This window comes from Fundulus heteroclitus, chromosome 23 (assembly GCF_011125445.2).
Source record: "Fundulus heteroclitus isolate FHET01 chromosome 23, MU-UCD_Fhet_4.1, whole genome shotgun sequence".
Lineage (NCBI taxonomy): Eukaryota > Metazoa > Chordata > Actinopteri > Cyprinodontiformes > Fundulidae > Fundulus > Fundulus heteroclitus.
The window spans coordinates 38,937,416-39,009,504 of NC_046383.1; the positions used below are offsets into that span (position 1 = coordinate 38,937,416).

The window sequence follows — 72,089 nt, forward strand, 5'->3', positions numbered from 1 at the left end:
ATGTTTGATGCGAAAATAGAATGAACCCTGCTTCCTAAGGGATGTGCCGCCAACCTTTGGGGCCTCTCCAACACACAAACACCTGGTTCTTTAACCACTGGGCCACCACTTCCAAAAGTGAGTGTATACATACATACATACATACATACATACATACATACATACATACATACATACATACATACATACATACATACATACATACATACATACATACATACATACAGACTATGTATTTGTCTTTAAATGGTTTGGTTTCTGAAGATCTGAAGATCAGAAGTGGTTATAATAATGTAAACAGGTAGTTGATAGAAAGCTGTCACCAGACATTCTGCTTCAAAATGGACAGTCAATATTACAATATTACCATCTAGTCTTGTGAAAAACCCAAACTGTGACACCTATCCAACTTGATTTGTTGCTAGCCATGTCTGTTGATTTATATTTCTATACTGCAAACATATTAGAAGCTATTCACCTGCTAACTCACAGATAATGTAATTTACTGTTAACTAATCTCTGCTGTGAGGCTAAGCATGTGTTGTAAGGTATTTTCATTACATATCCTAAGACAAATACAAAGTATAATTAATTTTACCAATATCAGTCAGCAGTGTTCATAATGGACCAAAGAAGGTAAGCCAAGGGTGTGCAGTGAAATTGTATGTGAATGTGGCGATGAGCTGATGCAAACAGGGAGTGACTATTTCAATGTTCATCTCTTCATTTGCTTTGAGTAATTACAAGTATTGTTGCTTTAAAAATTGTATCAAATAACGACAATGAAAAAGAGCACAGGAACTTTTAAATTAGCGGCAGTTCATCAAAGCATTTCATCATTGCTTGCCACAAGGACCACACTAAGATTACTTGAGGCATGCTATCTAAGGAATAAATTTGTCTCTAAATTGAATTGCTTTAGATTTGTGCAAGCTTTTTATGCTGTTAAAACAGAGACAGGAGACAAAGAAATGCAATTAGCAGCTTGGAAACAATTATTAATGAAAAGGGCCCTAGATTTAAGTTTAATTATTTAAATGTCAGCAGCTCAGCTTTATTTTCCACATTAGCTGTTTTAAACATGTGATTTAGAACCAGCTGTGGCCTCTGCTGACATTATTCGTGTGCTATATTTTTTCCTAATCCTAAGGAACTGATGTATAATAAATTACGAGGGTTTGTTTAAATCTTTTAACAAGCACTCTATATTTAATGTGCTTCTAATGTCACAAGTCAAAGCCTGTAATCATCATATTTACTATGAGGAATAGTGTTGCACAACAGAAATAGGCTGTAGTACAAAAATGACTAGATAAAAACATAATAAATTTGGTTCAACACGGTTAATGTACAGTGCAACCAAATAGAATAGTCATTTCATGTGATCGTAACACTTTTCTCCAGATGGCATTTGGCTTTTCCATTTGGGCATAGATTACATATACATATTGATAGATAAACAATGTTTAATGGAATTAACTAAAGATATTGACAAAAATTTGTATTCTGAGGAAAAAGTTGGAAAGCCCCACCTCGTAATACCTGCTCTAACCCCTATTGGCTGAAATAACTTCAGAGAGATAATTGATGAGTTGATGAAGAAGCCTGCAGTGTACAGAGTGAACAGAAATTGTGTCAGTACAGTTCCCTGCACTGCTCCCATACTGTAGACCAACCTGTCAGAGACAGCCCCATGTCCTAACATACTGCGGTCAACCACTGAGGTAATGCAGTATCCAGTGGGAGAAGTAGTGGTAAACCGCTGCAGTTTGTTCTTCTGAAGTTGTGGATGGATGGTGTTGAAAGCACTGGAGAACTCAAAGAACACACTCATTATGGTGCCCCCAGATTTCTCCAGGTGGGTCAGAGCTCAGCTGTTGCAGGTAGATGATGCCATCATCCAAGCTGATGCCAAGCTGGTAGGCAAACTGCAATAGATCCAATGAAGCCTTCACCAAGGGGTGAGGATGGGTGAGGATCAGCCTCTAGAGTGTCTTTATCAGGTGTGATGTTAGTGCTACTTTTGGGGTGTGCCGTCTTAGGCACCATTCCGCTGCAGGTGTTCCATAGTTGTGGCTCTCTCCTGCTTCAGACTAATACTGAACTGTATTAGTCCCATTTTGTAGAGGAAGGACCCAAATGCAGAGTGTAGTAGAGGTCAATGTGATTTTTTATTGAACTAAGAAACATACAGCTACTGAAACATTGGGAAGGAAGGACATGGAGCACAGGCAGCTAAACGATCGGAGGAGATTAGGAGTGGGAACCAGTGGCCTGAACATGAAATCAAAATTAAACTTAAATTCTGAGGGGAGAAGAAGAGAAAAGGAATGAGGGCCAGGTGGAGTTGATCAGGTGATAATTAGAGCACTGGTGGAAATCATAAAGGCTGAGCTGATGGAGAGCAATGATACGGCATAAAGAAGGAGGAAACAAAATCTAACAAGAACAAGAAAACCCCAATGAATAAACAGATTCTAAAACTACACAAACCCACTAATAGCTGAACTGAAGACTGCATGAATACATACAAAACAAGTCTAATACTTAGGGCTCATAAGATCCTCTCCAAAGCCATAGCAACTCGGCTGAGAGAAGCTATGGAGCAGGTTATCCATCAAGACCTGACCTACTGTGTCCCCAGCAGACCCATGGTAGATAACATTTACCCAATTTGGGATAAAATAAATTTTATCACGTTGAACACGGCTTCATCTGAAAAATAATGGAGATGTTCAGGTTCAGGGCTGTTCTTGTTCACTAGATCCAGCTGATGTACAGTGCTATAGAGACTGTACTAAAAATGGTGGTCTGTATGCTACTTTTAGGGCATGAAGGGTTGAAGGAAAGGTGATGAGGATGATGACAACTGCAACTGGATACCCCTTTGCCACAACCAGACATAAGTAGAGGTTTGGCAGAGAATGAACAGGGAAAGTTTAGAATGGTTTAATTTTTTTAGGTGTTTTCACCATGTTTTACAGTTTTAATAAAGTTTAGTTTCATAAGGGTTTCATACACCAATCGGATATTAAGTATTTTTAAATTAGCTTCTTATGTCCATTAGCATTAGTGCAGTTAGCTTCCTGGTTAACATTAGTGCTACCACCTACTAAATATAACTACGGTTCATTTTAAACATAATGCTTGTTTTCCTTTCACTTCGCCATCTTTCAATAGTGCTACGAGCGTTAGTTCATCATTAATAGGGAAGATTAATGTCAATTTAACCCTTTAACATCGAATGTGTTGGCACCAACACATTTTCGCATGCGCACTTTGTCTTACCATAACTCCGTGACAGTTCGCAATATCAGAAGAATTTAAACGGCCTTTAAGAGAAAAAAATGCACTTTCAAGGCTACATAGTGTTAGTGTGGTAATTTTCCTCACGCGACTACAGGAACCCCTCAAATCAGTCCCTTTGTCTCTCCTTTCCTCACAGATGAACGCTGAAGGTGAGGAGAAAAAAAATTTGTGACAGAAGGGAAGGAGAGTCCAGAAAACAACCTCCCCGGATTGTAAAACCACCACGGAGGTTGCTGGATGGTTTTGAGTTTGAGGGAGAAGCTGAACTAGGAGTTTCTTTCAAAAAAATGCAACGTTTGGCCGACTGAATAATGTTTTGAATTGAATTTCTGGATGAGCAGAACTTGTTAGTGTGTACATAGTTGGTAATTTTTAATTTGTACACATAATAGAATGTTTTCATACTTTCAATTTGTTTACTTTTTAAAACAATGCACATCTATCTATCTATCTATCTATCTATCTATCTATCTATCTATCTATCTATCTATCTATCTATCTATTTATCTATCTATCTTTTTATGTAAAAATGTGCTGTACTTGTTTTATTGTTTTATTTCTGTTGTGTGACTGAAGAACACCAATATAAGCAAGAGAGTTTCTGTTGTAATTAGAACAGAACAGACACAGGGGCAGGGCAGAGGGCTTTTGACACTGTCTTTTGTTCTAATTCTTGCATGAATTAGTAAAGTGCTGGTTGTGCAAAAATCATCCATCTCCTCTCTATAATTGAGAGCTGAATTTTTTTAATTCAATTAACAGGGGTCATGGTGGCAACACTGCCTAACAAAGTTCACATCAATTCCCTGCAGTTTCAGCAGTTTGTTTGCCATTAACATTCATTAGGCTCAAGGTTCATGACAATTTTATGTGCAGATAACTGCAGAAAATCCCATGTTTTTGCAGTGTAAGAAATGTGGAACTTCCACACCCAAGATGTGGAGGAGCACTGTCATGACGTTCGAGGTGAAGTTCATTCTTCTGTCCCGGTCGATGGACAGGGGAAGGCCCAATCTGGTTCAGTGAAAGAATGGCAGTTGTGACAGCGGCGTTGTTTTGTGCAGGCAAATGTGATGTCATTTAAGGAAAGCCCTATTTGCTAACCAAGAAAACAGGTTGGTGGAATATGTAGTTAACCGGGGACAACACTTAATCCTGGACCACATTGACCACCCAAGGTTGTATGCCAGTATCCTGTTTAACTTCAGCTCAGCCTTCAACACCAGAAGCGTACCCAGCTTACAATACTGTCCTCCACCTGTCAGTATATCACCAGCTTCCTGGCTTCCCGGCAGCAACAAGTTAGATTGGGGAGCATCTTCTGTTTTGTGCAAATCAATAACTACGTGGTTTGCCTAATCTACCAAACAGAACAGGTCCAAACTACAACAAACACTTACATAGGTCTGCAGAGACGATCACTGAGGCTGACACTCTTTCAACCAAGGACTTGTACAGGTCTGGGTCAGGAAAAAGGTGTTTAACGTCTCTGCACACTCCACACAACTGTTTAGACCTTAAGGCCAGCGCTACAGCTCATTGTTTACAAAAACCAGCCACCACAATTTGTTGCCCCAGCCTGTCAATCTGAAGAACATTTAATAGTCAGTGCTTATACCAATACCATGCATATTTGCATAAATGCAATTGTCTTCCTCTTTATGAAGGTGGTAAATGATATAATTGTAGCCAGGCCGGCTGACAGCTTTGCTAGGGCCCGGGACAACGCAGTCTTTTTGGGCCCCCCTCTACACCTGCCGCCACCACACACACACACACACACACACACACACACACACACACACACACACACACACACACACACACACACACACACACACACACACACACACACCAAAAAAAAAGTCAACTTAATTGTATATTTCATGCCCTGGAAATCTCTGTATTTTAAATTGGATATTTTCAACCCATCTATTGAATTTGGTGCACTAGTTGATCTTTTCTTCATAAAAGAACAGCAAGCACTGCAGCCAAAATATGGCATTTTTTGACCTGCTGTATATTAGCCAGTCCCTAAGCTTGATGTATCATGAAACTGTCGACCTTTCGGGGTTTGTGATTTTTATTTTACTATTACAATTGAATAATAATAATAATGTTATGTTCATAGTGTTTTTTTCCTAATCCACCTCTTATATCTTTCAATCCTTATGTAATTTTGTCATTGTTGTGTGCACCTGCCTGTTGCTTTAATCCCATAAATTCCCCCGTCGTGGGATAAATAAAGGATTAGCTAATGTTATCTTATCTTAAAGGCATACTATGCAACATTTTTCAGTTAATTAATGTGTTCCATACCGTTTTGGATGATTAAATGAGTCATTTCAGGTCGAACTAAGGGTTTCTTGGCCGCCCTGGTGGTCTGTGGGGGAAATACCGCACTTGCAATTGCAGGAGCACTCGGCCTGCACCCACAGGCTCAGTAGTCTCGTGTGCATCGCGAGAGTCGGTCTTGCTTTACGGCGAGAACTGCTACACGCCCCCAGTGAAAGGCATGCTCGTTGCTAGATTTGTGCAGTTATTATGGCGGAACCAGCGAGAAAACAGCGAAAACCCATGTTGGAGCAGGCAAGAAAGAGGAAAATGGCTCTGGACAGAGAGAGGAGTCGTACACGAGTGAACATCGGGCAAGCTTTTTCAGAATGCCGAGAACTAAAAGAAAAAGAAGGCTGCAAAGCTGACACGGACCTCGCGTTTCTGCTGATGCGATTCTAAGTAACATTGTAGGGTTTCCCTCACGCTACCGCCTGGCCAACATTCCAAAAAAAAAAAAAAAAAACTAACTCCATATGCGCGCAAAGCAAGTCTTTCCCGCTCTGCCGGTTGCAAAGCTTGTCCCCCCCCCCCCCCGCTCTGCCGGTGGCGCAAAGCTTGTCACCCCCCCATGTTCATACTTTCACTGTCTTAGTAGACATGGTGACTTGTTGCGTTCGCCTGTCTGCTAAGCTCAAAACAACCGCGCCTGGCTTGACGGAGAAACCAGGAGAACAGCTGAGCTTATTTACGACAGTGCACTTTTACTTTCGCCCTCTGGGGGGAGCCTCGCTGGAAAATCAACCCCGGTTGCATAGTATACCTTTAAATAACATTTTTTAATAGGATATATTGGGGATATAGTGGGGGAGTGGTGGCCTAGTGGTTAGAGCACAGAGCTTTGGTCCCAGAGGTTCTGAGTTCAAATCCCACAAGCTGCCATTCTGGGTCCCTGAGCAAGACCCTTAACCCCCAATTGCTCCCCAGGTGCCGCACAGTGGCAGCCCGCTGCTCCCCAAGGGGATGGGCTAAGATGCAGAAGTGAATTTCTATTATTATTATTATTATTATTATTATTATACGTACTGGGTTCTTTCAAGGTCTTAATTACATTTTCTGCATGGAATCCAGTAACATAAGATAGATAATATCTACTTTGTGTCAGGACTCATGTAACGCTCTTATTAAGTGCGCAGGTCTGACTGCAGGGCTTAGTGTTAACCACTTTATAAAATCAGAAATAGGTACGGCATGGAGTCGTGATTGGGTGGATAATTGATGCAACTGATGCAAAGAGCTTTGTTTGTATTGCTATTTATTGCAGTAGAAATAATAATGATAATAATAATGACAATAATAATAATAATAATAATAATAATAATACTAACAAAAACTAAACAAAAAGTAAATTGTTCAAAAGAAACAAAGACGGGGGAAAAACCCAACCCAATCGAAAAAAATAATAATACTTCAAAACTAAATGTAGTTCAAAAGTCCAAGAGCAACGGGAGAATTGTTCTTTCCTTTTAGATACTCCCTTAGAGTTTATTTTGTTTCATGTGTGGAAAGTGTCTCTTTTCCTACCACCAGGTGGTGTGTGGGTAGCTCGCCATCCTCCGTTGAAGGGGGAGGAAAAAAAACCTGACCTAAAAGGCCAGAAAACATACATTAATTTCATATATAAATGTTATATTTATATATGCTAAATGGGGAAAAACCAAATACATACTGCTATGTATTGACAACCACTTCATACTTTATAAAAATAAGGGAAAGGGGAAAAAAAAAAGTCCTTTTAAAAAGAAAAGTGCACTTCGTAATTCAAGTTCAAAATTTCTCAAGGTAATTAGCAGTCGCTACAAACAGCTAATAATAAATCAAATCAATCAACTTTAAGAATGTGATTGATCAAAGTAGCTACAAACGAAATCATATTAGGTACCAGACTTCATAGATGCACCAGCATGGAATACAACAATAACCAAAGAAATCATGAAAAATAATCAAATCTAAAGTTGAAAGGGAAGCCTTTAAATATTAAAGGTGTGGCCTTCAATTCGGCTTTAACAGTGTGACTTTTTATTAAGTAAGTAATTAGTAAATTCACTGAACTCATGCAAGCAACTGATTGTCGAGTTGGTAGCTAATTCTAACTGGCGGCACACAGCGGAAATAACGCCCCATCATATATGGATGAATATTTACTCACCGTCGAGTAACGGATTGTCTGAGGAAGTGGATGTTACTTGTTCTCATCAGAAGGTAAATCAGGCATCAACAAAGCCCAACCTGGTGAGTATTACGGCGGATATATTAGCGGCGCTAGTATGGCTGATACAACGTTAAGTTCAGATGGTACTTAACTCACCGCAGATCCTCGAATTTTAGGAATGAATTTGTTCAGCGATGAGTCGATTTGGAGATTTGAGATTGTTTTGTTAACAACCGACGCCACAACCAACAGTGAGCAGCAGCACAGTGGAAAACCCGGAAATACACATGAGGTTCCCAGCTGTTAAAGGGACGGCTTAAAGGGAAGGTGGTTGGGGCGTGGCGGTCACGTGGGTTACATGTTCCCCCCCTGATCCCATGCACGTCCCCGTACATGGACCAGGTTGAGTCTGGATGGCTGGCTGGATAATACCAGGAACAGTCATGTGTTCATCATCCTCAATCCCTTCAAGAGCATGTGTAAATGCAGTGGTCAATCCATGAAACAACAACTGGATACTCTTCAACAGCGGGTGACCGAGTTGGGAGTACTGTAAACGTTCTGGTGGTCTTCTTGCTCGGGTTGACCTCCGCAAAGATGGTTCTCCCTCAGGACTCGATGGTTCTGTTTCGGGACTTGATGATTCTGTTTCGGGACTTGATGATTCTGTTTGAACAATTAAGTCCTCTTCTGGTTCCATATCATTGGTGGAGGGCTCTGGAGTGACAGGTTCAGGAACAGGACCTCCCTCAGCAGCAGGATCTCCAGCAGCATCTCCTGGAGAATCATTAGTTTTTGAACTGATGTTTACCGCCTCTCTGTCCACAGGTTGAAATTCCTTTGGTTCCTCTGTGACGACTGGGAGCTCCTGTTCCTCTTCTGCAGCAGAGGATGGGGGTTGATCAGGAACTTCAGGTAGGTCTGCAGGTGGAACAGGTTGCTGGACAGGAGGTACTGGTGAATCAACAACAGTGATGAATTTCACAGGTTCGAAGGAAGACGGATCATACAAAGGTGAGATGATCTCTTCTGATAAATCTTCATTGTCAGGGTCAGGTAAGTTCACAGGCAGGTACTTTTTCCTCTTCACAGGTAAGTTTTTTACAGGGCTCTGTTCAGCTATGTAATTACAAGGCAATAAAAGATCACAATGGAGTGTTCTGAGAGGTTTATCCTGGTTCTCTGGTTTTACAGTGTAAACAGGGAGGTTGCCAGCCCTCTTTACCACTACATATATGTCAGGTTCCCATTTGTCAGCCAATTTATGCTTTCCTCTCAGTCGGACGTTTCTAACAAGGACCCTGTCGCCTACGGCAAGTTCGGAAGTGGTGATATGCCGATCAAAAAAGGTCTTATTGCGGGACATCACCTTTTCTGAGTTTTCCGCAGCCAACTGATGGCTGTCTTGCAGATGCATTTTCAGCCTTTGGACATACTGCAGGTGAGAGGTGGAGGTGTCCTCTTCCAGTGGTAACCCAAAAGCCACATCTATGGGAAGACGAGGTTGGCGACCAAACATTAGTTCGTATGGAGAAAACCCAGTGACATCATTTTTAGTGCAATTGTATGCGTGAACAAGGGGTTTTACAAAATCTTTCCATCGAGATTTATTCTGCTCACTTAATGTCCCTAGCATGTTAAGCAATGTACGATTGAATCTTTCCACAGGGTTACCTCTGGGGTGATAAGGAGTTGTCCTTCCTTTATGGATGCCAGCAATATCACACAGTTCTTTGATGGTACGGGATTCAAAATCCGGTCCTTGGTCACTGTGTAGCCTCTCTGGAATGCCATAGTGGACAAAAAAATTTTCCCACAAGCATTTAGCAACAGTTCGAGCTTTCTGATTTGGTGTTGGAACAGCAACAGCATATTTTGTGAAGTGATCTGTAATCACGAGAATATCTTTCACTCTGCGGTCTGGCTCCAGAGACAGGAAGTCCATGCACACTAGTTCTAGAGGTCTTGAAGTTTTTATGTTAACGAGAGGTGCAGCCCGTTCTGGTAAAGTTTTCCTTTTCACACATCGTTCACAGGTCTTGATTTTGTTGTAAACGTCAGTGGACATTCGTGGCCAAAAGAACCGGGAACGAATCAAGTCTAATGTCCTCTCGATCCCATGGTGGCCCATACGATCATGAAGCTGAACCATCACCATATGCCGACACTCCTCTGGTAACACTAGCTGATAGGCAGCACTGTTTCCCACTTGCCGTCTCCTGAGAAGAAGGTTGTTACGGAGCTCCAGTTTATTTATTTCTCTCAGCAGGAGTGGCAGATCTGGAAGTTCATCCCTTAGCAATGGCGGTGGAGATTCCCCCCTCTCAAGCTGAGCAATCACATGTTGGATGATGGGATCAGCTCGCTGTTTGGCAGCAAGATCAGCAGTAGAGAACCGGGGCAGGACAGCAGTGGCAAATTGGGCATCGTCTGTGTAACTGTCAGGTAGGCTTTCCACATGGCCAGACAAAGAGAGAACCAGGGCATGGTCGTTGCTTGAGCTGAGCACTAGGTGGCGGTCACAGATGGCTTCAACAATGTGCTGGTCAATGGTGGTGCAACCTGGTTCCTCGAGATGATGTTGAACGAACTTTAACACTCTCTCCCTTTCTTTGTAGGATTTAAGGTCATCCGGCATCTCAGGATGTGGTCGTCGGGACAGCCCATCAGCATCTGCATTCTGTTTTCCTGCTCTGTAAACGATCTTAAAGGTAAATGTGGACAGAGCAGAGAGCCATCTATAACTTGTAGCATCAAGCTTAGCTGATGTCAGAAGGTAGGTCAGCGGATTGCTGTCTGTGACCACAGTGAATTGTGCGCCGTATAGGTAGTCATTAAACTTCTCAGTAACTGCCCATTTAAGTGCCAGAAATTCTAATTTATGTGCTGGGTAGTTTGATTCACTTCTGGACAGACCTCTACTTGCATAAGCTACAACTCGATTTTTGCCGTCATTTTCTTGATATAGCACTGCTCCAAGGCCTGAAGAACTGGCATCAGTATGGAGAGTGTATGGCTTGCGAGGATCTGCAAATATAAGTACAGGAGAAGTAGTGAGTTTTTCAATAATGGTGTTAAATGCATGCTGACAAGATTCAGTCCAACGTTCAGCAAAAGGCTCTTTTGGGTTAAAGTAGTTCTGGGGTTTCAACATAGGTTTTAGTTTCTTTTGGCTAGGTGGATAGCCAGCAGTAAGGTCATGCAATGGTTTGACGATTGCTGAATAGTCTTTCACAAATCGCCGATAATATCCTGCAAATCCCAGGAACGATCTCAGTTCCTTCAGGTTCTTTGGCACTGGCCAAGATGCAAGGGTGGAAATTTTATCGGGATCTGTCTCCACACCATCCTTGGACACAACATGACCAAGATACTTCACTGAAGTTTGAAAGAACACACATTTTTCAATGGACAGTTTTAGTCCAAAGTCTTTTAATTTGTTTAGGACTTTCATCAATCTTTCTTCGTGTTCTTCAAGAGTTGGTGCAAAGATGATCAAATCGTCAATAAAAACCAGAACTTCTTTCAGATGGAGCTCACCCATGCATTTTTCCATGAGTCGTTGAAAAGTGCTTGGAGCATTGGTCACTCCTTGAGGCATACGATTAAATTCCCAGAAGCCTAAAGGACAAACAAAGGCTGTTTTGTTCTTGTCAGCTTCCTCCATTTCTATCTGGTAATACCCAGATTTTAGGTCCAGCACAGAGAACCATTTAGAGCCTGCCAGTGCAGTAAATGCATCTTCTAGTTTCGGAAGGGAATAAGCATCTCTAATGGTTTGTATGTTAAGTTTCCGATAATCAATACAGAGGCGTACAGAGCCATTTTTCTTACGCACCACCACAATGGGTGAAGCAAATGGAGATTCTGATTCACGGATTATTCCAGACTCAAGCAGTTCTTGAAGATGTTTTCTCACAGCATCAACATCCTGTGGATGTATAGGGCGTGGTCTTTGTTTAAACGGTGTAGGGTCAGACAATTTTATTTGATGTTTCACCTTGTCTGTACAACCAAAATCAAGGTCATGTTTGGCAAAGACCTCTGGTATGCTGTTGAACTTTGAAATGATCCGACTTTTCCATTCTGGTGTTAAAGGCGATTCTCCAAAATTATATTGAAGCTGAGGTGTTAATGACTCTGCAGGCTTGTCATGGACTTTGACACTTTGCTCTTTGGAGATAACAGACTCTAAAGCGGTAATCTCTGCAATGGCTGCTCTCGCGGGGATGATAATTGAATGGTCTGACTCATTAGTTACTACCACTGGCAGGTAACAAGGCCGATGTTGTGGTATGTTAATGAGACAGGCTTTAACCATAAGTCCCCCAGGCAGACAGGAAGAGACTGGGTGTTCAACAACAACCACTTTCTCTTCCCTCAACACCCGTGTGGTCAAACATCCCTCAAGGACAACAGTTTGGCCAGATAATATGGTTTGTGGCTGATCAGGCTGCAAAGTCAAAACAACTGGATGTTCAGGTGAGTTTTGAACATACCTGTTCTGCAGGATCTTCAAGACAGCTTGATACCCAAAAGCAGTGGGTTTAAAAGTAGTCAACTGGCTCTCCAGGTGCTTCTTGTAGGCAATATCAAGTGCATTTGTGCCTACTAGTAAAAGTGGATGTGTGGTTTTGGTGTCTGGGACTACCAAAGCTAGGGTGTCCACTTCAATTGGTGAGCCAAAAAATTCAGGTGGAAAAGTCAAATTTAATTCAATGTACCCAAGATATGGTATATTTTGCCCATTGGCACCCTCAACTTCCAACAGATTGTTCAGAGACATAATTTCATGGTCAAAGAGGTGGGTATTATAAAATGAATGTGGTACTGTAGTGACTTGCGACCCACTGTCAAGGAGGCAGCTGAAGTTTGTCCCCTTTATTTGGATTTGGCCCATGCTCTTTGTACCGATGAGACCCTTAGGTAATACAAAATGTGATTCAGAATGGGGTTTGGGACAGCTGATAGTGGCAGCTCCTGGTTGTCCCTCAGCAGGAACTGCATTTAGTTTAACTGCTGACTTGACTTTTGTCCATCCCACGCTTGTTGTTTCTGACGAAGCTGTTTCTTTTTTTGTTCCACAAGGCTTGGATTTGCTTTGTTGCTACATTGGGAAGACATATGACCATCCTCACCACAGTTAAAACAGTACCCTGGCTTTGGTCTTCCAGCGGTCTGAGGTGAGGTGTTGCTGGTCCTTGGCTTAAACTTGGTCTGTTGCAGTTCTGATTTTGCATCAACAGGTGTCTTTCTGGACATGAAGGAAGACATCTGCCGTTGGAGTTGTTGAATCTGCTTTTTTAATTCTTTCAATTCTTCATTAACTGTGTCATGACCACAAGAGCAGGTACTCTGAGACTGAATGGTCACTTTTTGTTTAGATGAATGAATGTGCTTTCTCATTAGAGAATCTTTAGCAATTTGTCTGTCCTCCTCTGTCCGGAGTGACAACAAAAGTTCAGAAAATGGGGGAGGATTGTTTTTTTTTCTCCTCTAGTTGCAACTTTGAGATGACTGAGTTGTCCCAGCATCCCCGGCAGAACTGTTTAAGTAATTGTATGTCTTTGTCTCTTGATAATATTCCTCCTCTTTTTATTACTGTGTTGAGGGTAAGCTGCAATCGCTGGAGGTAGGAAGATGGCCGCTCTCCAGGATTTTGGAAAATGTTTAAAAACTGAGCGAAAAGCTCCTCTCCATCCTGTACTGTCTGAAAAGCTGAATCAAGGACTTGAAGAAGAGTGGAAGGTGGTGCACCAGGGCTCAACCATTTAATTAAATCTGCAGCTGGTGACAACAAACTTTCCACAATTCGCCGATTAACATGCGATCTGGAAAGGCTGGGATCAGCAAGTAACAATTCAATTTGAGATCGCCATGAGTCATAGTCCGCTTCATTGCTTGGTTTAGGAATTTTTCCTGAAAATGAGCGGAGTCTAAGTGAAGATGTGGAAAAGTCACTATTTTTTACAACATGCTCCACCACAACTCTTTGAACGTCCTGTGGAATGAGGTCATTCCTCGACAGAGGAACCCTCTGGGTTGGTGGTATACGGGAGTGACTGGATCCAGGTGGTGCTCCCTGCTGATCAGTGGACGAATGGGTTGGAGGAGCTGAAGAGGCTTGAAGTACAGTTGGTAACACCTGCTGACTTTGCACAGACTGTGCTAAGGTGAGGATGTCTTCTTTTTTTTCTTCCTCCTCTTCATCACCACCATCATCTCCATCATCACCACCATCATCATCTCCATCATCACCACCCCCTGTGGTCTCCAAATGTGTGCTGATTTGATCCATTACACCTTTCAGGACCTCCTCAAACCGTTTTCCACTTCGTTTAGCTATGTTCTTCAGCTCATCAATGTAGTCCATGGGAGGGCTGCTGCTACTCACTGAGGCTGCATACTCTGAAGCGAGAGAAGTAACACGAAATATCGCATCTACTGTGGTTCGGGAAGGGTAATTATATGGGAAAAGGGGTTGTAGTGCATTTAATGTAGAATCTTCTTCAAACTCGACAATCAGGTTTTTATAAAATGTACTTTGTGGATCACTGACATGAAAAACCTCTTTTACTACACCATAACATTGTAAACAATCAACTATCTCTTTTTCGTCGTCAGTGCTCTGAGTGCCAGTAACTAACACAGATCGTTGCATGTTTAACCCCAGCTGAGTAACAACATCCATTTTTGTTTTTGTTATTGATAATGATAACACACCCAAAATAAAGGCACTGTGGAATTATTCAATTATTCACCCACTACAAGACTCCTGGCCAGCTCGCCACATGTAACGCTCTTATTAAGTGCGCAGGTCTGACTGCAGGGCTTAGTGTTAACCACTTTATAAAATCAGAAATAGGTACGGCATGGAGTCGTGATTGGGTGGATAATTGATGCAACTGATGCAAAGAGCTTTGTTTGTATTGCTATTTATTGCAGTAGAAATAATAATGATAATAATAATGACAATAATAATAATAATAATAATAATAATAATAATACTAACAAAAACTAAACAAAAAGTAAATTGTTCAAAAGAAACAAAGACGGGGGAAAAACCCAACCCAATCGAAAAAAATAATAATACTTCAAAACTAAATGTAGTTCAAAAGTCCAAGAGCAACGGGAGAATTGTTCTTTCCTTTTAGATACTCCCTTAGAGTTTATTTTGTTTCATGTGTGGAAAGTGTCTCTTTTCCTACCACCAGGTGGTGTGTGGGTAGCTCGCCATCCTCCGTTGAAGGGGGAGGAAAAAAAACCTGACCTAAAAGGCCAGAAAACATACATTAATTTCATATATAAATGTTATATTTATATATGCTAAATGGGGAAAAACCAAATACATACTGCTATGTATTGACAACCACTTCATACTTTATAAAAATAAGGGAAAGGGGAAAAAAAAAGTCCTTTTAAAAAGAAAAGTGCACTTCGTAATTCAAGTTCAAAATTTCTCAAGGTAATTAGCAGTCGCTACAAACAGCTAATAATAAATCAAATCAATCAACTTTAAGAATGTGATTGATCAAAGTAGCTACAAACGAAATCATATTAGGTACCAGACTTCATAGATGCACCAGCATGGAATACAACAATAACCAAAGAAATCATGAAAAATAATCAAATCTAAAGTTGAAAGGGAAGCCTTTAAATATTAAAGGTGTGGCCTTCAATTCGGCTTTAACAGTGTGACTTTTTATTAAGTAAGTAATTAGTAAATTCACTGAACTCATGCAAGCAACTGATTGTCGAGTTGGTAGCTAATTCTAACTGGCGGCACACAGCGGAAATAACGCCCCATCATATATGGATGAATATTTACTCACCGTCGAGTAATGGATTGTCTGAGGAAGTGGATGTTACTTGTTCTCATCAGAAGGTAAATCAGGCATCAACAAAGCCCAACCTGGTGAGTATTACGGCGGATATATTAGCGGCGCTAGTATGGCTGATACAACGTTAAGTTCAGATGGTACTTAACTCACCGCAGATCCTCGAATTTTAGGAATGAATTTGTTCAGCGATGAGTCGATTTGGAGATTTGAGATTGTTTTGTTAACAACCGACGCCACAACCAACAGTGAGCAGCAGCACAGTGGAAAACCCGGAAATACACATGAGGTTCCCAGCTGTTAAAGGGACGGCTTAAAGGGAAGGTGGTTGGGGCGTGGCGGTCACGTGGGTTACACTCAGCTAGCAGGGCTGTGCAGCTTGCTGCCGGCTCTGCTGCCTCAGATTTTTTCCACAGGTGTTCGGAGCCCACACCTGCGGGCAGTTGAGCAGCATCGGGCGGCACTACTTAAACACCACGCAGACGGCGAGAGGACGCCGGATTGTTAACGTTTGTGGTATGCAACAAGCCTCGGCCTCTCGTTCTCTTTGGCTACTAGAATTTAACCACTTACCTCTGTGTCTCTCAGGTACCTCCTCAGGTACCTGGGTTTTCAAATCACAAGAAGGTGCCTCAAACCCTGCCAGTCGTGTCCACTCTGGAGGGGAATGTCATTAAAGTGGTACATGAGTATGAATACCTTGGAATTGTAATTGATGACTCCCTCACTTTCAAACCTTTTATTGATTAACTTGTGAAGAAATAAAAAATTAAATTGAGTTATTTCTTACGTAATACGAAATGTTTTTCTTTTGGAGTAAAAAAGTGCCTTGTCTCTGCCACGTTTTTATCGGTCTTAGATTATGGTGACCTTTTTATAAGAATGCTAGTTCTTCGTGTCTTCAAATGTTGGACTCTGTTTACCATGCTTCATTAAGGTTGTTCTCAAACTGTAGAGCCATGACACATCACTGTGACCTGTACTCTCAGGTGGGATGGCCCTCTCTCTACGAGGAGGGAGTGTCATTGTGTCATGGTTTTCAGGTGACGAGCCCACATGCAGATACGATCGGGAGGCAATGCACAGTTTTAAGATGTTTATTTTAGGAAACAGACAGATCTACGGACGGAACTACGGGTGAGTCGGCTGGGTCAGAACGTCAAGGCTGGCGAGTCTGTAAGAAAGAGGAAGTAAGAAACTCTGAAAGTGAACCAGGGGAATTTGCTAGAAGTGCGCTGCTTACCATTTAGCTGGGCGGACCTAACCGGGAAGAAGTAGCGTCGGGAGTACTCTATGATTCTACTCAGCTGGAGTTTAGGCGGCTGGTGGCTGAGGACGGCTGATGTAACTGGCGAGGGATCCTGAGCGAACCTCGTCGGCAACGGTTGACAGATGGATTGACCAGAGTGAATGCAGAACCAGCAGAAACCGGGAGAGGGGATCTCAGGCCTCGCTGGGTAACATCCAGGAAGTATGAGGGGAGCGCCAGAGCAAAATCTGAGCAGGCGGTTCTGCTGGTCTGTTTCTTCGGAACGAGACGTCAAGACGGGTGAGTGCATCCAAGCACCAAAATCTGAGGCAAAACAGAGATCCAAAAATTAGTCAAAAAACGAAGAGCAAAACTCACAAGCTGGTTTCCGAGAGTAGGGACAGAGGCCACGTCGTACCACGACTGGTTAAGGCTCTGGCGTCTTCCATCTGTCAGCGCTCTGCTTAAGAAGCCAGAGGAAGCCGCCTGCAACGAGCTGCAGGTGTGGGCCACGCCTCCTCAGCCAACCAGACACACCTGAGGAATAGAGTTAGAGTAGAGCAGCACAGAGAATCCTGACACTCCCCCCCCCCCCCCTCAACGGCCGCCTCCTGGCGGCCCAGACGAAGAGGTGCTGGGCTGAGTAGCCCAAAAATCTGAAATCAAGTCCTTATTCAAGATAGTAGCTGCGGAAACCCACGAGCGCTCCTCAGAGCTACAACCCTCCCAGTCGACGAGGTATTGGTGACCCCTACCTCGCTGACGGGCATCCACAACCCTGAGAACCCGGGGGTTCTGACTGTCCTGGGAGGGTGGAGGGGGTCCGGAAGGAGGGCACAAGTTGCTGTCCAAAACGGGCTTGATCTGGGACACATGAAAAGTAGGGTGTACTCGGGAGTGAGGGGGCAAACGTAAACGGACGGTGCTCGGGTTAATCACTGTCTCTATCTCATAGGGACCAGTGAACCGGGGAGCAAGCTTCTTAGCGGATGGGTTGGACAAAACGTCTCTGGAGGATAACCAAACCTTCTGACCGGGGCGATACTGAGGAGCTGGTCGGCGGTGCTGGTCGGCAAACCTCTTGCTCCGCTCTGCGGTGCGAGTGAGGGCAGTGATAGTTGATCTCCAGATGTCCTGGCAGCGAGCAATGTAGTCGTTTACGGAGGTGAAGGGAATCCTGAGTTCATCTGTGGGTAGAAGTGGAGGCTGATATCCTAAAGCAACTTCAAAAGGTGAACGTCCAGTAGCAGAGGTGATGTGTGAGTTAAGGGCATACTCCACCCAGGGCAAAAACTTGTTCCAGTCAGAGGGTGAAGATGACGTAAGGCAGCGGAGAGTAGTTTCTAGTTGCTGGTTCATGCGTTCAGTTTGGCCATTTGTCTGAGGATGGTATCCAGAGGTGAGTGTATAACGGGCACCCAGAGCAGAGCAAAAGTGCCGCCAGACCTGGGAGATAAACTGAGGACCCCGGTCAGAGAGGATGTCAACAGGGATGCCGTGAAGTCTGAACACATGTTTGATAAGAAGCTGAGCTGTCTGGAGGGCGTTGGGTAATTTGCGGATAGGAATAAGATGACAGGACTTAGAAAACCGATCAACTACCGTCAAGATAGTTGACATACCTTGGGACAAGGGGAGACCGGTAACGAAATCAATCGCAATGTGGGACCAAGGACGTCTGGGGATGGGAAGAGGATTTAACAAACCGGAAGGTGGCTGAGTAGAAGACTTATTCTGGGCGCAAACGGGACAGGCTAGAACATATTCTCTAACATCCTTAGTCCATGAAGGCCACCAGAAACGCCGGGAGACCTGGGACTGGGTTCTAAAAATGCCCGGATGGGCGGAAAACTTCGTGTCATGACTCCAACGTAGAACCTCAGGACGAACAGACTGGGGAACGTACTTAAGTCCAGGTGGCCCTGTACCTGGGTCCGGGTCTAAAAGTTGGGCCTGTCTGATTCTGTCCTCCAGATCCCAATGCAGCGCTCCAACAGTACAAGTGGGAGGAAGAATCGGTTCCGGCTCCCCCTCTTGTTCAAAAGAGGTAAACAGACGGGACAGTGCATCAGGCTTGACATTTCTGGAGCCGGGTCTGTAGGTGATGGTGAGGTTGAATCGAGAGAAAAACAAAGACCAACGGGCCTGTCTTGAGTTGAGTCGACGGGCTGACTGCAGATAGGAGAGGTTCTTGTGATCTGTCCATATTATGATGGGCTGCTCGGATCCCTCTAACCAGTGCCGCCACTCCTCCAACGCTAGTTTAATAGCTAATAGCTCACGATCACCTACATCATAGTTCTGCTCTGCCGGGGATAAACGACGGGAGAAGAACGCACAAGGGTGTAACTTACAGTCAACCTCAGACTGTTGGGACAAAACCGCTCCCACCCCGGTATTAGAGGCATCGATCTCTAAAATAAACTGTTTGGCTGGGTCGGGGTGAACTAGTATGGGAGCCTGGGAAAAACGAGACTTAAGTTTACTAAAAGCCTCCTCGGCCTCTGGACTCCAGACATAAGGAACCTTGGGGGAAGTGAGAGCATGTAACGGAGATGCTACCTGACTATAGTTCCTGATAAAGCGCCGATAGAAGTTAGCGAAACCAAGAAAGCGTTGGAGCTGTTTGCGCGACTCAGGAACAGGCCATTCCACCACTGCCCTTATCTTTTCTGGATCAGACTTGACCTGTCCGCCCTCTAAAACAAGACCAAGAAAGGAAACAGAAGACTGGTGAAAATCACACTTCTCGGCCTTAACAAATAAGCGATTCTCTAATAATCGCTGGAGAACAAGACGGACGTGTTGTTTATGTTGTTCTAGGTCACGAGAGTAAATCAGGATATCGTCTAGATAGACGAAAACAAAAACATTCAAAAAATCCCGAAGGACATCGTTCACCAATGCTTGAAAAACTGCCGGAGCATTGCACAAACCAAAAGGCATGACTAAGTACTCAAAGTGACCTAGCGGGGTCTTAAAGGCCGTTTTCCACTCATCCCCCTGTCTCACCCGAACCAAATGATAAGCGTTGCGCAGATCAAGTTTAGTAAAGATCTTAGCATTCTGGACTGGTTCGAGGGCTGAGGATAATAGAGGGAGCGGGTACTTATTCTTAACGGTTATTTGGTTAAGCCCTCGATAATCGATACAGGGTCGAAGGGTTCCATCCTTCTTACCAACAAAAAAGAAGCCGGCGCCCAATGGGGAGGATGAAGGACGGATTAACCCAGTAGCTAGAGATTCCCCTATATACTTCTCGAGCGCTTGACGTTCTGACCTGGAGATGTTGTAGAGCCGACTCACCGGTAGTGGAGCCCCAGGCAATAGGTCAATAGCGCAATCGTAAGGGCGATGTGGGGGAAGTGAACAAGCCTGAGTCTTACTGAATACCCTCTGAAGATCGTGGTATTCTTCCGGAACTAGCGAGAGGTCAATAACGTCCCCAGATTCTGTCTCAGGGGAAGGGGTAACAGACACAGGGCGAGCGGACTGTAAGCAACGAGAATGACAAGCTGGAGACCAAGATTCTAGTCGGGACTCGGCCCAGTTAAACTGCGGGCTGTGGACACTTAACCAGGCTAAACCCAAAACAACGGGTGAACGCTTTACAGGGAACACGAAAAACGAAAGTTGTTCCCGGTGGTTACCCGAAACTATCACTACTAGTGGTCGAGTGCGATGGGTGATTAAAGTTAAACTCTGCCCATCTAAAGACGACACCCGGAGGGGCTCGGGTAAAGGTTCGACCGGCACACGAAGCTGATCCACTATGGTTTGGTCAATTAAGTTGAAGTCCGAACCGGAATCAACTAGAGCCGAGACATCGAAAGTATCTTGATCAAACATTAACGTAACTGGTAAATATAAGCGAGAAAGAGATGGCGCCTTAGTGACTACTCGGGGGCTAGAACTACTAACGTCCACCGTTCTCCCCGTTACGAACGGTGGACTGGGTCTTTTGGCCGAACCGGACAATCTCTAAGGAAATGACCTTCCCCTCCACAGTATAGACATAAGTTGCCCGCGAAGCGCTGTTGACGCTCCTTATTAGTTAAACCAACCTGGCCCAACTGCATGGGTTCGGGAGGTGGTGGAGCGGACCGAGGTTCCCTATGGGTGAGCGTGGAAGAGGTGGATGATCGCAAAACTTGGTTCGGTCTAACTCGGCTCCGACTACGTAGCCGGGTATCCAAACGGATAGCTAACGCTACAAAATCCTCAAAATCCCCGGGTTCCTCCACCCGGGCTAATTCATCCTTAAGGGATTCATCAAGAGCCTGAAAAAATACTGCCTTTAACGGTCTTGGTTGCCAATCCGCCGCTGCGGCAACCGTACGAAACTCCACTGAGAAGTCTGATACGCGTCGACCGTGCTGTCTTAACGAGAGGAGATGACGAGACTGGTGAGCCGAATCTAACTCGGGTGAAAAAATAGTTTTAAATTCGGTAACGAATTCCTGAAAAGTAACCCCGAATGACTGACAATCAGGGAATCGAGCCTCAGCCCATCTAAGTGCCTTACCGGTTAGGAGTCGTAATACATAAGATATCTTAACCTCATCTGAGGCGAATGTCTGGGGGGATCGGTTAAACACCAGTTTACACTGAAAAAGGAAACCTCCGCAACTCCCATGGTCACCAGAGAATTTCTCCGGACTAGGTGACGCGCCCTCAAGTGGCGGAGCCCAAAGCTGATTATCAGTGCTCGGAGCGACGGGAGGCGGGGTGCTAATGTCTTGAGTGACAGGCGACGTCATCGCGGAAGTAACTGTGTCCATGAGCTGACTAAACTGAGCGGCTAATCTATGAAGCTGTTCCTGTGTTGAATTGACGGCTAAACCTAGCGACTGCATCTGCTCTTGCTGTGCGGCTAACTGCCGCCCGAACGTATCCGCTGGACTTTGGTGGCCAGAGCCTTCTTCTGTTATGGTTTTCAGGTGACGAGCCCACATGCAGATACGATCGGGAGGCAATGCACAGTTTTAAGATGTTTATTTTAGGAAACAGACAGATCTACGGACGGAACTACGGGTGAGTCGGCTGGGTCAGAACGTCAAGGCTGGCGAGTCTGTAAGAAAGAGGAAGTAAGAAACTCTGAAAGTGAACCAGGGGAATTTGCTAGAAGTGCGCTGCTTACCATTTAGCTGGGCGGACCTAACCGGGAAGAAGTAGCGTCGGGAGTACTCTATGATTCTACTCAGCTGGAGTTTAGGCGGCTGGTGGCTGAGGACGGCTGATGTAACTGGCGAGGGATCCTGAGCGAACCTCGTCGGCAACGGTTGACAGATGGATTGACCAGAGTGAATGCAGAACCAGCAGAAACCGGGAGAGGGGATCTCAGGCCTCGCTGGGTAACATCCAGGAAGTATGAGGGGAGCGCCAGAGCAAAATCTGAGCAGGCGGTTCTGCTGGTCTGTTTCTTCGGAACGAGACGTCAAGACGGGTGAGTGCATCCAAGCACCAAAATCTGAGGCAAAACAGAGATCCAAAAATTAGTCAAAAAACGAAGAGCAAAACTCACAAGCTGGTTTCCGAGAGTAGGGACAGAGGCCACGTCGTACCACGACTGGTTAAGGCTCTGGCGTCTTCCATCTGTCAGCGCTCTGCTTAAGAAGCCAGAGGAAGCCGCCTGCAACGAGCTGCAGGTGTGGGCCACGCCTCCTCAGCCAACCAGACACACCTGAGGAATAGAGTTAGAGTAGAGCAGCACAGAGAATCCTGACACATTGGTAATCTTTTATTTACAAGGCCCTTCTCGGATTACTGCCCTCTTACATTTGTACCTTAGTTACACAGAAAAGCATGGCCTCTTATGCCCTGAGATCCAACGATCAGCTGTTGCTCACGGTTCCTTTTGCCTGCACAGAGCTAGGGAAGAAAGCCTTTAGCTACGCAACTCCTTGTGCGTGGAATTTTGTACAAAGAGACTGGAAGTTGACTGAGTTTTTATCATTAAATGCTTTGAAGTTGAAAGTGAAAGAATTTGAATTGTTTTCTTTGATATGTTTTTTTGTTGTGTGTGCCTGTCATTTAATCTAATGTATACCTGTTCAATGTTTAACTTTGCTGCATCTTGACCAGGACTCCCTTGAAAAAGAGGTTTTTAATCTCAATGGGATTTTTTTCTGGTTAAATAAAGGTTAAATAAAAAAATTAAACAAAATATACTTACAAAAATATTTCTATTTTGCTTTTTTATGTATATGGTGATTAAAGCTAATTCTGATTCAGTGGTAGTCTATAAAATTTAAAGCTTAGCTTTCTCTACCAATACAAACAGATGCATTAATTCTGTCTTTCCCAAAAATATATCAATATTTTATGTATTTTGAGAAAAAAACAAGTACATGAATGAGATAAGGAACAGGTAAACTGAAAAAAAAACAAGTACATGAATGACATAAGGAACAGGTAAATAGATTGAGGATAAAAGTGAAAAGCATAGGGGGTCAGACAGAGGAAAAGACAAATGTGAAAGCCAGAGAAAAGTATGTTGGGTGAGTGAGGGGGATCAACTGAAAAAAAAGGAAGGTGAGGATTTGCAGATGCATTCCAGCATGGATGAAAAGAACATAATCATGCAGGACGGGAATCCATCCCTGAGCTGCCTAATAAGGCCCCCTGTTAAAAGACATGTCACTCTGAAGTGAGAGAGGCATAAGGATGACTGGCACTCTGAATAATACAGAAGCAGGCACAGAGGGCTGCTGTTAGAAGGGAGAAAATAAAGATATGTAGAAAACACCTGAGGGAGGTAAATGAGGTTCAAGCTTTAACTTATCATTTGCTTTATCAAGCTTTATCAATATCATTTGATGGTTTCTATGCATCAATAAGGACATGCTTCTGTGTTGATAAAAACAAAGAATACAGTCTAGATTAGAGAGTGCACATTAGAGGTAAATGATTCCAACTTCCAACTTTAATGAACCTTTGAATTAAGTGCCACACAGACAGTTTTTACACTGTGCATGAAGATACATACAAGTCAGAACCATCGATGGTCAACAACCATACTGCATCAAACATTCATAGCCCTTATAGCTAATTGAGAATGTGATTTAACAAAACTGGGCTTCGAAGGAGATGCCAATGGAGGTGTTTTCACACATCTTGTTCCATCCCTTCCTGCTAAACCTTTTGAAGTGAAAACTGAATCATCCGTTGTGGGAACTCTCTCAACAAGGTCTAGATGGGAAACTCCACCCATGCTGCTACTTTTTAAGGAAGTTCTCCGCTACTCAGCAGAAAGACAGCATGGGGGATCAGAAGTCACTGGGTATCAGGTGGGCCCTGGATGAGTAGCTAAACAGAACTGCTAAGGCAGATGCTTACTCTAGAAGATTTTCTCACTCTGCACCCCCTTTGGACCCTGAGCCTATCCTACCCAGCAGTGGCGGTTCTACACTGAATTAATCCCCGGGCGAAAAACTTAACTGGGTAATTTTGCGCACAGGCTGTATCCTGCAGACATTTTCTCTACTCCACTCCTTTATTTCCAGCATTTTGCTACTTTAGTTCGCTCCACTTTCTTTCTTGGTTTATTTTTTATTATAAGGGGTTGTTTGTACCTCGCATAATACCAAATTGACTCAGCCTGATGTTGTATTGCATGTGGCTTTGCGCCCATGCATCATCGCAGGTGTGTTTTATTATTGGGTAGAAAGAAAAAAAGACCATTCGACTACCGACCGGTTCGGCCTGAAACAGAGGGCCGGTTGGGAATCCTCCTGAACCTCCCTGCAGCCCTGCCCCTTGGTGTGCCTGACTATAGCCACTATCTCCGATAGACAATTGCACTGTAGAATGAACCCCACCCCTGCAGCCCCGTTGCACAGCCCATTTGAGAGACCCAGTGGTGAAGTGCGCCTCCTCATGGCCTTTCCTCGTCTCATTTAGCCTCCAGCCTGTTCGCCTCTGTGCAGTGTGCAGGGCTGCAGCATCTTCTCACACCAAGCAAGGCGCCTGCAGCTGCAGGGAGCACCAATTCCTCACTCAGAGATCTGATAGACAATAGGAGAGTGCTTTTGGGGCGCATATTATATATATTTTTTAACTGCTCGTGCTGCTCCCTACGTGTAATTGAAAACAATGCCGCCCCAGGTGGCTACCCGGTTCGCCTGTGCCAAAAACAATCTACTGCTACGCACCTGTCAATGTGTGTCATTGGTGGACTCCATCCATACTGACCTGCTTGCAAAACCAGCACCCCTGAAACTCTTCCTGATCATCTTAACATTCCCTCCCAGTGTTGTCAGGACCAGTTGGTCTGGGCATATTGCTCCCCATTCTCGGGCGTCTTCGCCCAGACAGGACCCTTTAACTATTCCAATGCATCCTCTGGTGCCCTTTCTTGGGTCATGACATCCTTAAGATTGTTTCTGCTTGTGACATCTGTGCCTGAGTCAAGTCCTTCACCCAACAATATGTAGGTCTGTCCACAGCCCCTTCCTGTTTCTAGATGCCCCTGGTCCTATGTCGGGTTTGATTGTTATGACTCTCCCATCTGTTGATGGTCTCAACATCATCCTTACCACTGTGGATCGGTTTGCAAAGGCAGTGCTCCTGGTGGGTTAACAGGGTCTTACATCCCCAAAACAGACATTTGAACTTCTTTTGGAACATGTCCGGCTACACAGTTTCCCAAAAGACTCTGACAGAGGGCCTCAATTCACTACCAGGTTCTATAAGGCTTTCTGCCCTCTGATTGGGGCCTCTTCCTGCCACATGTTGGGTTAGCACCTGCAAATAAACGGACAGACAGAGCACCAGGAGACTACCAGGAGAGTGAGGTTCATGTACCTGTGGCACAATTTTTCTTTTGCCAATGTTGGTTGGCCTGGATTAAAACATGGGCTACCATTTCCCCATCAAATACTCAATCATTAAGCAACATTGAGCTGACACTGCCCAAGATCTTCATTTCATCTGGCACGAAAACCTGAAACTCCATACAGAGTCCAGGAAGGTCACGCCTAGGCTTATTGGCCCATAGGAGTTTGTCATCAGAATCAACCCTGTCACTTTTCAATTATACCTTCTGCGTTCTATGAGGGCACATGCGGTACTCCATGTCTCACAGCTAAAGCGCAATATCACCTGCCCATTGGAACCACCAGGTCCCAACCAGAATAATTGCGGAAGGTACTCGACAGATTCAGGATTCACATCGCAGGTGATGGTGGTCTCAGTATTTGATGGACTGGCCTTGGTACAGTCTGGTGAAATATTGGGTGCTGTCCTGGCTCATCTTGGTCTTGTCTCTGATCAGAAGCAGACCATAGCAACTTTTCAGAGCAACTAGCAACTCTTTTTACAAAACAGCAACTGCCAACAAATATAATTTTTTTTTTCAGGTGTTATTGGAGACCGGCTTGAAAACCTATGTCCTTATTGATCTTAATGATTAACAGGGGCTGATGTTGGCCTCTGCCCATATTCTGGCATCCACAGCCAGGACTCATTCCTCTAAGAGCCATCTCATCCAGCTGCAGTCCCTACTAGCTGCAGTCAAAACAGATGATGTTCACTCTCCCTGTACTGAGATGGATTTACATGAGTAAAGCTGCTACTGACTGATCCCTTCAAGACCCATTATTGTCTCAGTTTTCTTTTCTATTGTCTCTTTTTGATTCATGTAGATTGTTAATGTAGATTGTAGTGGTACACAAAAAGCTGGTGGTGAACAGGTTAGTTGGGTGTGCAGAGATTGCTGGGTGGTTACAGCTGGGGCTTTGCTCCCAAGTGAATTTCAAACATTAACCTCATTTTGTGACATTTTGTTTGAAAGCCTGATTAATGCATAAATATGTGTGTTCATGTTTGTACATGAGTAGCCTACTTAGAACTTTCTATGAACTAAGTGAAACTAGATTACACTTAGTGTCCACCAAAACAACAAAACAAGTCATACTTCCTGCATATATGTCATGACATTTGTCCACAGGGTTCACAGCAGTGACTGAAATGTGTGTGTGTGTGTGTGTGTGTGTGTGTGTGTGTGTGTGTGTGTGTGTGTGTGTATGTGTGTGTGTTTGTGTGTTGCTCCTGTCAGCAGTGAATGCCACTAATAGCCTATGGCCTGCTCTCTGCTCGCTGACATTTGACAAAGCTGAAGCGGGTGAGGGTGTGTTGGGGGGGGGGGGGGGGGGGGGGTGATTGACAGAGAAAAGGAAGATAGAAACCATTGAGAGTTTGCTCCTAAAAGAAAACAACATACATCATTGAAACTGGAAAGAGTGAAGGATGGTCTCGTCATCATCCACACTATTGCATTATGCATCAGTCGCATTTGCAGACATGTTTTTATTTTCTCAAATTCACTTTGTCATTAACCTCCACTGCATTAATCAGGCTTGTTTTTAGCATCAGGAAGCAAGAACACTGTAGGTAAAGCTGAGCAGGGCAACATAGTAGAAAGGGTCAGATCAAACATTTGCTTTCTCATTTTCCAAGTGTGATTGCAGATTATAAAACATTATGTAAGTTAAACTGAGTGCAATCAGAAAGGCACATACAGATAAATTTGAAAATGTAATTATACACTGAACATGCTGACAAAGACATATTTCAATGCCTGCACCATGTACTAGTAAATGTGAAGTGTCAAGAAATCATAATCACTCTTTGTAAGTATTTTCAGAAATTGTCTGTAACGTTTTATTACCAGCAACTTTTAATTTTTTTTTAACCAAAATAAAGTGTTAATACAAACATGGTAAAAAAAAGAAAGTAGATACAACCTTGTTTGTTTTACAATCTGGGACATAAGAAGAAAAAAAAAATCTGTCTCCTATTTCTACCACCCCTGTGATTAGATACCCCAGTTCCTAGTCTGGTCCTTTTACCCTGGAAAAGCAATCACACATTGAAAAACTTATTTTTGAAGGGAATGGCTATCAAAATAGAAACTGTACTTCAATTTTTCAATTTAAACAAGCCAGATAAATAGTTACAGATTCAGGCTGAGGCTGTAGACAGTGATTGACATGGGGAAAAGGGCTGATGAAGAGTGAGCCCAGAATGCTAGTCACATGAGTCTTTATAGAAGCCAAGCACAGCCTGCAAGCGCGTGCACTCCTCCCACTGTCATCAGTAGAAACTGGTCACCATTTGGGTATTATCTACCAGACTGTGGAATAGCATGGAGTCCAAGATTATTCAAGTGTACATGCTGCCCCAAGATACCCGCTTCTATGGGGTAAGATAGCTTTCTAAATAGATTTGTACATAAAAGGATAGTTGTGTCCATATCAGTCAGAAGTTGTGCATAACAAACATTTGTAAACTCATAATAATTTAAATCACATTCAAAAGATACACATACAGTTTAAATAGTTACAACTTCAATAACTAATAAATACAAATTTCAAGTTTAAATTTGTGCTTTACTCTTTATGAACACAAACAGCAGCGGCTGCTTGAGAATACGGATTTTTTCTTTGAGAATACGAATTCACAACAGTGGTCTGACGTCACGGTTTCCAAGGCTGGTTAATGGAGCACAGAGTGCGAAGATAGGAGCCACGCATGCGCTCTTCAGACTGACCGTCTCTGAATGCACCGCGGCTGCAGATTCATTCCAGACAGTGCAGAGCTCACAGTGGTAAGTTAAACACTCCCTTTTCTGCTGCTGTTGTTCTTCAAAAGTACGTTTTCAGGTAGTTTGAAGCGAGAACATTATACTATTAAGCTTCCCTACGTGGCCTGTTTACAGAGTTAGTGCGTAATTTTAATAAAAAGTCCGACGTTGAGCGTCTGTGCCAACTGGTAGGTTTTTTAAGATTGACAGCCTATTTCCTACTTTTATCTTTAAAAAAATAACATTGAGGATGGTATTAAACATGTGATCACGTTGAAATTGTGACTATTTATCTGTAAATAATTAAAATGAAAACATAATTTTTATATATTAGTAACAGTAAAGGGAGTAGAGTTAAGCTACTTTGTCTAACCTTCACAGCATTGTTCATTAAGGAAAAGTTATTTCTGTCTGTCCACCTTTACAGCGATTAATCTATAAATTATGTGCAGTTAGTTCAGTTCATTCTTTCAGTGAAATGGTAGAAATACCAGAGAAGGGAAGCCATTTGTTACATTTACTACTATACATTTGACCCTTTCTTTCTTGAGAACTATAATAATCTGCATGTTAACCACATATAGTTTTATGGTGTGAAAAGGTGAGAATTGAAAAAAACAATTATGGTAACACTTGGCATTTTTTATTTACAGGAAGAAACAGAAACAAAATATGTGAGGATAAACACTTCTGTGCCAATCCTCCAAATATTTTTTAATGAAGGGGACCTGAAACCAGCCTTCAGGCTAAGAAGGGCCACCATCGTCCTCCTCCTTTAGCTGCTGCCCATCCAGGAGGTCCATGGATGGCCACAGGAGATAGAGGTGCTGGTGACCCTCTGCTGGCTGGCCTGCGGTGCATCCTATAGGGAAACAGCTTGCCAGTAAGATCTCTTACCTTCATGTCCTTAAATAGAGCCAACAATGACACACAATTGATACATAGATTATATTAATTGGATAGAAGATTAAGACATATCAGCATATTACCTAAATTACAAGTTAATTTTTTATTTGGTACAGGTCAAGGGGAGGCACGCTACAACAGACACCACGCCAAGGTGAGAAAATCGTTGAGCGCGCCTTTGGTGGTCTGAAGACACGGTGGCGTTTCATCTTCTTAAGGGTGCTGGAGGTCCGCCCGACGTTTGCCCAAAAAGTAATCGGCGCCTGCTGCATCCTCCACAATATTAGTATAGCAGCAGGTGATCAGCTAGATGAGGAGGTTGATCCAGAGGAGGATGAGGAGGTGGACCCAGAGGAGGATGACCAACGGCTGAAGACAGGGAGCTGCTGCAGCTGGCTGCATGTTTAAGTGAACATGACTACACCTGACCTAACGTAGATCAGTTTTAGTCATGTACACGTGCTGCTTCATTTCATTTTTTTCACCACCTGTAACAATACATAAAATAATCAGTGAATTAATTTCCATTCCAACTATTTTTTAATTGTATGTTTGTAGGTGTTGTCTATTTGTATAAGATGTTAATAGAAGTTATTTATTTGTTTTAAACCACGTTAGTAACTGTTAATTTGTTGAATATGTTACACCTTCATTCAGTTCCAAAGTTAAAACATTTGCCTAAAATAAATGTTTTTTTTTTCATATATTGTTACCATTGTTTTCTTTCCCACTTTCTCTTCTCAATTTTTCGTGTCCTCACTCAGAGGAAACTCACTTAGGAAAAACATTTAAAGAATTTATTTATTTATAGATTTTATATTAGGGCTGGACAATATAGAAAAAAGCATATTGATAAAAAAAAATGCATATTGATGGATAGATAATTATCAAAAAGATTTAAAACCTGGCTCTTATAATATTGCTAAATGACTTAATTTTAATATATCACACACAAACACTCAATCCCAAATAAATTCTTATTTACCCAACATTTTTAACCATAACTGATTTTTTTAAAAGAAAAATAACTCAACTTAAGAGACCTGGGTGATGTTATTAAATACTGACAAAGAATAAACTCAAGTGACCAGCGCTGTTAGAGAAAAACTTGCGTACCAGAACTTTATATCGCGGATCAAGAGTGGCGAGTTTGAAGCCAGGTTTTTCATGTCCATCACTATGAAGCACGTTACTGCATGCGTGATGTCTTTATGCCGCCAGGACGCTTTGTCATTTTATCACAAAGAAGGAAGCCCAGTTTAGTTGCTGTACCTGCTTTGTTTTGGAAGAACTTCCAGAAGATTCCTAAGAAGATGACGCGGGGCTAAAACGGCTCGCGCTGCTGCGGTAGTGAGCGGCTTACGTGATGAAACAAGTTGGTTGCGTTACCAGTCTTTGTTTTTACCGGTTCCTTGCAAGTTTTACAAATCACTGGTTTATTTCTTTCAGACTGGCGAACTAGTAAAACCCCGTTTTGGGACAATATCCCCCGCCGCTCCTTGCTGCGACATATTCACGTGCTCTGTGTTGTGGTTTGAGAGGGCGGCGCTTTGTGACGGCGTGCCTGGGTCCGCGATTACGATTGGTTGAGAGGAAGCAGTGACTGTAGCATCAACTAGGTTAAAAGGAAGAAAGGAAAACTGTCTGTATAACCAACTTTTACAGGGTTTCCCGCAGCGCTATCTTGGCGTGGCGGCCGCCACGCCAACATTCCAAAAAAAAAAAAAAAAAGTGACGTTAACACGCGCTTTCGCGCGTGCGTGAATGGCATGGAGAAAACACATGGATACCCCCGCTACGCGAGTCGGTCCGCGGAAAACGTGTCGTCCACCCCCCCTTTCTGCGAGTCGGTCCGCAGAAAACGTGTCGTCCAGCCCCCCCCCCCCTCCGCGAGTCGGTCCACCTCGCATAAGCAAATTCCTGCGGGAAACACTGTTTTATCGATCCTTTTTTCCCCTTATTGTGCCACACGTCTTTCGACTGATATATATTGTTATTAAATTATCGTCCAGCCCTATTTTATATGATGCTGTCATTCTTGGGAGACATTTACAATTTATTCCAGCAATTATTGAGTTAATAAAGCAACACGCGTCAGCCTGATAAACACAAAACAAATAAATCACTCTTTTTTTTTTAAATTACGCACTAACTCTGTAAACAGGCCACGTAGGGAAGCTTAAAAGTATAATGTTCTCGCCTCAAACGATCTGAAAACGTACTTTTGAAGAACAGCAGCAGCAGAAAAGGGAATGTTTAACTTACCACTGTGAGCTCTGCGCTGTCTGGAATGAATCTGCAGCCGCGTTGCATTCAGAGACGGTCAGTCTGAAGAGCGCATGCGCGGCTCCTATCTTCGCACTCTTTGCTCCATTAACCAGCCTTGGAAACCGTGACGTCAGACTACTGTTGTGAATTCGTATTCTCAAAGAAAAAATCCGTATTCTCAAGCAGCCGCTACTGTTTGTGTTCATAAAGAGTAAAGCACAAATTTAAACTTGAAATTTGTATTTATTAGTTATTGAAGTTGTAACTATTTAAACTGTATGTTGTATCTTTTGAATGGGATTTAAATTATTATGAGTTTACAAATGTTTTTTATGCACAACTTCTGACTAATATGGACACAACTATCCTTTTATGTACAAGTTTATTATGGAACCGCTTTTACCCCATACGCTTCCTTTATCAGTCCTTTTGTCCATATCTATGTGTCACATCTGTTACGTCCTCTCTGAATCATCTGTTATTTTCCCAATAACTGCTTTTAAAAACTTCTACAACCTGTAACTTCATGTAATATCTAACAGTCCACCTGATGATGTGCCTAAATGGCACAGCACAACAAAGCAGTTTAGATAAATCAAATGTGAGCTGGACAAAAATAAATGGAAACATTAACAACAATCAGCATGGACATTACATAAATCAATTTTTGTCACTTAAGATCATAGTTTATCCACAATTTTTGCTTCATCTAATTAAGTAAAGGCTAGTTCAGGTTCCAGGCCAGCTGAAAGCTTTGCTAAGGCCTGGGACAACGCAGTCATTTTGGGCCCCCCTCCACACCTGCCGCCACCACACACACACGCACACACACACTTCGTGCCCTGGAAATCTCTGTATTTTATATTGGATATTTTTAATATCTATTGAATTTGGTGCACTAGTTGATCTTTTCTTCATAAGAGAACAGCAAGCACTGCAGCCAAAATATGGCCTTTTTTGACCTGCTGCATGTTGTGTGTTTTGTTTTATTTTATACTAACCTTAACCTCATCCTGTAAAGTACTGAGGGTGGCAATGGTCATCCTAGGTATTTGCTGAAACCTCCCTGGCCAATTAATCTGAAATAGACATTTTTATGCTGGCATTTAAGAGAGAAAATAAAATGACAAGCTTTATATTTATTTATACATGTTTTTTTTTTTATTCGATCCATCTTAGTTCACCTTTTTTGAATGCCTGCATTCATTTCTGGTCCAGGCCTCGAGAACCAGATATTTTAGTCAAAAATTAGAAGAGTCAAAATATTTTCGAATCCTTGACAATCAGTTTTGATGATACATTTTAATATGTACATATTTGCTTACAGCTCAAGAAAATGCTGATAAAATTCTGCCACAATAACAAAACTTGATAAAAGTCCTATAAGTTTGTTACACCCTTTCCTTGTTGTGTTATTATTAGCCTCCATCTGCCTTAACAAAACTTGGAAAAGGAACTCCTGAAAGATGGACCCCACAACAAAATCTTATACAGCTCTTCTGACAATCTGACCAACTTGCAGTCAAACTCACCTTCCATCACAGGCAGTTGCATAGCCAGAAATTGCTTTTTGTCCGGGCCAAATAAAAAAATGGGTGGGGCAAATAATTATAGTTGAAAGTAACTTTAGTTGTAAGTTCACTATGGAGAAGATATGGGCCGAGGAGAAGGAGAAAATACCTTCTCTGTTCAAGTGAACATTCTTGAATTGACAGCGGAAAAAATAATCCGGACCATCACCTATAAGATGATTTAGTCACAAACTGTAACACTCTGAGAGCCGGGTGCAGGCTGGGCTCTCTCTCTCTCTCTTCCTCTGCAGGGCGTGACGGGCAGGTGCTCTACATCCCCACTGATTGCTGCTCTTCTTAAGGAGCAGCTTTCCAGCAGGAGGGCGTCAATTCTTGCTCGCTTCCAGCGTAGTACATGACCAACAAAGTATTTTTTCCAAGTCTTACCTTACATAACCTAATTTCTACTCCTTGCTTTCATCCAGAACCTTGGACTCCCGAGCTACCGCACTTCCGAGTCTGATCTCCTCGTGCCAAGAACAGAAACCCAGAAGCCACTCCTGCCTTGGTCCTCCTGCTGTACCCACCTGCCTGTCCACCCACCAACACCGCAGAACCCAGAAACAGCTTACCAGTCCTGCACCTGGACCCCGGACATCACCCTCCCCGGACAACAACCCAGCCTGGAACCCAATGAGTCCCTTATTAACATCAGACACATCAGCTCCTGCTTCTGCTCACCATGAACATCTCACAGGCTATTTGTTTTGCATCATATGCATTCCAGTTTAGGCCTGCTCAATTAATGAACGCCACGACTGGGAAGATTATGATGGAACAGCTGTGCAATGGAGAAAAGTCGTCACTGTTCTCTTACAGCAAAGTTACAGGTTATCCCACCAAGATGAAGGCTGTTATGTTTAAAGGAATGAAACATCCAGTGTGTATTCGCTCACCTAGAGGGAACGATACGGTGAAGGTAGGACATGCAGCAGGATGCCAGAGTACCATCACTGACCTTTACTCTGACTTTGTCTGCGGCATCCTCCCTAGCTGTTCTACTTGGAAACCACAAGTCAACTTTCCTACAGAGGGTGGCTGGTTCCTGTGTGGAGGAGACAGCATCTATCAGTCGTTGCCTGTAAACTGGTCCGGCACCTGTGTTTCTTTCTGACCACACCGTCATCATCTCAGCTCAGGCTGTAAAGGATCATCATTCCTCTAATAGGAGAAGAGAGATCAGCTCCAGCTCATTGTTCCAGCCCCATGATCCAATTTGGGGTTCCAACGTTCCCTCTGAACATAAATGCTGGAGCACAGCGAATAAAATAGGACTTTCACCTTTCCCGTGGTTTGGAATTGGTAAATCTATGTTGATGATTGAGACACTGGACTACAGAATAAAAACCCTGGTGAACATGACGATGGACATGAATAAAGGACAAAACAAACAATTAAGTGAAATGCGTTTAATGGTACTGCAAAACAGAATGGTTTTGGACATGTTAACTGCTAGTCAAGGCTGCGTATGTGCAATGATTGAAATATCTTGCTGTACATATATTTCTGATGCTAATAAAAATCATGTTACTGAAGCTATGTCTGCCTTAAAGAATGTGCAAAAAGCAATGTCCCAGGATGCTGTTCCTCTAAGTATGGACTTCCTCTCCTGGTTCTTTTGAGGATCCTGGTGGCACCTCTTGCTGAAAATAATGACACCCATTATTATTATTATTATTAGTGTTTTTACTGCTTGTGTAATCCCATGCCTAAAATCTATGATTGCTAAATATGAAATGTAATGTTTCAATATCAAATGCTTTCAAAAATCCCTCTTGAAGAAATGCAGCCCATAGTTTAAAGTTTTACCTTGTTAAATGCTAAACAAAATGACAGTCTCATTGAAAATGCAGCATGCAAGAAATGATTACTTGAAGTAGGTTAAGTTAAGCTTCAATTGTAAATAAAATAATAATAATAATAATAAAATAATAAAAAAATAATTATTAGATAAATTTGAATGTAATCAATTTATTTTCATTAAGTTACAGGCATTTAGCCCGTTTTAAGAGTTGGCTTTCAGGGATGTTCTACTGTTTTAACTTGAAACAGGAAGAATAAATGCTTCTCCCAGACAAGGAATTTCTTGCCTTATCCAGCTGTGTATGTTAATCCTACACCCCTCTGTGTGCCGACACCCATGTTGTGAACTCCTGAATCCCCCTTTCCCCTCTTCGAAGTTTGATAATAAAGGCAGAGGAGACAAATGTCCCGGCAGGAGCAGTGCACAGACATTCAAGGGAGCATTTTCTCCGTCGGGCGCTATTTCTTCCTCTTCTGCAGAAAAGTCTAAACTTGTGTTTGTGTGGTTTTCTTTGTAGGGTGATAAGGGGTTATTTATCATAACCGTATCAGCCAAAGTTCTACAAGTCAATCTGTGAGCAGAGGTACATTTTGTGAGCTTGTAACCAGCTGGAATGAGAGAATCGGTGACTCCACAGAGACCTGTAAAGGTAGTCGGACTTTGTCTCTGGACCGACCCAGGAAAAGTCCACAGGAGTTGCTATCTTAATGTTCTTGCGTCTGGCTTCAGGTTGATTTGTCGCCAGTCTTCTCTCTTTTTCTTTTTTTGTATTTGGGGCGGTTTATTCTCCTCGATTTCAACCCTACGATGGCACACAGTCGGGGAACAACTTGTAGTCAAACTCACCATCTATCACAGCCAGTTGCGTAGCCAGAAATTGCTTTTTGTCCAGGCCAGATAAAAAAAATGGGTGGGTCAAATAATTATAGTTTAAAATATGTTTTATTTGTGTGTTGCACGTTTGTAAGTTGCGTAGCCATACAGGGAGAATCCCATAAAAGCCCATTCTTAGACAGATTTATGCATTTGTTCATTCTTTTATGTATTATCATTATTACTTTTCTAATTTGTTTATTCATGCTGTAACCACTTACGGATGTTTGGTTGAAAGTTGGTGGGTTGTCATTGATGTCGACCAAGGTGATTGTGGCCGTCGCGGTGTTAAAAAGACCATTTGGTGCCCCATTCAAATCTCTGATTTCTATAGTCACCATATGTGTGTCATTTGTCTTGAAATAAAACATGACAAGAAAAAGATCACGTGTTGAAATAGGAGACGAATATAAACCAGTTTTTGACGCTTCAAGAAACAAAGTCAATCATCTGTTAAGAGTTTACAGGGCTCACCTCTCGGTCCAGTTTATTTGACACTGTGGTGATAACGCCCGTATCTGGGTTGATGGCAAAATATTCCAACCCGTCTTTGAGCGTGTATTTGATCTTCACGTGGTCTGTGTAGGGATCATCTTTGTCCGTGGCTTCCACTTTCCCCACCACCAAATCTATGGGGAAAAGCGTGTTTATTCAGGGGATGCTTTCGGTACGCCTTTCATACAACGTGACTGTTGGGTGCTCGCTGCTCCTTACTTGCGGTTTGCTCGAGCACAGAAAACGCAAGATGGCCTGTAAACTCTGGCTTATTATCATTTACATCGTCCACTGATACAGTGAGGTCCAAAGGTATGTCTTTAGGCTGATTGGTAATTTTGTCCAAAGCGTTGATTATTAGCTGTGAATGCACACATATTGAAACATTAACAAATATCAGTGACAATCATGCATGAAGGGGATCTACTAACTGAATTAATTTTCAGCATCAGATTAAAAAAATAAATGTTTTAAAAATCAGAAAAGGTTGTATTATCCACTGTCGCAACTGATAATGAAAACTGAGGCTATGAAAGGTGCCATATTTTTTTACCCTACATCTGGTCATGGTCAAATAAAGAATATGGTTCTTGTGTAAAATTTGTAATGTGAACCTGCAGCGTAATGAGACTTAAGTGTCTCTTTGAAACCTCTGGCTTTTTTTGCCTTGTAAATTGCTTACATTTAATTGTTGCAGTCTCATCTATAAGAAACAGGAGAAACAACCTAGTTTGCATTTTTGCTACATTGTACTGTACTGCTTATAGAATCTCATTTAAAATAAAACAACTAGCTAGTAAATTAACTGCAAACTAATTATTGTAAAAAGGGGACAAAACAATGTAAATGGTTCAGAGAAGGAACATAACATTAAGTTAGTACAGCAGGTTGAGATTTTCCTTTCTAGAAAACCTACTATGAATGTTGGAAACTCCTCACGGTCCACTGGCTGGTGCACTTTCAGTACCCCAGTTTCTTTGTCGAGGCTAAAAATGTTGCGCGGGTACTGGTTCACTCCGGGCCCGTCAATGGTGTAGTACACATCATATTTCACTCCTGAATCTGACACAATCTATAAATGACAAACAAAAATAAACATACAAAGTAGCAACTTTACAAGAGCATTAATTAACATTGTGATTAAAACTAGCCATATATTTTTAATAGGTTAATTATAATCGGTGATGCTTGCACACTACTCTTAATACGATTGGGTATTAAGAATAATTGGGTAACTTTGAAGTCCAAACTATTTTCCATAGTTGATTCAATGAGAGCTTCGATAAATGCTGCGCCTACATTTTAAAATCGGGTTGAATGTGCACATTGTGTCCTGTTTACCAGCACAGCTGCACTACTGAATGTAACTCTTGTAGAGAAGCTTGCTTGATTATGATGATCGTTGTTTATTGATCTTTGACTGTTTACAGTTATAGATTTAAATCCAAAAACATTTTTCCTAATTGTCTAAATGTTTTTTGTCATTACTTTTACCTGCAGTAAGTGCTACGAAATTCTAAGTCAAGATGGAAGACAAAACCTTGAAAACAAACCAAATGGTTTTCTGTTTATTTTTCTGTATGGCAGGGATGTACAACATGAGTGCCAGGAAGCAATTTGTGTTCCTCGGAAAGATTTTGTGTGGCCCTTGGCAGCACTTCAAGAGTTTTTAGTGCAGATTGAAACCATAAAAACTAAAAATGTTAGATCCAACACAAGAATTAATCTTTTAGAGTTTCATTAAAAGATATATATATATATATATATATATATATATATATATATATATATATATTAGGGCTGGGCAACAATTAAAATATTTAAACGCGATTAATCGCCCTGATTAATCGCGATTAATCGCGATTAATCACATTGTATTTACAAACTCCAAGAATGAATTCAAAAGTAGTGTAAAGAGCACTTTTATTTTAATGTTCTGCTGCCATATGAACAAAAGTGTTGTAACATTTGTAGCACTTATCAGTAACATATATTTAGTGTAAAGTTCAACTTAAACATGTAAAACAAAAAATAGCAATAATAATAAATTAAAGCTTATTGCCACTGACAGGGAATTCTCTTTATGGGGAAAAAAATCTACCAAAAACAGGCAATTTCTGAGGTAACAGCAGGGAGCAGCATTACCATTTTATGTTCAATACCAAAGTTTAACTTGGCAGTGGTTACAACTAACTTGTTTCTGTCATATTCCATGCTGGAAGAATCACGTGGTACGCAGTAGGGCAAGCTTGCATAGTCCGTCGCTGTTTCGCTGTAAAAGAGACATGCGTTACCCTTGGCTTTACTCGGTAAAATCTAAGACCATGGTTTTTAAACATTGTTGCTCTGGAACGGGCAACAGCGACTCGAGGTACACTGATCGGCCGCATATGAAGGATGTTTTCTTCAAGACGGCCAAGGAGAAATGTGTGCGCTGGGTACACCGGTGCTGTCAGCCTACACAACAGTTCAACCCGGAAAAAGTTACCAAATTCACCTACTACATATGTAGCAAGCATTTTGTTGGAGGAAAGGGCCCAACCGAAGAACATCCTGACCCAATTCCAGCGACATCAAGTAGTGAACAGGTAAGAGTATTTTGGTGGCCGACATGTTAATAATGAAGCGCCTGCTACCATGATAACATATAGGCTATCATGGTAGCAGGCGCTAACAAGATACCCTGCTACCAGGATAGCTTACTCAAAAACATTTCAAATAAGACAAACATTAAACATATACCGATCCCTGGACGGACGCCATGATCGCCGCGCAGGAAAAAAAAAAAAAAGCTTACCGTTCGATCAACTCGGCCCGTTTCTGGTTTTTTAAGCCCTCGACACTCAAGCCATCGTTTGAGCTGAAGGTTGGTGTGTTCTTCGACAGTGCGGCCAATAATCCGTGCGCCTGGGACATCGTCTTGGGAAAGTTTAACGGCTATAAAGTCGGTCATATCGCTGTTTCTGTTGCGCGTGTAATAGCTGGTTGCTACGGGCGTTCTCTACCTGTATGTCCTACCTAAGCGGCAAAAGGGGCGTTGCTCTTGAGATGGTGAAGTCACGTGCGCGGTACGCTATTCCTGCGGGAAACACCGCCTTCTGCATGTCGGCTTTGTTTTTTTCCGGCCAGCACCTTTCTTCCTCTGAATCCGAGGCTTGGCTGACAGCGAGGTTATTGGCGCATTATCACCACCTACTGTTCTGATTCAAACCCCTACACCGCAGCAACAGACCTTCACAAAATAAAAGCATGTGAGCAACATGCGTTAACGCGTGTTAAAGAAAATATCGCCGTTAATAGTCTAATGAGTTAACGCGAAATGAACGCGTTAACTTGCCCCGCCCTAATATATATATATATATATATATATATATATATATATATATATATATATATATATATATATATATATATATATATATATATATTACCTTGTGTGGAATGTTGTAAATATATATATTGGGAAAGACGTGGGAAAGACGGTGTCTTTCCCACGGCCAAAACTTAACAGATCAAAAACTTATCTAAGAGGAATAAATCATAAAAACCTAATAAAAATCAATACGGTTCACCTTGAACCTAAAAATAAAACAATTAAATGTGGTCTATTAAATATAAGGTCTCTCCCTCCAAAGACTTTGTTAGTTAACAAATTAGTTTCTGATAAACAGATTGATTTGTTTTGTCTCACAGAAACCTGGCTACAACAGGACTACGTTAGTATAAATGAGTCAACTCCCTCCAATTATTCAAATTTCCACATTCCCAGATCTGTGGGAACAGGAGGAGGAGTGGCAACCATCTTTCAGTCTGATTTATTAATTAGTCCCAGGCCAATTAATAACTACAGTTCTTTTGAACATTTAACCCCCAGTTTCCCTCATCCAAACTGCAAAGCAATAAAACCTCTTCTGTTTGTTGTTTTGTATCGTCTACCAGGCCCTTACACTCAGTTTTTGGATCAGTTGTCAGATTTTTTTATCTGATTTGGTGTTAAATACTGATAAGGTTATTATAGCGGGTGATTTTAACATCCATGTTGACACAGAATGTGATAGCCTTAGTGTAGCCTTTAAAACTATCCTAGATTCAATTGGTTTTGCTCAAAATGTGCATAAACCGACGCACTCTTGGCTCCATACTTTAGACCTTGTGCTGACATATGGCATTGATTGTGAAGAATTAACAGCATTTCCTCACAACCCTGTCCTATCTGTTTATTTTTTAATAACATTTGAGTTTAATCTAACTGAGTTCTCCACCCCCAAAAGAGGGTTCCATTATAGTAGATCTTTATCGGATAATGCTGTATCAAAACTTAAAGAGTTGTTTTGCATTGTATTACATTGAAATGACTGTCGTCATTTCAGTTTTTAACTTTTGGCTCTCTCTCTTTTTCTTCATAGTAGGTACACCTGGTCAGGCGTTCTGTTAACTGTGACATCATCCAGAGAAGACGGCTCACCCGCTACTACCATCTAATGTAGAACAGATTACTGGATCAATGTGTGCTTCTGTGCTTTTTTGTCTCTCTTGTTGTGTCTCTGCTCTGTCTTCTGTAACCCCAGTCGGTCGAGGCAGATGACCGTTCATACTGAGCCCGGTTCTGCCGGAGGTTTTCCTTCCCGTTAATGGGGAGTTTTTCTTCCCATTGTCGCTTCATGCTTGCTCAGTATGAGGGATTGCAGCAAAGCCATGTACAATGCAGAGGACTCTCCCTGTGGCTCTACGGTTCCCCAGGAGTGAATGCTGCTTGTCTGGACCTTGATGCAATCAAATGGTTTCCTTATATAGGACATTTTTGACCAATCTGTATAATCTGACCCAATCTGTATAATATGATTGAACTTGATTTTGTAAAGTGCCTTGAGAAGACATGTTTCATGATTTGGCGCTATATAAATAAAATTGAATTGAAAATTTAATTGAATTATATATAAAAATGTGTGTATATCTGGAGCATGTAACAAAAGTAATTTCCCTGTGGGATTATTAAAGTATGTCTGATTCTGATTCTACTTTGTTTCATTAATCACTGTGTATATAGTTTACTGCTGTGCAGGTGAAAACAAAAAAGTCACCACTTTTACTGTGCTGGACAGTTGACCTGTCCAGGGTTTGCCCCGACTCTCCCCCAATGACTGCTGGAGATGGGCACCAGCTCACCCCACGACCAGGCACGAACCAGCAGGTGTAGACAACGGATGGGTGGACTACTTTTAACGTGCCAGCTTTGCCCGCATGGCAAAGGTTTTGACACCACTGCTCCGAGGCACTCTAGTGTGGTTTGAGCTTGGATAACTTTGTACGTACATGCAACAGCTACAAACATATTAATACCCTTAACACCCGTTTTGGGGTCTTCTGGACTTCACGCAGTGTACAAGTACAGGCCATGTACCATTTGCTATTTACCCAACTCTGTGTTCGAAATAGTGAGCTTCCCCATATTCTTGAATTAAAAAAAATAGTTCTATAAATTTGTTTTCCACATTATGACGCCTACAGGGCCCTGAGATGAATAAAGCGCTGCGTTGGTGCAAAGTAAGCAGATATAAATTGAATTTAGGGAAGTACAAAAATTGTAGATTTGAATTAGGGAAGAACAAAAATGTTGACCTGTGCGGAGAAAAAAACAAACAAAAAAAACTATATTTCATATACCATTTCAATGTTTTTAGGAAAAGGCCCAACATCATTCTCCAGTATGTGGATGGGCGGAGGACTCCACCGTCTTTTGGTGCGCTTCAAAATGGCCTGACCCTTTTCCTATAACGTAAGATTATTATTAGTAGTATTATTATTGATGTTGTTGTTTAAAACTGTTGTTGTTCAGTGCGCTTACATTTGTCTCCTGCTTTGTACCGCTGACAAGGTGAACTTCCATCTCACTGCCCGGCCCACTGCCATCCTGAGCCCTGACAGAAAATGTCCGCCCGCTGGTTGCCACAGAGACCGGACTGAGCGCTACTAAAACCCCGTTGCTCTTTACTGTAAAACTAGGGTCCTCCACAGTTAAATGAAGAGTCTCGGGGTCACAGCCGACAGCTTCAACTAAGATAAAACATTCAAAGGGAAGAAAGTGGGTTAAAAAAGCAAACAATACCGAACCATACCGAACCATACCGATGCGTTGATTTAAAGAAGTATAACACAGACCGCCTGTAGGTGAGAGTTGAGAGCAGCGGTACCTTTTGTGAGGTGGTATCCAGCTGGGATGGTTTGTGGCGAAAGGACGTAGAGAGAGTCGGGGATAGAGCATGACTCCACGGAGGAAAGGATCTGAGGAGGGAAGAAAGTTGTTTTCACTATCTTAACAGGCTCGTCTCTCTAAAGGGTTACTCGTGTTTGTTACATGCGTCGCATTCTCGAGAAAACAATAATGAAAAAGCATTGAAAGTAAATAACGTTTTTTTTTTTTAAAAAAAGACTATTTCAAGACTTACCAGCAGCAAGTAAACAGGACAGAATAAAACCTTCGTCATTTTAGAGTAAAGGGTAGTAGGACTTTGTCTCCGACTCAGGAAAAGTCCACAGTTGCTATCTTGATCAAACAAATGGCAAATGTTCTTGCGCCTGGCTTCTAGTTGATGTATGGAAGCCCATAGCTGTCACTTGAAAAAAAAATTCAAACTTATATTATATAAACGTGATAAATATATTGTATAAACATGATAATTATATTGTATAAACGTGTAATTATATTGTATAAATGTGATAACTTTATCCAGATGTTGGCGCTAGTAAGCTTTTAGTCTGAATCATTTAAGACGAAGACTTTTTTTTTTACTTTTAACAAAACTTTATTTACAGAACATCACAAAGATAAAACATTTTAGTTAAAACCAAGTGTCATTTATATAAAATACTTAAATAAGGAGCTTGTTAGTTTGGAGTTCACCTTCTTTAGACACGTCGCATTATTAAAACCCTTCAACTGCATAAAATCATTGATGTTTTGTGTGGCTCTGTGGAAGTGAAACTCCAGCCTAATCCTGGCTTTAACGTTGCACTTCCACAGAGCCACAGCATCAAGATGGTGTCCAGCCTGCAACTTGTCCCTTCGAGATATGTAGATTGCCATTTTTGCCTCAACAATTAAAAAGTTTAAAATCTGAGATTTTGCCTTAGTGGCTCTGCTGTAATGCACACAATTGATAAAAACCAGCATTTGTAAAAACCACACCAAAAAGGCTGAAACATCTCATCAAAAGACTAAAAAAAACCATCAATATGACACATTCCATAAAAACATGAAAAACACTCTCAGACCAACTACAGAACGGACACACGTTTAAAACTCCAGGACTGATGACCGATAAAAAAGAATTTGTGGCAATAGCAGCATGGAGGATTCTCCACTGCAGGTCACCAGTCCGTTTCCTCACCGGAGGCTTGTAAAGAGTTCTCCATTGGGGCCTCTGTCCTCCGAGCTTGTCTCTCCACACGCTGACAGGTCTGTTTCTCAAAGTCCGTTTATTCATTATTTTTACATTAATCTTGTACAGCATCTGTGGGCTTGTAGTGCACAAGGTCATCTTGGGGGCCACGTTATATAAGAGAGGGCCACTGTCCTCTGTGAAATCAGGGTCCAGTTGAACGTCTGGAAACGGGTCTGTCGGGTCAGGTTCACATTGTCCAGTGGAATGCAGCTGCAGCAGATGTCTTTCTTTGGCTGCCATCCTCTCCTTCACCCAATCGAGGAAGCGCCGTATCTGCCTGTCAGACCGGACCCCAGCAGTGAACTCACTGCCTGGATGTTGCTGAAATCCGGTCCAGCTGCTTCCACCAGCCTTCTCACAGTCGCCGTGCCGGACCTGCACAACGTCTCTGACAGACCCGGCAAAGTACCGTCACAGAGGTCCAGTCTCGCTCCGCACACCAGAGGTTCTTCTAAGCTGGGAGTGAATCCATCTCCACTTAGCCAGTTTGTTCTTTATTTGCTGCTCAACATTTTCCCAATTCTTTTGTACCAAAGCTTTATCCCCTAAAAAGATGCCAAGATACTTAAAACCATCCCTCCTCCATGGAAGATTTTGAGGGAGAACTGGGAGACGGCCATGCCACTCACTCGTGGTGAAGGCTTCACTCTTTCCCCAGTTCACCCTCGCAGCAGACAGGACACAAAACTTTTCAGTGATATTACATAACGTCTCAGCATCCTTTTCGTCTTTTGTAAAAACAACGACATCGTCGGCATAGGCAGATAAAACCAAATTAGCGTTAAAACCAGGTAAGACCAGACCACAAACACTCAAGCGTATTTTCCGGAGAAGGGGTTCCAGGGAGAGCGCGTAGAGCATTCCGGAGAGCGCACAGCCCTGTCGAACGCCTCTACACACTCCAAAAGGTGCACACTGGCTACCATTGATTATCAGTACACTCACAATGTTATTGTACAACACCTGAATCTTGGCTATAAAACCAGCGCCGAACCCAAACTCTTGCATAGTTTCTCATAGAAAGCTGTGTTTAGACGCGGTCAAAAGCCTTTTCTTGGTCAAGTGAGACCATGGCTGTCTGCAGACCCAATGAACTGGAGACTTCCAAAACATCCCGAATCAGGTGGATATTGTCCACCATTGACCTGCTGGGGACGCAATAGGTTTGGTCTCGGTGGATGACCTGCTCCATTGCTCCTCTCATCCTGGCTGCCAGGGCCTTGGAGAGAATTTTATAATCGGTGCACAGAAGGGACACAGGGCGTCAGTTTTTAATCTCCTGCTAGTTCCCTTTTTTTTGGGAGGAGAGTGATGACTGCCCTGCGGCAAGACGTCGGGAGCAAACCGGTCGCCAGGCTCTCGTTAAAGACATCTAGCAGGTCTCCTGCTAAGATGTCCCAGTAGACTTTGTAGAACTCTACAGTGATCCCATCAATGCCCGGAGCCTTCCGAGCTAGCATACCTTGGAGGGCTGTGTGGAGCTCCTGCACCCCAAGCTGGGTGTTGGTCTCCACTGAGACCTGGGGCAGTCTGCTGCAGAACTCCCCTGACAACTCATCATTTTCCTTATACTCGCTCTTGAACAATGAAGAGTAAAAACCCACAGCCCTCTCCCTGATCTGACCCGGCTCACTCAACTGCTGCCCTGTGTCCAACTGCAGAGAATGGATCAACGTCTGCTGCCCGCACTTCTTCTCCAAGTTAAAGAAAAAGCTGGATGACGTATCCATATCTGCGATGTTTTGCATCGGAGACCTAACAACACGCCTTGAACTCTTGTGTCCAGCAGGTCTGCTAAGACTAGCCTTTTAGATTTGAGAGCTTCAAAATGCTCCCTGTTTCCAGTAGAGTCACAATCGTTTTAATTCCACAATGTTCATCTCCAGATCCTTTATAGATCCGATGAGGTCACGAGTAACATTAACAGTGTGCTGCTGACACAGCAGTTTTATCTGAACTTTGCCGTAGTCCCACCACTGTTGCAGACAGATAAAATCACTGTTCAGTTGTCTAAAACCAGTCCAAAAATAACTCAGAATCTCCTTAAAACCTTCGTCATAAGTTAAAACTGAGTTAAAATGCCAGTAAACACTCTTAGGTAAAATGTTTCTAATAAAAACACTACCTAAAACCAGGGAATGATCTGTAAAACCTACTTGCAAAATGTGGCAAGTTTTAAACACGTTAAAATGATGTTTAAAACCAGTCAAGACGAGCTAGTGAAATGTGGTTTTCTTTCATGTGGGACCACATGTACTGGCTGGAGCCTGTGTGCATCCTCCTCCATACGTCCACCAGGCCATGTGATGAGACCAGCTGCTTCAGAGCGCGCTGAGCTGCTACATGCGGCTCTGCACGATTACGATCTACGGAATCGTCCTCTGTACAATTAAAATCCCCTCCTATAAAAACGTAATCCTCAGACCCGCAATCCCCCAACTTCTCCCCAATTTCTTTAAAAAACGTATCTTCTCTGCATTGGCACATGGAGCATAAATATTAATAAAAACCATATTAAATCGTTCAAATCCAGCTCGGACTAAAAGACATCGACCCTTAACAATGTGCTGTATTTCAATTGAATGAGGATTAAAAGCTCTCAAAAAGAGGAAGCCCACTCCTGCACTCTGGGAGGTGCCATGGCTTAAAATGACTTCCCCCTTTCATTCCTATTTCCATTACGCCTCATTTGAATTATCACTGTGAGTTTTCTGTGCATACAAAACACTAATTGTTTTATGGTTAAGTGTCTGGTAGACCATTTGACGTTTTAAAGCCTCTCTAGCCCCATTGAGATTGAGGGATGCTCTTTTAAAAGTGTCTGTCCATCTGGGTATACAATATAATAATAATAACAATAACAACAACAATCATAATAATAATAATAATAATAATAATAATAATAATACAAAGTTAGTGCGTGCCATTAAGTTAAAGTTGCTTTCTCACTTTAACCATTATCTTTTTCAGTCTGAAAATCTCTTGATCAGTGAAGCCTGATTTTTCCTTTTTCCTGACGTAATATCTGACTGAGGCATAAAACAGTTTCAAGTTTGCAAAATATGTTTCCACCTTAAGTCCCCTCAGCCCTTTAGTTTGCTGAATGAAAGACAAAAATGACCCGACAGGATATCGGGGTTCATTACTGCCAACCTGTGAAAGTGATATCTCACTGGAGTCGGAAAAACCGTCCTCGCTGTCACTGCTTTTCAACTGTTCTTTTCTTTCAGCAGCCATGTTGCCGATCTGTTTACTAGCATGCTCAACAGCCACAACGTTTTTCCTGTTGCTCCTCCTCTTCATTATGGCCGAAGCTTCCTGCTCCATCACCTCCTCCTCCTCCACCCTTACCTCTGCCTCAGCTCCCAACAAAGCCTCTCCAGTCTCAGCCTTCGCTCCTCCATCCTCCTCCCGTGCCTCCTGTTCCTGGTCCGGATCTCCACATGCTCTTGATCGCCCACCTTTCCTCCCCGCTCACCTTCCTCCTCCTCCACACCACCACTAACCGTGGACAGATCCTCCCCAATACCACACACCATATAACCCTGATTGGTCTTCACACACCCCTCAATCAACATCTTCCCTCCAACAGCACCCAACGCTTTTCCAGCATTGAGGGGACAGCCCTCTGTGAGACCTTCAGCAGTGGCAGAATCTCCTGCCATCCCAGCAGGTTCTTCTCCATCGGCGGCGGGCACTCCCGCCACCTCGCTTCCAGTTTCCGGCTGAACATCAGCTGCTAGCCACCCAGGCAGCCCTGACAGCCACGCCCCAAACAAAACCCGTGAACACTCAAATCAAGTAATCCCAAAAAACAAATAAACCAATAATATAAACAGCACACCCAGTGAAACGAAAAGATATGAAAAAAGGTACTTTCACTCTCATGCTCTCTCCCCTCTCCTTCATTCACACTCTTCTAACATGAAAAAGAAGAAACAGAAGTAGAAAAAGTTGGCATTCCAAATACATTTTTGCATGAAGTGGAGAGGATGGCTAAAAAGGACAGCCCATTGCTCCGATTCCTGCCAAACCGCGGCGTACCAGAGGAGTGCCTCTGACACATGTAAGAACGCATATTTTTTCTTTGCCTACTTTAGCCTGACATTTTAGCCTAAACTAAACAAGTCAAAGCTCTTGATTCAAGCTTGTCACCTTAAAATGTAAGTTAGCTTTAGAATGAAGCTGTAACTTTTAAGAGCTAATGAAAACATTGGCTTTAAAGCATTTGTGAAATAAAATTTGGTATATGAATAACGTTTTCATTTTTCTAATCAACAGATTGTGCAGCTTTTCAAGATAAACAAAAGTCTGATCTCTTGTTCATTGATGCTGCTTAAGGTCACTCAAGTTTGGGTAATATTCTGTAAGCACACCACCGCTTCCTTTCTGTGAAGGTAAGCACACCATTCTAATTCATAACAATCATGAAAGGCAAGCTGGATAAGTACTTCAGGAAGGTAAGTAGAAAATATGGACAGTTTATAGTTGTCAATATAACAGGGTTTATACAGGAATGAGTAACTGTAATTTAATGCTATTTAATGCTCTTTTAATGATTTTAGAAATATTTTTTATGCCATCAACAAGTACCCATGACTCTTACATATATACATACATATATATATATATATATATATATATATATATATCTATATATATATCTATATATATATCTATCTATCTATCTATCTATCTATCTATCTATCTATCTATCTATCTATATATATATATATATATATATATATATATATATATATATATATATATATATTTGACACTTGTAGCTGATTTTTACATTTTCTACATGTTTACATGTGTGTTCTGAGCTACCAGTGTAAATTTCATGTGTTTGGGACAATTTTTAGATTAAAAACATAAGGGGGTGCATTTTTTGGCAAGGGGCAGCCAAAAAAAACATCCCCTGCTGTTTAAATATGCACTTGTAGCTGATTTAACATTTTCTACAAGTTTACACATGTTCTGAGCTACCACTGTGAATTTCATGTGTATGTGTGACGATTTTTATGTTGCATAAAAGGGGGATGCATTTGTTTGGCAGCCCCTTGCCTAAAAACGCATCCCCTGCTATCTCAGAAGTGTTGACACTTGTATGACTGTATTCCTGTATATTCATCTTTAGTTAAAGAACAAGGGTCAGCAAATGCAAATTCTGCCCTGTAAAACAATGACAGTGCAATTGTCACTGTATGATCTGAAGCCCCATTTGGAGCTGTTAAACAGGCTTTTGAAAAACTTGCTGCTGTAATATTATAGATTTTTCAGAATAAAAAGCTAGCAGATCTGCATAATCAAACAATAACAGAAATACAATTTTAGAGCATTCAGTACTGTAAGAATGCCCACACTGTTTCTTGATAAATAGATTATTGTATGAGTTAAGTTCTGTTCCGTTTTATGCCTCTTTCCTTGTAAGTTTGAAATGTCCCATGCTCCTGAATGCACCATAGCTTTCTGACGCTCAGGAATGCTTCACACTGGTCTATGAACGCTGTGCTGTGTAGATGCACGTTTGATCTTCCGTTTAAAACAAAGCTTTGCAGTTTCAAAACTCACGTCGGCTCTCACGGTTTATTGTTGTATGTGAATGACAAGAGACCACAACAAATAAATCAGCCGTACGTCGGATAAAAACTTTGGATTTAATGTTGTTCATAACACCCATAATTTTGTAAATTAATCTGCCAAATACCAACTGTTTTTCCCCACAAGAGGTAGATTAAAACGTTTTGATATCATTAATTTAAGGACAAGTAACTGCGTTGGTCAAATTTTAATCCGTTTTCTTCGTCGATATTCAGTTTGCTGTAAGTTTAACAGCAAACTTATGTGTGTACAGAGTTTGCTGTTAAAGATCGCTAGTGCTCAAATTCATCCCTTTCAACCATTGTCCTGATATCAGCTTAAGAGCTGATTATCACCAGACAATACTTAACAGACAGAGTTATTTAATAAACATTAAATAAACATTAAATAACTTTAAACAGTGTATAATTGCACAACACCTACTTGCAGGAGTTCATTTCATGGGACAGCTGTTTGGTGATGTCAAGGCAGTCCATCGCACATTCCACTGTTCATACTCCGACAAGTCACCTCTTCAAGATAGACCATCACAACACACAGCAGAGTGCAATAGACCAATTCACTCGTGACGTCATGAGCAACATCTGGGTCACGTTGGTAGGCAAAACAGTACTGTTTTCGCCTACCTAACAAAACGGGTGATTTAGAGCGTACTTTTAGTTAGTTTATTTTTGGAATCTAAACAATGCCTACGACTTGTTGTGCTCCTGGTTGCACACAGAGGCATTCCAAGTCGTCGGATGTACGTTTCTTTTGTTTATTGAAGGACAAAGAAAGAAATGGATAATTTCAAGGAAAAGGATGCAGGTAGACAATTCCAATCGACTGTGGCAGAATTTGCACGACAGAATTTGCAGTCTACACTTCATCTCCGGTTAATACAACTTAATTTTGCACTAGTCATTGTTCTACTTAAATAATTATCTTATTAAAAATTAGGATATATACTTAAGTCAAGACGTAAACGTTCGTTTCGTAATAATATACATGTTTCGTTTCGTAATAATATAAATGTACAATGTATATAAACCCTCTGACATGAGTCTGTGAAAAAGATTAATAAGACAATATATCCAGTAACAGAATATATATTCTATTGTTGTTTTAGAGCTACTTTACAGTGACTACTGTAAAAATATTTAGATCTGAGATTTATACTGCCGTTGGCCCATTGGGATGGGGCTTTCACACATTGGCTTTCACAAAGCACACAGTCGTGTCCTTCTCCAGTCTGCTACACAAACATGTCTGAACATGTCCCAATATGAAATAGTTGTAGCCGTCAAGTGATTTCATGGCTTTCATGCTGTCTCGTGTGTACTGGCCTGCGTGTTTATAAGGCAGCTGTATATGTCGCGGTACGGAACACTTGGCCAGCATTTCACAGACCCGCTCCGTCCCTTCAGGCTTTTGCTGTGTGGATCTGGCAATCTGATACCATCAACCATTAACTTATTCTTATAACGATCTTGTGATACGTTATCTAAAGAACGTCGAGAACTCGTCGTTTCCTTTGTTTTTCGTCTGCCATTGTGTTCGCCTTGTGCCTACCAGTCAGGTGCGCATGCGCAAAAAACCCAAATCAAAACAAAAACAATGAATTGGTCTATTACTGTTCTCAACAAGATTAATGCTGTCTTTACAGCAATAATTCATCATTTACTTTAGAACTCACACTAAATTAAGTCTAAGTTCCAATTTCAGATGCATATACACTCCTTTTTGGCAAAGAATAACCAGGAAAACAATATCCTGTTTCAAAGTTCACTTACGAAAGTATCCCAAAATAATTGTCAAGTCTCAGTTTGGCCACAAGGTGGTAGAAGTCACCTTGTTGTTGACACTGCTGATTGATGGGATGCACCCATTGTCGTGGGGCTCTCCGCCTTTCCTCTCACAAGACCTCATCAACTAGCAGAAGGAAAGCCAAGGTGTGCCTTCTACTTGGTGCTCTTTCCATGTGGTAAAGGCTCTTCTCTGTGCAACAACACATAGCTATGGATCATACTTTGCAGTGTCAGCTGCAAATTTCCGCTTTTAAAAACAAGTGTAAGCCACGCTGCTTTCATCATGCACCACATTCTCTTATTAGAACGTTGTGCATGTTCAGCAATCGCTTTGCCATCCAGATCCAAAGATGCCCAGGGAACTTGGCCGTATTTCTCTTTATCAGTATAGGGAAATAGGAAATAATGAAATAAATCTGGCTTAAACGACCACAGGCAAAGAGTTGATTGAATTAAATTTGGATGCATTTTGCCAGTGTACTTTCAACTTACTTCAACTCTCAACTTACTATATATTGTTAGTTAATTTAGTGAGCTGTTATGCTAATTTTGCACTTCCATCAAATAGAGCCTGTATCCTTTTGGAGTTGAAGCTACAAGTGTGATAAATGACGTTATTCTCATCACTTTGAGCATCTCCTAAGTGTGTTTACTTATTTTCATAATTTTTAATCAATGTATCTTCTGCAATGTCTTCCTTGCATCAGCTAGTAGTTGAAAGTAGTATGGGCAAATGGGAAACGTTTCAGATCCAGTGCCCTTATGTTGAGGTGCTAAAAGCATAGTTGTTGTTTTTAACTGTTACAATAACAGTATCTATCATTTTCAGCGCACAGGCTATGTATCATTTTGCTAATTACTAAAAGATGTCACGTTTACTTCAACCATCCACCCACAAGACATTTTATATCTTCTAAATTGCAGTTTATTTTTTTGATCCTGTACTTAAAATTTTAGACAGCTGTGTTTTCCGCACATTAATTCTAAGCAATTATACAGATCTAATTATCTCCCATCAGTCGTATTTATGCTAATGCAATACGACTAGACTTTATCCAATAAATCCATCCTCTATTCTAATATATGAAACCATTTCTTTAATCATACTGCCATACTAAGACCATATACCCCCTGTGGATATGGAGTTTTCTCTTTGACAATGTATTAGGATGTTTTAATCTGTACTAAAATTATTTCCTGTTTCCATCTTTATATTTATGCCATCATTACTGATGTTTTAAAATTATCAAATAATTTATTTTGTTGTTTTAGACTTTCTTCACATAACCAAATATTGCAGAGGATAATATTTAATATTCTTTATACAACACCCTCATCTGTTTGGATTATACTTGATGAAATTTATATTGAGTTTTATCTTAGCTGTCTCCTATTTTCGCATTCAAGTGTTTTCTTTTATAACGATTTTTCTATTTTAATGTTGCTCCCTTTAAAGGATTTACATTTTTCAACCTGTTCTTTTTTTGTGTAGGAGAAATCTGAAGTGACTGCTGAAGTGTATTATGCTGCACTCATCTTTTGTGGCAGAGGATGGAATTGTCAGTTGACACTCCTTGATCACACTGTCTTCTCTTTGGGTTTTCTGTCCCTTCCAGTGTAGTCTGAGGCAGAGAACACCCTGTCACCTCCTCAATGTCTGCATTTCCATCAGCATCAGACCATCCTTCTACGTAAAGGCCAATAAATGTGAAACTCAGTCTCAGTTCCTTGCCTTTGTAGTGGGTCTCTCTCAGTAACATATTCTCTGTGGGGTAAGGACAGTGGCGAGGATCTTGGGAATCAGGACACCTGCAGTGTATTCAGCAGCGCCTTACCACCCTATAAGAACAGAGCACGGCTCCCACAGCGGGAGCTTTGTTTTTCTGTTCTTCTGTTCTACAGATGATCATTACACTTCCATCTGAGTGTTTTCGCAAAAGAAATTTCTCCAATCTTCTTCTTAAGCGCTCTTGATAATGCAATCGGTCCAATCTGAATGTTTTCATCTTCTTTAAATTTAAGAATTACTTTAAATTCATCTCTAATCATCTTCTTCGGAACTACAGGGGTTCCTTCATCTGAACTGTTTTCTTCCAAAGTTCTTTTATTGACTTATGTCCCTAACAAACTTTCATTTTCTCGCCTTAATCTACCGCTCCCTTTTCCACTAACAACATTAGACCAACCACTCAAATCCATATCATCACCATCTTCTTCTTCCTGAGTTGCCATTCCAGTCCAGTCACAGACCAGTTTTTGCCAAAACCGCTTTTCTTTAATCCAACACACTATCCGCACTGAAAATCGGTTCTCGTCTCTGTTTCCGCAAGATGCTCCTCGCACCACTTGTCACCACCGCACCTACCACCTGCCTGCGTCCCTCTGCACGTCTTCACACAAAGGCTTTCAAGAATCTGGTGGTTACATACTGGAAGAGCCAGGAACACATAGTGCTCTTCCCAGGTGCAACAGCTCCGGCTATCTGAGCTGCCGCCAGTATAACCCCTCAGTCTTGATTGCTGGAGCAGCACAAGGAGCAGGGAGTGACATCATGGGACGGCATAAGGCAGCTTCTCAGGAAGGAAAAGACAGGAATCATTACATACATTGTTCTGTCAGACTTTCTGCATAGAGTTCTGTTCTCCAACACAGACTTCACTTGGTTTCCCATAGATGCTATAATATACAAATAACCCACCACCTAGAACATGCGTAGCTTTATCATTTAATTATAAATTAAGACCTGACTGAAGCACATTACTCTGCAAGTTGTCATCATAATTAGCATTATACTGCAGAAAGGGTTGTGTCTGATGGCTGTTGGTCAGAGGGAGTACTGGGCTTCAGCTGAGACAGACAAGCTGACAGCTAACAGCTAACAGGACATTCACACTGTTTCTGTAAGGATACACTTATAGGACACCTGGGTTTGCACATATTTATTATATCACATGCAGAAATTATGACATTCTATGGCATTCCACGCTTTATAGAGGACCTAAGAAAAGTATGATCTATCGTAAAAGTGGTAAAGTCAGCTTGAGGTCAAATATCTGTAGTAAAAAAAAAAAATCTTTGGTTTGATAAAAAAAGAGTTACAAGACTAATTTTGTCTATACAGAATATCCCATGCTACTGTAAGGCTAAAGGAAATAACACTGAGAAATTGTAAATTTTCAATGGGCTGCTAGATTTAGTTCAGTTTAGTTTATTTACTTAGAGCTAATTCGCATCATCTCAAGACACTTTACAAAGTCACTTCTATCAAATAATACAGACAGATTGATTCAAAAAATGTCTAAGGAAACCCAGCATATTGCATCCACTATATAATAATGCACAGATGAAAAAAAGCATTTAATGCTGAACAAAAGTGGAAAAGTGACTAGTCCCCAAAGGGGCAGACTGTTCACCAAGGCTTTAATGCCCAGTTACAATGTTTATCTTAATCCCAGGAGATGGTGAATGAAACACCAAGGTGCATCTTGTCAAATTTATGTGGAGCCCGCAGTTCAGTATAATTCAGCACAATTGGCCACCAAGGAAGCCGTTAGACTGGGGGAAAAGCTTCTTTTTCATTCACAGCTGGTAGCATCATTAGCATGGCTGAGAAAAGACCACAGCCAACTCTTCACTCTACAGGACTCAAAAACACACCAGCGTGAAACTGCTGCTGCCTGAAAACCCACAAACCCATTGACAGACGTGCTGAACTTCTGAACTTTGCAGCTGTGTGGCTATTTTATAACACTTGGCCAAAGTTGAATGCCTATTTATACAAGAAGAAATCCTGGAGGGGAAGAGAGAACAAAACAAACGGTCCGCAAAGGTAAGTTAGGGAGAACAAACACGTTGCAATAAACAGCAGATTTAGACAGAGGAACAGGGACGAATAAGAACAGCTTTTAATTATGTTGCAGATGCTGAGGAGCCCATGTAAATGTATGAGTCCTTTTCAGTGTGTGTCCTTTGCACTGCTTGGCCACTAACGAACAGGCTTCACAGTGACAGGTACCGTATGTGAACATGAGCTACAAGCCAATTTGCCTTCTCTTTGCACAGCAACACACACTGATATACTGAACATCCACACAACTTCTCTGAAACATACATCAAAGGGATCAGGAAGCCCAGGAAATAAACAGGAAGAGGATGGCATCAGCAGCCTCTGGGAATCAATATTTCAGTTCAGCTATTTGGTCCCCCCCCCCCATCATCTGTCTTTCGTCCTGTCTTTACAGGATTTCTCATTGTTCAGTGCTGTTTTGACTCATACACAATTCAGTTCTGTCTGCCTTTAAATCCATATCTTACATTTGAATTTGACATGAACTTCCCCATACATGAAACCTTAACAGCTAATTTCATTCTGGTTTCCACCTCATTATGTCAACTAGATGTAGGGCTGCCATGCATCCCTTATAATATCAAATCTTCCTGTATTTCACAGTTAACATTTAAATCAACATTGGACAGGATGTGTTACTATACTTCCTAGTTGTCTTGTCAGCTGCTTCATCTTGTCCACAGGATATATAGAGATTGGTTTGTTGAGGTCTGTGATTTTTAGCCACTCAAAGTTAGACGAGGGTTTGTTAGTGAAGAATGTAACATTAATGGTTTTTCCAATAATCCCTGTCCTTTTACTTGCATCTACAACTGACCTGAAAGAGAAAAAGAGAATTGATGCGATAACTGGGATAATCCAAGGGTGGGAGAAAAATGAGTGGAAACAAGTCCTGTTTTTGTGGTGCACCTTCCAGGCAGAAGTACATGTGTAAAACACATCCATCTTCCAACAATCAAATGCAATATAACAAGAAGGCTGTTTAAAGGTCCAAAATGTGTTGATTGCATAAACATCTTAGAAATGTTTAAAAAATCCAGATTAATTGCTCTTCAGGACCAACTAATCTGGATTTTTACAAAATAAAAACTCATAGAGTTACCTTTTACAGTTACAACACATCGCACACCATATCCCCTCTACAAAAATCTTGAACTATCCAATTAATAGTAGCCTGCTTTATCCAGTGTGAAATTAGTTGTTTTGTGGCGCAGATCATCATCTTGTTTGAACACTAGACTGTGTCATAGTTTCAACATTTAGAAACTGACATAAGGTGAAGTTGAACAATTTTCTTTTTATTTTTCCATTTACCATGACCCAGTTTCAGAAAGAATGGCCGACCTACACTGAGTAGACTGCAGACACTCTGGGTAGATCTACCACACTCTGTAATACTCAAATAGCTGCTAAGAGCGACTCTGAGTAAGGAATTGTCTTATGTTAGTGAGGAAGTGTGGTTGACCCCATTTCTAGGTCTTTTTCCAGTAGTACCAACTTTGGGCTTAGGTTTGCTTCAATAAGTGTCGCTTTATAGGCCTTCCCACTAGTAATGGTTACGTGGAACCATTACCATTTCTAGTATCTGCTTCACTGGGGGCGCAAGCGCAACGAGTCAACTTGAAGTTGTCACTGCAGGAGGCTGCCTGTCTCTGATTACCGTACCGACCCAACCATAGTGCGACCCTGATTGAAAGAAAAGCCCCCTCTTTCTCAGACTTATTTTAAGAAAAACACTCAAATCAACAAAATAAAATAAAACTGAACTGAATAAAATGAACTTTCTTGAAAGAAACACTTTTTAATTGAAATTCTGAGGAAAATCATTAAAACATTTACAAACTGCTTTCATTTTTGTTATAAAAGGCAGTCACTTAGATCTTTATTGCATATGCAATACATAAAAAAACAAACAGCAGGTTATAATTTGATTCATTAACAACTAATTTACTCATGGTTAATAAATTACTGGTAAATCATTAACCATGACATAAAATACCATGGATTTTACTGATTACTGACAACAACAACAAAAAAATTACTAACAATTTAATAACCATAACAATGAGATCAGTTTGTCAAGCAGGTGACAAAGAAAGAAAAAAAGAAAACACAATTTTGCATTAAAGATCTGTGCAATTAACAATATTGAAAAGTAGCTGAAACACCATTGTAATAAAACATTCAACATAAAAGTATTTGAATGCAAGCTGTCAGAACTTTGCTCATGAGATGTCTCAGCAGTCTGCATGAGGCTTTTACTCAGACGTCCTCGACCTCGCTGTACTCCCTGTCACTCCCACTCTCATGCTGCAGTCCCGTCTCCTCCCACAGAACATCATCCGCACTCCCATCCAGTGCATTTGATATGCAGCACTTTTTAAATCCACTGTTCACTGGTGTCACTTCACCCCATGCTTGTAGCTTCCATTCAAAAAGCTTGTGTACAGCAGGCTTTTGAAGTTTTACAGACGGTTTGAGCGTGTGATCGCCAGACCGGAGCCACTCGGTGTACCTCTTGCGCAGGTTATCCTTGAAAAGCTTATTAGCCACCACATCCAACACCTGTAACTGGCTTATCATCCCTCCTGATATGATGACTAAGTCGCCGTTCATCTTCCTCACCTGATTTTTCACCACGTCAGTCAGGTGTCCGTGGAAGGCATCCATGATGAGCATGCTCCTCTTTTTTCTGAGAGCCCCGCGCCTTGTTCCCTACACCATTTTCAGCCAGTCTACTACAAGTTCACTCTCCATCCAGCCCTTTTCCTGGGCGCGTACAATGATGCCAGCTGGCATTTCCTCTTTTGGAACTGTTTTGCGTTTTACATGGAGGTTTGGTCAGCATTTCAAATCTGATCAAGGGGATATGAGTGTTTTTTCCTCAAACCGATCATGTACCTCTGAAAAGACAGCAGCTTTTCTCCAAAGTCTTGGGGCAGGTACTGGGCAAGGTTGGTTTTGCGCCATAATGCAAAACCGCAAAGGCACATCAGCCTTCGGCACAAGCTGATGCTGGCTTTAAACTAAGTGACTGGTACGTTTAACACCATGGCTACGTCCAAAGCTTTGAGCCGAATGATTGCTCTGCTAGTAGGCGTGCCCTCGTTGCATTTCTCAATAACAAACCCTCAAACTCTCTGGTCAATTTCTTCACAGCGGGTGATTTGAGGACCGCAAAAAGATTTTCTTTTACTGTTAGCATTTTTCAAACGGTCTTTTTGGACTCGCCATCTCCTCACATTACTCTACGTAACTCCATATTTGTTGGTAGCCTGAGAGTTGTTTGGCACCTCTGCCGTATTAACCACCATCATCTTAAAATTAGCGTCATAACTCTGCCTCAGTTTTATGTTAACTTGCCCCACTTTTGATTGTCTTTGCTCAGGACAATCACCACGTCGCTACATTTTCATTTCCCCTCAATGTTTCTTATGCTATGATTAAAAGAAGAACCCCACCAAAGAAATGTCACCGGCTTTACAAAACGTAGGCGCACCCTGCTGTTGCGGTTGTGTAGCGACCCCAGACAGCTATCAGCATTATTTATAATTTAAAAAAATTATAAATATTGCCCTATATTGAGGTCAATACGGTAGCTAAGGGGTGAAGTCACTGTTTGCGTAATAACAGCAACTCCAGAACTAGAATCAGACTCGCCATATTAAAAAACACAGAACAGCCGCAGCAGATACAGATTATATGAATACACACTAAATGGAGATGGAAGCTTTCAAATCAATACCATGGCCCAGCCTGGAGGTGGACACGTTTTGTGATTTGTGGGGGACGAGAAAATTCAAATGGAGCTTGAAGGTGCCCAAAGAAATGAGAATTGGAGCTCTGAACTGATGGCAGCCGAGGGCTACCAGTGAGCAGCACAACAACACCACTGGCTGAAGATGAAGAGAATAAAGACTGATTACCAGTCCATTAAGGACTGCAACAGTTGGAACGACATGAACCAAAAAAAATGTATAGTGGTTTGACCTTATAGACCCAATATACCGGAGTTCCTAAGTGGAGAATGTAAAAATAATGCTTTATCTTAAAGTCCCTGTCCCTTCACATTTAATGTGGTTTAAGTCAAGGTTGTCTTCTTGGGTCTCAGTAAGGCTTGCCCTTAAACACAGACTAACAGATGATCCAAAGGACCGATGTTACACATAGCAGGAGATGTGATTACAGGGTAATAGAGGGTGGTGTTTTCACGCAGGCAAAACTAGATAAACAAGAGGAGTTGATACAAATGGTGAAGAAAACATTAGAATTGTAGCCCCAGCTTGAAAAACAACAAAAAAGAATTAGAGGAAAAAAATTTAACAAGCAAAACAAATGGTAGACATGGACGGGGGCTTAAAAGAGGAAGAACAGGAAATTATAACACAGCGGTGGGCTTTTTTGACCTTAGAGCTGCAGCCCAGCGAGAAACTAATATGTCTACCAGAATAGATGAGTGACCCGAGTTGCTTGATCAAATTCTTGTTATACCCGCGTACAACAGTGCCCCCAAACCAGCACAGTTGGAACATGGAAAGGGAAGAGGGAACACTATAGATCCTCCTACTATGCTACAACAGAAAAAAATACTATTCGAAGCCGCCAGTTGCGACAGGTGCTAGGTACAGTATGTGTTTTAACAATGGAGCCGATCCTTCAAAACCTCTCACAAAACCAAAGGTGCAAATGCCGTTAGTTCAGACCCACAATGCTCTTGGACAGGTGTAGACGGTCATGTACAACCCTTTATCATATACTGATAGTGTTTTATTGAGGAATAGACTTCCAGATTCGAGGAAAGGAGCACACACCTGGATCAGAGAATTCCTGAAGATTTTTAATGGACATCATTTGCTATTGGTGATGTGAGAACTGGTTTAGCGGCTTACCTGGAACCGCATGAGGTACATGCCGTTGAAATGTCTGCTAAAACTGCTAACCTAGGAGCAGCTACCCCTTTAGCTCCGGTGGCACAACAGCTTTGGGGAACCATTTGGAGATTCTATCCTGTTAAAACAGATTCTAACCTTTTAAAATGACCCTGAATGTCATAGAGGAGAGACTGCTGAAGCATATTTAAGCACAATCTTGTAAGCATGGGAAGAGCAGACGGGATCTTGCCAATTGTCAGGCACACTGCAGAGGCTATTCAAACAGGTGATGATGAAAGACCAAACAGGAGTTGTTAAAAGGACATGAAGAAAGTGGTAGTGAGTGGTGGTATGGCTTTGGATCAATGGATGGTCACTTTGGTACTGGGCATATAAGAATAAGAAACAAATTGCCAATGATTTGCAGAAGTTACAGCAACAACTTTTAACTGAACAAATGCGTGAACTGAGACAAGCACAATGAGAAGAAAAAAAAAAAGAATAAGGCTGCAAAAACTCAGATGATTGCGACTCCAACACCTCTGTTTAGCTCAGATGTGTCGAATGTGCTCGCTCCTTCAGAGATTCTGGGTCAGATGTATCAAAGTGCTCAGCAGGTACCCTTCCCAACAGACATAGAAACCGGTACAGTAGTAACAGAGGGAAAACCTTTCAGTGTCCCAGAAACTGGCAAGAGGACATCGTGTATTACCAACATTGTCATCAGCCAGGGCATGTACAAAGGTTCTATGCCAATGGTGCTCAGTGGTACTCTGGATCAACACAACTAGCTTTGCATCCACAGACACTGCAAGGCCCACCACAGCCTACACCTAGGGGGCACCTGCCTCCCAATCACAGTCAAATGCCACAATACGAGGGATACCAGAATTCTGCCCCAGATTTAGAGCAATTTCCAGCTCCAGTATTAGATATTTTGGTTCAAGGGAGAAGCTGCCCTTTTATGCTTGACACTGGTGCTCGCTATAGTACTCTCCTGACCTGATCTCCTGACCTCTGATAAATTCACAGAAGCAATGGGATTTTCCGATAACAGCCAGAAATGTTAAAAGGTTTTATGTCATTTGGTATTTTGGTTCCCTGTGACTCGCCTTACAACACTCCGATCACACGTGTAGCAAAACCTGGTAGACAAAACTATCGCCTGGGGCATGACTTGAGGAATGACACCCCAAACCCCTACACTTTACTCTCAAATCTGGAACATGACTTCAAGTGGTTTACTGGGATGGACTACTCTAATGCATTTTTTTGTATTTTCCGATTCAGGCAGACTGCCAGAGCACATTTGCTTTTATACTCGAGGGTCCGCAGTACCAGGCTACACCAGGCTACCACAAGGTATGAAAGACAGCCCTTCACTTTTCAATAATGTTTTGTAGGAACTGACGCTAAAATGTTATCATCCTCTGTTGGACAGGTGTTGTCTGCTGCAACATTTGGACGATATCCTTATCGCAGGCCCCACGGAACAGGAGGTCCGTCAGCTAAGTGTTCCTCATCTGGTTAGATTCTAAAAGTTTCAGAGTTGCCGCCCCAGAGTTGTATTTCCTGGAACAGTCATCATTTCTGCTGATGTGATGATCACTGAGAGTCACAGACAGAGCATTCTCACACATCCTAAACCGCACATGGTTTGTGAGATGATGTCTTTTTTGGGGATGACAAACTACAGCAAAAACTATGTTCCTGATTACACTGCGCTTGTAGCTCCCATGCAAAAAATTCTCACAGAGGCAGGACACGGTCATTTCACAGCACCCCTACTTTGGCATAAAGAAGCAGAGCATGAATTCATTCTTCTGAAACAACATCTGAATGAGGCTTCAGAGTTGGCATTCTCTGATTTAACGGAAATGTTTGAGCTGGATGTAAAGGAGGAAAATGGATTTATTTCCTCGGTTCTGTGGCAACCTGGTAATATGGGCAGGAGACTTTTGTGTTATTATAGCGCTAGATTGGAACCAGCGGAGAAGCGACAACCGACTTGCACCGGTGTTCTGTGTCTAATTGCTAAAGTATTAAAGGGAAAGTCACATATTACTCGTGGCCAGGATGTCAGGGTTCACACTAACCACACTGTTGTTAGCTACATCTCTAGCTAGAGGTTTACCCTAGGCAAACAACGCACATGTAAACTCCAGGAAATTTTGCTCCAACCTAATGTCTTCTACATAGGTACAGAAACTAACATGGCTGCCCCCGTATGTAACCGCTCCCCCCCATGTCTGCGATGCTCTGGTAAGAAAGGAGATCCGTTTTGACAGAACCCGTTTTAGGTGTCATTGACATCTTTACTGGCTGCACAGTGGTGCAGTGGGTAGCATTGTCGCCTTGCACCAAGTAGGTCCTGGGTTGGAGTCCTACCCTGTGTCTTTCTGCATGGAGTTTGCATGTTCTCCCTGTGCATTTATGGGTTTTCTCCGGGTACGCTGGCTTCCTCCCACAGTCCAAAAAAAATTACTGTTTTTTGGCCCCTCTAAATTCTCCTTAGGTGTGCTTCTGAAAGAGTTATGAGGAACAATGCTGCTGGTGCGGCCGCAAAGGCAGCGGCCAGTTATAGGAAGGCCGTAAAGGCAACACCACAGCTGGTTCAAACACCTGTAGCTGCACAGGACACAGGCCTGATGGAGGTTATTGACATGCAGGATGTCGCTGCACCTCAAGAGAAACAGGCATGGATTGAAAAGCTAGCAACAAAAAACAATTAAACTAGTCTGTGGAGGTCACGTGATGGGAGACTTGTGGCCTCCTCACTCTTCTGATGCTGCTTTGTGAGGAAGCACATTACAGGGGCCACCAGTCCAGTCACAAGCTCATTGGACTGATCTGTCGGAAATGGTGGCACCCTTTCCTCACTGATGTTTGTAAATATTTTGTAAATACTTTTTCCATTTGCTCTCAGTGTAACTCAAAACAGACATTGAAAACTGGGATGGGAGCATTTTCTGTCCCCAACAAAGCTTGGCAGGAAATTGTTGTTGATTTTGTTGACATGGGAAAAGACAACAGGGTGAAAGGATGTAGATATTTGCTTGTTTGTATTGACACCTTCACCAGGTGGGTGAAACAGACTCTGCCTGAGTCATTAATTGGCTGATTAATGACCTGATCCCACGCTATGGTGTTCTACTTGGCATTCGTTCAGATAACGGAACACATTTCACATCTGACTCCCTAAAACAAGTGTAGGAGTACTTTGGGATCAAACAGAAGTTTGGGTCAGCGTATCATCCAGCCTCTCAAGGGCTTGTTGAGAGGACTAATCTGTAATATTCTGAGTTCTGTTATGGTTTGTTAGTGTTAGTTTTCCTTCTCTTTCATGTCTTTTGTTATCTGGCTGTTTTGAGTTCTGTCTAGTCTGGTTTCTTGTTTTGATTAGTGTTTACTGTTGTAGTTTATTCTGTTATGTCTTCAGAAGTTTCTTAGTTTTGTTTTTTTTTTTTTTATTTGTTCTTGTTTTGAGCCTCGGCACTGATGTCTGGTCTAATTACTTACTCTGCACACCTGCCTAACTCCACCCCTGCTGCAATCACCTCTCACCGGTTTCACCTGATTCCACCTCCATATAAACTGCTGAGACCAGACATCAGTGCCAGGTTGTCCTGTTGAGTATGGGTGAGTCTCCTCCTGCAAATTCTGTGTGTTAGGTTTGCTTTTTGGATTTTTTGACCCCTTTTTCTCCAGAAACCTGAGCCAGTCTGTCCGGTCTGTTCCTGCCTTGTCTGCCCTGCTCGTTTGTTTATTTTTTGTGTCCTCTTTTTGTTCAACAGTCTGTTTGGATTTTTTCCCCTGTTTTTTGAGTTGGTGATTAAAGAGCTTTTTTTTAAGAAACCTCTGCTGGTCTGGCTGAATTCTGGGTCCTTTTCCTCAGAACATTACATAATCACACAATTTAAGAGCATTTGCTAAGGTTTGTGCTGATACCAGATAACATGGCTTGCGGTGCTACCCTTGTTGATGTTTTCAATAAAATCATCACCCACTGACCGCATGGTATTCTCTCCCCATGAGCCTTTGACAGGAAAGACTATGCCTTGTCTTTATCATCTTCTCTCCAGCCAGGCTGTGAGCCCAGTCTGGATTCACAGAGGGAGGAATACGTTATGTTCCACAGATCTTGGGAAGACCCCAGATGGATTTTACCTCTTAAGGTTGTAAGCTGAAACCACTTACAGTGTGAAGGCTGAGCGAGGCTCAGATCAAGGTAAGCAGATCCTGGCACAAATCACAGTGTAGAAAAGGCACACCATCCTCAGAAAGGACCCTCAGAGAAAATGGGAAGCACCTGAGGGACACTGGGTTCCGGTAGTGAGGAAAATGTTGGAGGGTAGACAGACAGGCGACGGGTCTGAGGAGCATCCAGATAAGCATCAGCGAGCGGGGCAGACGGAGGAGAGAAGACGCTTGTTCCAGCGTGCGGCCCAGGAAAAACCACGGGCCTGGGGAATGATCCACAAAGAGGAACTGAGAGAGGAGGACAAAGTCAGAGGGTTAGTTCTTTGGGCGGTTTGAAGCTCGATCCAGGTTCAGAGAGCAACTGCTGTGGCCTGATTACCACAGGATGTGATTTAACCATCTGGCGAGGGTAAGATGGCGCCTCTGATGGCTGCCATGGTGTGTTGGTGTGCTTTTTTTTTTGCTTTGTTCCCAGGAAGCGGAGTCTTTCCACTTCCTGGGAACTATCATCTCCCAGGACCTAAAGTGGGAGCTGAACATCAACTCCCTCACCAAGAAAGCCCAGCAGAAGATGTACTTCCTGCGGCAGCTGAAGAAATTCAACCTGCCAAGGACAATGATGGTGCAGTTCTACTCCTCCATCATTGAGTCCATCCTCACCTCCTCCATCACCATCTGGTACGCTGGTGCCACCGCTAAGGACAAGGGCAGACTGCAGCGTGTCATCCGGTCTGCAGAGAAGGTGATTGGCTGCAATCTTCCATCTCTCCAGGACCTGTACGCCTACAGGACTCTGAGACGTGCAGGGAAGATTGTGGCTGATCCCTCGCACCCCAGTCACAGACTATTTCAGTCACTTCCCTCTGGCAGGAGGCTGCGGTTCATCAGGACCAAAACCTCATGCCACAGCAACAGTTTTTTCCCATCTGCTACCGGTCTTATGAACAAGGCCAAGAGCCGCCCGTGAAACTGGACACTGTCTCTCTCCCCCGTTCAGGACTTACAAGCTTCTGCTTTACATTAACCCACAGTTTACTGAGTGTATATAGCTTCTGTGTATATATATATATATATATATATATATATATATATATATATATATATATATATATATATATATATATATATATATATATATATATCTTTTTATTTTACTGCATTTTTATTTTTTGTCTGCACCATCAACACCAAGTCAAATTCCTTGTAAGTGCAAACCTACTTGCCGATTAAACTTGATTCTGATTCTGATTCTGGCGTCTGCTTCAGGATCCGGCTCTTCTTTTAAACCCTCGCCAATTATCTGATGAGGCACAGCTGGGGATCAGACCTGCCTGTCACACCCTGAGGAAGGAGGAGGCGAGGCAACACTACATGGAAACATGGAACATGACATAGGAATGTCTAAGTGAATCTTGGGTTCACTGCAGATCTCAGTTAAAGAACCAGAGTTCATCTCTGGTCATCATAATATGGAATGAATATGGAATGAAGTTAAATTAGATTAACTAATTTAGAAAAACCTTTGGAATGTGTTTAACCCATTCACAATGCAACTCTAAGTTGGATAAAACATTATTATAGGAAATAATATTTTAAAAAATGATTTGCTAAATGAAAATAAATAACCTTTAGGACACTTGATTTTTATTCATGTAATGATTTCATCTGGAAGTGCTAGAGAGCGCTGTAGCGGACGATCGGCCGAAAATGACGGAAACGAGATAATCTTGAGTTACAGAATAAACCATTAAATCGTCATTAATGTTCCCTATTAATGCTGTACTAACGCACATAGCACTATTGGACTATAGTGGAGCAAAACAAAAACAAGCATTATGTTTAAACAAGCTGTAGCCACTTATGCAATCTACTGGGTTTCCTTAGATAGGAAACATTTTGACCAACCTGTAGGATTTGATTGAATTTGACTCTGTAAAGTGCCTTCAGATGACGTGTTGTGAATTGGCGCTATATAAATACAACTGAATTGAAAAAAAGAATTGCACTGAATACATTTGATTCTGCCCTGATATGAAAAACACAACCTTTAAAACACAGTGCTGTTTGTTTATACTATGACTGTAAGATCCGGCACAGTTAATCTGGATATTTATTGTATTACATTGAGCTGTTGGGTGGGTGAGGGCTCTTGAAGTATTAAAAATGTTTTAATGTGTTATGCTCATGTACTGCTCCCAAAACAAGGAGACTATTCTCTCGAGGGTCTTCATGAAGCAAGGCTGATTTAGCACCCAGATGTCCTATTAGGAGGTCAACCCAGATGACCTCAAGAACCATAAAATAGCTTTCAGACCTTAAAGCAAACATCCTGTGAGCTGTGTGTTTTGTGTCTCAGAGGGGAGACACAGTTTAGAGACCAGAAGTGCCTCTTATTATTTTCCATAAAAATGCCTGATTAATATAACAACTAATGATATTTTTCCATAACAATAGGCAGTAGGTTATGAACATAATAGTTACCATAATTTACTGCACATTTTTTAAATCTCACATAGAGGAATATGTATGGATTCATGCAATTTTAATGAAAAAAATGGGAAAGATACTGAATGGCTGTAAGTCACTAAAGGAATTTGAGGTGGGGAATTAATTAGCTTCATGACATTAGCACTGTATTACACCTCATACTGCAAAAGGTTATTTCATTAAATTAATTAGAATTAGATTCTTTTGGTGAAAAGGCATTTGTGTAAAACTTCAAACTTTACAGAGAAAATATATGGGAAAGAAATTTAAATGACAGATATTGTAAAACTTTATGATTCCTTCTTCCCACGCTAACTGTAGTCCATAGTCTTTTGATTTGGGACACATAAACCACAATTAAGCCAGTTCTGTGACAGTAAGCTGTCCCTGTACAATTGTATGTACAGCAGTTGCTTTGTTATTGCAGAACTCAAATAGGAGATATCAAATTATTGTTATTTTTGCAAACTGTGCTGGTTAAAGCTATGTTCTTACCTCTTCTAGCACCAGACTTTGAAATAAGGAAAAATATGTTTTTAAAAGTTTCAAAAATCCCTATTAATACATCAGTGCATTTTCACTTTAAACTTATGCTGGTATGCTATTACCTCCTGACATTGTTTGCCCTGAATCTCACTTCTATCTATAGAATTATTTGATAATATCAGGGACCTTTAGTTTTTGCATGCCTCTTTTGGATGAACTACTGGCTTATGTGTTCAAAGCACATGCAGTTTGTGCATCTTTGGTCTATGTCTTGCAGGACAAGGGTCTTCTCACCAAAAAAATGCTCTGTAAGAAATTTCTGCCACCTTGTGCCAGGAACTTGCATTACAAGCATCTGCTGACACGCTCAAGGATGAAGCGCTCTTCATTTGTATACCTTGATACATATGAACCCTCACTGATAACTTTGTGTTTGAAAATACTAAACATTTCAACATTATGAAAGTGACATAGTGCATGAGTACATTCTTCAACCGCAACTTTTGTTTCTGTTTAACTGCTAAAAATTGTGTTCTTACATATATGTGTAGCAAATTCCCTCCACAACACAGGTGTATGCTTTGTGGTTTTTGGACTAGTTAAAGTGCTATACATGTACAAACCGTTTACCATTTAACAGGAAGACGATGAAGTTAAATGCATTTAAACCAGTATGAGGTTTTCTTCCAGCAATGGAGAAAATATGTCTCCATGTTTCTTGGGAACAGGCTGAAGGTATCAGCTTGTAACGTTTCTGATGTAAAAGAGCTTGGTAAGACAGGCTGGCTCCTGTTTCTTGTTAAGATAGCTACCTGCTTTAGCACAACTCATTTCAAAGAGAAGGTATGTTTTGATAAGAATTTTTAATTTTTGCTAGCAGCATGGTCCTTTATGTAAAACATCTCAGAACAACCACCAAATGCATTAGGTAATAATATCCAGCATTAAAATATTCTGTAAAAAAGAGAGATAACTGCATTAAATAATACACAAAACAGATACATTTTGTTATAGTTGTGTTGCAAAGACATGATGATTAAACGGCCCTAAGAAGCATGATGGGGATTTAAACAACTGAATTATTTTTTTGAAAAAAATAAAGCTTTGGTAAGGGTGATTTGATCTGTTACAGATCAAATCAAGGATCTCACACATCCTTGAACTACAGAGTGTTCTTCTTTTTTCTACCGTCCCTCTCCAACATCTGGAGTTCAAAATCTTTGTTCCTTTTCCTTCTACAAAATTGCTAGATCAATGTCCAGCTCCAGTCTTTCCCACATATAACACCTGACTTTCAGCTCTGTGAGCTCAACTGGCTTTTCAAAAATGGAGTCTACTGATGATGTCTGTTTGTGAACTCTGTTAACAAACTTGAGTGATTGCAGTGTGGTTAGGGAAACAGGGAATGGCTTGTGGAATTTGGTGTACGGCCTGGCATCTTGTGGCTTTAGTGGGATTTTATACAGAAATAAGAAACCAGGTGCAGCTAGACAATGCGACACAATTACCTGATCATCATCAGTGCAACTGCCTTTAAGAAAGCAGGAGTTTGGGCTGTTAACCTCTGTTGAACATACTGTCACAAGTCGATATAATGCCAAGAAGGACCAGCATCAGCAATGAACTTAAATAATTAATTACTGCTGTCCATCAATCTGGGAAGGGTTATAAGGCCATTTCCAAAGTTAATTTTTTTCTTCAAGCACAAAGAAACACAAAGATTATTTACAAGTTAAAGACTTCATGATAGTCCAGGTAAATTCAGGGCCTAGTCCAAGTCAAGTCTTTGAGGGGCAAGTCCAAAGCCAGATTCAGAATCAAGTGTCAAGTCTTTAACTAGCAAAATCAAACTATTTCTCAACAAATTTATGACATCTAGGTTACCCTTTTCCTGCATCACTGTCGGCTAGGATTCTAAACCTGCCATATTTGCTCCTAGAATAAAATTACCACATGAACAGTTCAGAATTATTTATCTATCAATATTGATAATACGGTTATCAGTGAATATTTTATTTGCTATCCAAAAGAACTGGTAATATTTGCTTTATGTTATTTTAAAAATTCAAATGTGAGGCATATGTCAGGGTTAGGTTGAAGGAGGACCCAAATGCAGACCAGAATAAGCACAAGGTGGATATTTAATGAATAAAGATAACTTACATCACAGGAAAGGCAGGACACTGAGTACAGACACAGAGTACAGGCATGGAACAAACCAAGATAGCTAACATTGACAAATTATTAATTTAGACTGCTTAAATACTAACTTAAATACTAACTCAGAGTACTACCCATTTCACAATTCAATTGAATTCAATTAAAAAAAGCTTTTTTAATCCCAAAAGGAAATTAAGTGCTGTTGTAATGCATGTTATGTGGTTTCTTTATAGTTGGTGTAGATACTGATGGCTGGAGGCAGGAAGGATCTCCTGTGTGGGTCTGTCTTACAGCCGATCTGGGGAAGCCTCTGATTTAAGACCCCGTTGTTGTATTGTCATGATCTGGGTTTTTTGTTGATGTTGCTGGACTGTTTTGGACTAATAATCCAGGTCTGGGGGCTGGATACCCTTTGGGGTCCTGGTACCTGGGAGTATAGGATATCGTCATAAGTGGGAGAGTGTGTACTGTGTTCCTTTTATGTGGGTAAGAGTGTGTGCGTATGGGGGCACTAGGGTGGCAACATTTGATTGTGACTGTGTACCTGGTTTTCCGTTTGTCGTTATGTCAGATTGGGTTTTGCCCCTTCTCCTGTGACATCTCAGGTCTCCACTAGGTGGGGAGCCCATCCCCCTTGTCCTTTTCCCCTCCGTTGTCAGGCGCCTTGACACCCTGGTGCATTGATGGTCCTCAGTGTCCACGGCTGGGTGCTCAGTTATTAGGTATTTTAACATTTTTATTGTAAACACCAGGGAGGGCTTAGCCCTACCAGCCCACTTATGCCAACCACCCATGCCTTCAGGTACTTGGATTCAGAGCCTTACACACTCACTTCGATGCAGAAAACCACTATTATTAGCTTACCTGTCACTTTATATTAAATAATACTGTGTATTTTTCAGTGATGTTATCAAGGCATTGGTTGGTTGTACCTATAATAATTTATCAGTTTGTTTTGCTTTTCTTTTTATGTCTCTCTTTGCAGGTTTGGAAGCAGACTTCAAGGATAGTATCTTGTCTCTTCTTTTATGCTCCCCTTTTTTTTCCCTTTTAGCATTTCATCTCATCTTTTTCACTTCTTTTTTTTCTCTTCTACCTTTCTGTTTTTGTGTTCACTGAACATAAAATAGTCCCAGAATAAAATCTAATAAAGCTTTATGCATACATAAATCAAAGTGGAGCACTATAGTGAAAGCAGTAATGCTCTAACCTGACTCTCACCATATGGATGTAGTTCCCAAGAGCTCCACACGCCTCCACACATCCATCTGGACTCGCTGCCATTGGGAGTGATTTCAATACCCCATAAAATGGACAAGCCAATCAGGATCGCCGGGCGGGATTTTTGTAGATGTGTTTGGATTCTGACAACAATGGTGGCTCCCAGAGAAGAAGCAACGGGGAACATAGCCCCTTCTCGATTGCCACTCAAAAGCCTGGGGTTCACTGGTAGCGTTTCCATACACATTTACCCAACTAATTCAATTCAATTCAATTCAATTTTATTTATATAGCGCCAAATCATGAAACATGTCATCTCAAGGCACTTTACAAAGTCAAGTTCAATCATATTATACAGATTGGGTCAGATTATACAGATTGGTCAAAAATGTCCTATATAAGGAAACCAGTTGATTGCATCAAAGTCCCGACAAGCAGCTTTCACTCCTGGGGAACCGTAGAGCCACAGGAAGAGTCATCTGCATTGTACATGGCTTTGCTGCAATCCCTCATACTGAGCAAGCATGAAGCGACAGTGGGAAGAAAAACCACCCATTAACGGGAAAAAAAACCTCCGGCAGAACCGGGCTCAGTATGAACGGTCATCTGCCTCGACCGACTGGGGTTACAGAAGACAGAACAGAGACACAACAAGAGAAACAAAAAGCACAGAAGCACACATTGATCTAGTAATCTGTTCTACATTAGATGGTAGTAGCGGGTGAGCCGTCTTCTCTGGATGATGTCACAGTTAACAGAACGCCAGACCAGGTGTACCTACTATGAAGAGAAAAGAGAGAGAACAGAAAGTTAAAGCAGAAATGACAACACATAATGCATAATTGAAGAACAGTAGAACTCAATATAGTGAGAAAATTAGATCCTGATATACTCCAGTAACCTAAGCCTATAGCAGTAAAACTATAAAGGTAGCTGAGAGTAACATGAGTCACTAGTTATAATTTTTGTCAAAAAGAAAAGTTTTAAGCCTAGTCTTAAAAGTAGACAGGGTGTCTGCCTCACGGACCAAAACTGGGAGTTGGTTCCACAGGAGAGGAGCCTGATAGCTAAAGGATCTGCCTCCCATTCTACTTTTAGAGACTCTAGGAACCACCAGCAGACCTGCAGTCTGAGAGCGAAGTGCTCTGTTAGGAACATACGGGGTAATCAGAGCTCTGATATATGATGGAGCTTGATTATGAAGGGCTTTATACGTTAGAAGAAGAATTTTAAATTCTATTCTTGATTTAACAGGAAGCCAATGAAGGGAAGCTAAAATTGGAGAAATATGATCCCTCTTGTTGATTTTCATCAGAACTCTTGCTGCAGCATTTTGGATCAGCTGAAGGCTTTGAACTGCATTTTGTGGAATTCCTGATAGTAAAGAATTACAATAGTCCAGCCTTGAAGTAACAAATGCATGGACCAGTTTTTCAGCATCACTCCTGGACAGAATGTTTCTAATTTTGGCGATATTCCGGAGGTGAAAAAAGGAAACTCTGGAAACCTGTTTAATATGGGATTTAAATGACATGTCTTGGTCAAAAATAACACCAAGATTTTTTACTTTATTACCAGAGGCCAGTTTAATGCCACCC

General features: G+C 41.8%; 1 protein-coding gene and 1 long non-coding RNA gene across 2 annotated transcripts; both read right to left on the reverse strand.

The window, feature by feature from the left end:
• Positions 1-7,127: 7,127 nt before the first annotated feature.
• Positions 7,128-8,789, reverse strand: LOC118557493. The gene is made up of 2 exons (XR_004927908.1): positions 7,793-8,789; positions 7,128-7,229 (listed from the first exon to the last, which is right to left on the reverse strand). It is a non-coding gene; the product is annotated as an uncharacterized LOC118557493 (long non-coding RNA).
• Positions 8,790-34,607: 25,818 nt separating this feature from the next.
• Positions 34,608-42,925, reverse strand: LOC105937346 (desmocollin-1). Its single transcript, XM_012878619.3, has 9 exons — positions 42,830-42,925; positions 42,575-42,665; positions 42,229-42,437; positions 42,048-42,152; positions 37,300-37,455; positions 36,603-36,744; positions 36,363-36,517; positions 36,110-36,244; positions 34,608-34,854 (listed from the first exon to the last, which is right to left on the reverse strand). The coding sequence occupies exons 1-9, from the start codon at positions 42,866-42,868 to the stop codon at positions 34,801-34,803; spliced, it is 1,086 nt and encodes a 361-aa protein (XP_012734073.2). The 5' UTR covers positions 42,869-42,925; the 3' UTR covers positions 34,608-34,800.
• Positions 42,926-72,089: the final 29,164 nt, after the last annotated feature.

Bases quoted from the DNA above. Each gene is read 5' to 3' on its own strand.
- LOC105937346 (XM_012878619.3), bottom strand. From the start codon at position 42,868: ATGACGAAGGTTTTATTCTGTCCTGTTTACTTGCTGCTG. The intron at 42,666-42,829 runs GTAAGTCTTGAA...TTCCCTCCTCAG, and splicing joins GTCCTGTTTACTTGCTGCTG to ATCCTTTCCTCCGTGGAGTC. The intron at 42,438-42,574 runs GTACCGCTGCTC...GTTTTATCTTAG, and splicing joins TGGATACCACCTCACAAAAG to TTGAAGCTGTCGGCTGTGAC.